This window comes from Gallinula chloropus (assembly GCF_964237585.1).
Source record: "Gallinula chloropus genome assembly, chromosome: 27".
Classification (NCBI taxonomy): domain Eukaryota; kingdom Metazoa; phylum Chordata; class Aves; order Gruiformes; family Rallidae; genus Gallinula; species Gallinula chloropus.
The window spans coordinates 2890060-2958656 of NC_140112.1; the positions used below are offsets into that span (position 1 = coordinate 2890060).

The window sequence follows — 68597 nt, forward strand, 5'->3', positions numbered from 1 at the left end:
CTTTGTCAAAATCCACATTTTTTTAACCTGCAATTTGGTGGCCTGATCTTGAAACTTCGAGGTGCAACTGAAAATGATTACTCCAGTTTGCCTCAAGAGAATGTATACTAAATTCTGACCCAGTTCAGTCTGACTATTGAGACTGAATTTAATTTACAGCACTTGGGGGACTCAGCCAGTATACCAACATTAGGAAGGGATAAATCATCTGTGTAGAAGTGTGAGAGACACTGTAAGGTAGGGATTTGACCTGAAGAAGATAACTGTGATTTAACAGTAGGATTCTCTCATTGCATATCTGTAAAATAAACCTTAAGAGTTATCACTATTAGAGTGCTGGATGACTGTCAGATGGCCTAGCAGGGAAGCTTGACATGTATTTGTGGCTAAAACTCCTGTTGTTCTTAGTCCTGACAAAACATTTTGCATCACCTCACAATGACTGTTCATGAAGTCCCATACTGTATAAAAGAACAGCAATACTCCTGAACCTGCAAAAAACCCCCTGCATGATGGGTTTCTAAGCACTGTTTCTAGTTGAAACAAGGCAGTACAGTGAGACTACAACTTCTGCTGGAAACTGAATTATTAGAAATGCAAAGAACACCCACCACGACTGGTTCTCTGCATTGTATAGGTATGAGAAATAAGAAAACTGTTCTTAATCTCATGAATGATTCAGAGTGATCTGAATGCCCTGGGACTGATGGATACTGGGAAGTTCTTCTGAGTCCCAGAGAGTATTTCCCTACTGGAAAGCTGTCCATTGTTCATAATACTGTGGTCAAACGTAACCAGAAATAAGGAATGTTATAAAACTAGGAACTTTCTGAAATGAAATTAGGTGGTTTTGCAGTACATTTCAAGTAGCAGGTTTTCATCTGCCTCCCCAGCCTTTCCTACTGAGTCAATGAAAGGAGGAAACCTAGTTTGATGGCTAGTTGCTATCAAATATATATAATATTACTCTGTGAAAACAGCTAATTTTAGAAGCACACATAACTGGAAAGGACCCTCCTGTGTTGGTCAAGTCCATTAAGCCCCTTGTAACACTGCTTTTACACTGTTCTGCTTTTAGACTGTTCTGCTTTTACTAGTGGTGTCTTGGCTGCATGATTGCCAAATAAGCAAAGAAATAGGAGACTGATCATATATATTGCAATTGTAACCTTTTTCAGACAGCCCTTAGATCAGTTGGTAAACACTGCATTTGTTTTGCTCTAAACCCCTATGAAGCATTCAGGAACAAACAGCAGTTTATATACTTATAATGTGTCACCACTCCTACTGGTGGTGCTGAGCCCCCAGTTCTGTAATCCTGAATGCATGTCAACTATGAAGAAATACTGAACTTCAACAGGATACTCTTTTACTCCCTGGGAGCAGTAGGTAGAGAGGAACAGTACACGGAGGCAGCAGCATCATTTGAATGATCCTGCATCATTTACTGGATTCCACCACAACTGGGAATCCGGGAAAAAGTCAAAGAACTTACAAAAAAGACCTGCTGAAAATAAACTCTTTTGTGGTTAAAAACCAGCCAGTTGGAACTCAAGCAGTGTTTTCTTAGGGTGGCAGAACAGTTGGAAAAGTTGTTGGGATTATTTTTGGCAGAAGCCAGCAAATTATAGCTCTATCATTACTGTTGCTAAACTGTCAAGAGTTCACTGAAAGCTCTACTGCTTTACTAGTACATTCTTTCAGAAATACAGCATTTTCAGTCTAGCAGCATGAAGCTTTGTATTTTAGAACTTACTTTGACCTGATGCTTTCATATCACTTTAGGTAGCCTACAGACAGGTACAGGAGAACATGAGCAGTGATCCCACGAAGAGAGGCTGAGGGAGCTGGGCTGGTTCAGCCTGGAGAAGAGAAGGCTGTGGGGGGACCTCATTGCAGCCTCCAGTCCTTGAAGGGAGCAGTGAAACAGGAGGGGAATCAGCTTGTTAAAGGGCAGAGACTGGCAGGACAAGGGGATGGAGTGAAGCTGAAGGAGGGAAGGGTTAGGTGAGATATTAGGGGGAAGATCTTTGCAGAGAGAGTGGTGAGGGGCTGGAACAGGCTGCCCAGAGAGGGGGTGGGTGCCCCTGGGGGTGTTCAAGGCCAGGTTGGCTGGGGCCCTGGGCAACCTTGTGTAGCTCCAGGCCTGGAGGTTGGTGTCCCTGCCTGTGGCAGGGGGGTTGGAGCTCTGTGATCCTTGGGGTCTCTTCCAACCCAGACCAGTCTATGATTCTATGATCTGTAGACAGCAGTAAAATCAAAGGTTGGACTAAACCTTTGCAGAAGTGTCGCACAATGAACATGTAACAGACTGACTGCTGTGCCCTGCACTCCTTAAAAAAGGGCTTGGAAGATTTCAGTTGGATTTTTAAAAATTACTTAGCTTGCATATGGACCTTGATAAGAGCCTAATCTAGTGGGTATCGTTACCAGCAGCCAGCTCTCCCATGGGCAGAGGTTGTGCAGGTGTAAAATTAATCCAATTCATGCTTTAGCCTTAACAGTGTGTTCTCCTTTGCAAATGCACTTGAATCCCCCACTGAATCCTGCAGGACAGAAATATCTTATACAACCCTTCTTTACCTTATTAAATGGAACAGAGAAGCTATCTAAATATTTAAGATTAATAAAATACTATTTCTATCACTTTCAGTGGCACTCATGAATTTATAAACCAAAATGTACTCTGCTGAGCAGCTGTCAGAACACTGGATTTAACTGGTGCAGGAAATAATGGTTTTCCTTTGAACTGGGATCTATGTGACCACTCACAGTGCAGTAATTAAGACTGGAGTTATTTCTGCCTTTACAGAGAGAACAATCATGTAATTATGTGCCTTCATGTGTCTGCAAGTTTTGTATCTTCAATTCTCAAAAATCATCCACAATCAGATAACTCTCTGCCAACAAATTGCAAATTTTTGATTTTCCTTCTGATTACCTACTGACCTGATGGAGAGACTTCCCTGCTGTTGTAGCTGTTGCTTTCAGCCCACTGCTTTCCTGTCCTTCACAAGGCTTCAGCAATTTCTCCTCAATGGCAACTGCATTTCTTCACACTTAGCTCAAAGAGTGGTGTGGGGATATGAGAGGCTAGAACTGCCCTGCACCTAGCTGATGTACCAGGTGGAACATTTACCATAATGAAAGTGCTACTGTACATGTTGACAAAAACTCAAAGGAGAAACTAAATTTGCTTTCCACTGGCTGTCCAGAGTGCAGGGTTGGATGCAGGCTGGCAGCCCTCCTTCGGGGTCTCTAAAGGACTTTCAGCATTTGGAGCATCATAAGGAGAGAAAGCATGGGGCACAAACTGTGTAACTAAGATGTGTGCACAGCAGATCACAGACAGGCCACAGACAGGTTCATGTCCCGCAGGTACCACAGACGTGCCTGGGTTTGAGTGTTTGAGTACTGACAATAGGAGCACACCATTCTGAAGTACTGACAGGAACAGGAAATGGGGCTAGTGATAGAGTTGTTTAGACCAGCCTGGAGAGTCAAGCAACGCAGCCACTGAGTTTTGCATTGGCTCCATTTGCTGACACATAAATTGCAGTGCCTTTGCATGCAACCAGACTTGCTTCCCAGAAAAAGAAGGGGGGGTAGGAGGGGTCTAAGCCTCCATTTGTCTATTGCTACTGTGCAAACAGAGCTCAGACAGTGGCATCAGCAGGTATTGGCTTACTCTGCTGCATCACTCCTGGTTTTGGTACGCCCAGAAGATGCCCAAGAGGGATCAGGAGCAGTGGAACTGGTGGTCTGGTAAGAGAAACAGAATAAAAGTAGTTCTGTCTTACACATGTGCTGCTCTTCAAAGTCAAGAACTGCACTGTAGGCATCTACGCTGTAACAGTGAAAAAGGTACAGTTCAGAGAGCCAAGCAAGTAGATTTGTCCCTATGCTCCTGCTATCGAGTGGGGAATGGTACTGAAAACACTTATTTGCTGGCTAATTACTGAAACAAATACTTCTACTTCTAGTGGAACACTGAATAAGAAACGCCCAGCCTCAGCCACGCCGTCAAACTGGCCCGATGGCATGCTGCACCCAACCCCAGCTCAGCATCTGGATGAGATAAAGACCTTGCTAGGGGAGCAGTTTTTTGTGCAGTATACTCAGAGGTAAGCACAATGCACACGCTTCTCAGGGCAGACTGAAATTGTCTCTTACCAACTGAACACAGTTACCTGACGGCCATAGAAGCAGCATTCAAATGACACTTGACCAACATACAAGTGGGGAAGAAAGTTGTCATGTTGAACTCAAGCCACTGGCCTGTCTTCTAAGGAATGAAGACAAGGGCATTTTTGGAAAAGCTTAGTTCTTTGGCTAGCTGCTACACTGATACCACTAGCTAGCTATTGTCTGGCTAAAATGGGAGTTTTCACTTATTCTGTCCTCTTTTACTCTGTCTCCAGACATCAAAACTTTTGTGAGGAATGCTTACTTATAATAAGAGATGCTCCACTGAGAGGTCACAGTTCTCATTTGACATCATCTGGGTTAGTACAGGTTTTGCACTTTCAGCACTGAAATGGTGATAACCTTTGTGACCAATGCTACAGATAACCAGGTACTACCAGCACTAGAGTCAGCAGCTGTGCATGTTGCTGGAGGTTGGAGTGGCTGCACGGGGCACGCACCGTGAAACGCTTCCAGAAAGCCCCATGAAAGGTTCTAGTAACCATGTGACAAAGTTTAAAAACAACCCCTCAAAATAACCTGTAAAATATCTGTGTCAGAAAAAAAGTCCACAATCTGCACATTCTAAGGCATACCTAGTCTTTAAATGCTAGGTTTTTTATATGTCTTGACATCTAGTCCACTTTTTTATCTCTCAGTTTTTATTCTCCATTAATTTAAAAATTTATTAAAATACTCAATTTTGCATCTTCTGGGTAACTACCGGGTATCCCAAATACATTTTGTCTGTGTTTGGGCCACAATCCCCACAGAATGCTTTACCACACAGTAAGGAAACACGTGGCAAGTTGTGGGGTTTTTTTAAAGAAGCAAACACATGAGAACTTTCCAATTTTATGTTAGTGGCCTTAAAGCAGTAAGCCCCACATAAGAAACTCAGAGAAGGAAGATAAATGTAGTTAAATTTTAGAGCAGTGAACATTCTATAGTATAAAACCAGAAAGAGCTCTTTGCTGACATTGCAATGTCTCTTTCCTATAGAAGGAAATAATAAAAATAGGGTTTATGTATAAACACAATAGGTTGAGGCTGCTTTGGGCATGTCTAAATTGCGCCTGGATTTTGTTCTGCAAACCTTTTCCATTAACATTTCTGTCGGGAAAGCTAACTCTTTAGAAATGTAATGAACCATCTGATTTTAATTTGGTGGTAGAACAAGGGGTTACTCTCTGAATCGTGCATAGCCAAGCTATTGAGCTACATCCAGCTCTATTTCCTTATACAGATGACGATGACTGCTCAAGCACGAGTAGCATGTGGGAAAGCAGCAACCCTCAGCCTTGTTTTAGGCAAATTAAAGTAGCTTTGGAACAGTAAGGATTTTCCCTAAAACATCTGACTGTCCTTACCATCATTTTATCCCCCAATTCTTTCAGCCCAATCGTTCCACAGGCAAACTGCTAATGTGGCTTTTGTCCTTTCTCTTCTCCCCTTGATGCAGGGACTGTAGCACCTTCACCCTCTTCAGTCACTATCTTCACTTGGCATCTCCTGCTGATTTCCTAAATGCTTATCATAGAATCATAGAATATACTGAGTGGAAAGGGACCCATAAGGATCATCGAGTCCATCTTCTGGCTCCACACAGGACCAGCCTTCAAGTCAGCCTGCTCAGCCCTACAGGAACACTGCTTTCTATTTCATTTCAGGTCTTGTCTGAGATAAGACTTTCCACACAAGATCCTATGGGACATCTTAAGGTTCTGTATTTTCTACACCATGGTGCTCTAGCAAAGCTAAAGCCCTGGTTGAGTGCTTTAGTACTGCCTGGGATTCTGGTCTGAGAAAGCTGAACAGAAAGAGAGAGAGAGAGAGGGCAGTTTAGCAGTAATTGACCCACACCCAGAAAAAACATTAAGATATGCTGGGAAATCAGAGTGTAAGTGCAGAGCCTGATTCCTCTTTTACAAAACCCTGTTTGTCCAGTCTGTGTGCGGCTGCCTGCCTGCTGGCTGGACACAGCCTGTTTCAGGGCCAGCTGAGACATGTCAGGCAAAACAAGGCAGAGACGGGGAGGAGCCTCACTTGATAGGGGCTTTTTTTCTGTTTATCCCCTGTCTCTGCTTATTAAGTCTTCACAGAGGAAATACAATGTCTGCCCTTAACTGCAATTTCAGATCATTTTTGAATGTCTCTTATTCCCAGGATGCCTGCTGCTGATTCCTTAACCCAGCATGTGGCTGGATTAGTCAACACATGGTAGTTTACCTAACAAGGTATTACTGCTGCTGGTTTTCCAGCATAAAATTGTTCTTAGTGAGGTTTCAGACGTTTGTCTCACATTTTTCCATACCCAAACAGATGCGCTTACTCTTCAGATCAAAGGAGGACTATAATTGGCACTGGATCTGCTATGCAATTACACTTGTGGAGCTTCTTGCTCATGGCACTCTGAAAAAAAGGAAGGTGTTTCCTGGTACATAATTCCCAGTACTACAGCCACAACCATTTGAGCTATGCTATACCTTAGATGCCAACCCAGAAGTAGCCTGTAGCCCACAGTCCTCCTATGTAATACTGCTATTTGTCCTGACAGGCAGCTTGAACATAAAAAACCCCATCTTCCCTACTGACATGTGATGCCTGAGCTCTTCTGGGAAGGAGCTTGGGCTTTATCTGCCCCAAATCAGCAATGCAGTGCATCCCAAAAGGGCAGGGATACAGTGGGGCCTGTCCAGATGGTAGGTAAGCATGGCTGCTGAGTGTGTGATAACAGCACAATACACTGGGGCATCCCCCCCTTCCACAGACAGGTAGTCCCCACCCTAGCCCCAAAGAAACATCTGCAGACAAATTAACTGAATGGACATCTATTTTAGCCAAGGGACTGCTTCTCCTCTCACTACACCGCAGGGTATTTGCAGCCAAGAGACCAGCCCTGGCCAGAAGGTTGCTGCAAAAATCACGCAAGATTTTACTCCTGGGAACATGTTGTCGCCATATGGTCTCCACATTAATAACACCAAACAAGTGCTTCACAAACAGTGTTCTAATAACAAATACCGGAGGAATTAATAATAATCTAGCTATTATTTTCTAATGTTCTCACTTTATTAAGAACATTTATGCTTTATGAATGAGCTCTTCCGGAAGAGCAACATCTGGCACCCACATGAGTACCTGATGAAATCTCCAGGTTCCTGGGTTTCTTACAGATTTATGGTCAGCTGTGGCATCCGTTTGTGCCAGCATGGCTCATAGTAACGTTACATTTTTCTTCTGTTCTAGGTGCATAGCGTAATGTCCATGCTGTACTACACTCTGATTGTAGCTTTTTTGATCGGCACACAGGCAGCTCCAAAGTCTGAGGACAATGCTCCCCTGGAGTATCCTGCAGAACTCTCCCTTCTCAATACCCACCGGAGCAACAGACAGCACATTCCCAAGGCAGCTCCACAGACAGCCCAAGGCTACTCTGCTTGGATGACAGGTAGAAGAGAAGCTATAAATATTACCATGGACCCAAAAGTTTTTAAGAAGAGGCGTTTCCGGTCTCCCCGGGTGCTGTTCAGCACACAGCCTCCCCCAGTGTCAGGGCAAGGACAGAATATGGGATTTCTCAGCAGCGCAGGTTCTCTCAACAGAACTGCAAGGACCAAGAGGACCACGCACCCCATATTACACCGGGGAGAGTTCTCAGTGTGTGACAGCGTCAGCATGTGGGTTGGGGACAAAACCACAGCTACTGACATTAAAGGCAAAGAAGTGACAGTGTTGGGAGAGGTCAACATTAACAACAACGTTTTTAAGCAGTACTTTTTCGAGACCAAGTGCAGGGACCCTAAGCCAGTCTCCAGTGGGTGCCGAGGGATCGATGCCAAGCACTGGAACTCTTACTGCACCACAACACACACCTTTGTCAAGGCGCTGACCATGGAGGGCAAGCAAGCAGCGTGGCGGTTTATTCGGATTGACACAGCCTGTGTGTGCGTGCTCAGCAGGAAGTCAGGGAGACCCTGAGATGGACCTAAACCCCACAACAACATCCTCCTACCCCCCCTACCTCAGTCTGTAAATTATTTTAAGTTATAAAGGACTGCATGGTATATTTATAGTTTATACAGTACAGAAAGAACCTCATTATTTATTAAACTTTTTTGGAAATCTTTTGTGTTATGCAATTTATTTACTGGCAGAACCCTCAGAAGATCTTCACAGTTGTCTCATTCAGCCCCACACCACCAAAATAAAACATTTTTCACACAGTTTCCACACATACTCCTCTCTTCCACAACACAAAAATCTTCCTCTCAAAACCCACCTGTGTACTGTGACAACCCTGTAGGTTTCTTTTGAATTGAAAAGTTTTGTCCTACTACCAGAAGACTGAAAAAGACCTTTCAAAACTTGCTTCCAGCTTTACTAATTATCCATCAAGATATTAATCTTACACAATCAGACATCTTGGCGAACCACTGGTAGAAATAGTCGTTTTTCATGTTACTACATAGATTTCCAAGTAAGACCTTTTTTTTAATTGCCAAAATATTTTTCACAGCAAAACTAATCCATTCTGGAGTACTCTGGAACACTTGTCTGCACCAAAGTACAATCCAGATGTATGTATTTATGCATTTAAAGTCGCATTTTACAGTTCATGACTTACGAGCTATATTAGAGTGATGGGGTTACAAATGTCAATATACAAGTTCATAGAATCATAGAATAGAATCATAGAATGGTCTGGATTGGAAGGGACCCCAAGGATCACAGAGCTCCAACCCCCCTGCCACAGGCAGGGCCACCAACCTCCAGGCCTGGAGCTACACAAGGTTGCCCAGGGCCCCATCCAACCTGGCCTTGAACACCCCCAGGGATGGGGCATGTGGCTTATAACTAAAATCTGAAAATTCTCTCAAGCTAGCGTTTTGGCAACAGGGATTTGACAAAGGAGCAAACTCTTTTCACACCTGATAGAATAATCAGGTGTGCAATAGTCATCACAGAGGCTGTGTTTTAGCAAGGACTCCCAAAATAACTCTATGCTCTTAAGTTCTGTGCTTTGGAGAACACTAACCCCTAGAAATACATGGTGGAGCCTGTGATGGGTATTTAAGTCATTGCAAGCTGAATAAAGCTGCAGTTTCTTTCACTGTCTCCTATGGAAGAGCAACTGTTACCCTTGCAGAAACAACTACCATTGCAGTTTTTCAGCTGGGTTTCAAACACATGCTAGAGGGCACACTTCCACCCTCGCCTTCCCTCCTGCACAGTTATTTCTCTAATGAAAAACGCAGACCTGACATTTACTTCTTCCATGTAAAGAGCAAAGGAGGACAGCAGATCTCTGGAGAAAATACACTGTGGTAAAACACTGCCAGTGGAAATACCCAAACCTAAGCAAGACACGTTTTCTGGTACTATAGTGCCGGTCTGTGTGAAGTGGAAGGCGCTGAGACAGAGCCCGCTCCTGATAATCACTGGTATGTCACATTTCAGCCCTGGTAGGTGGTTATGGTGTGGGACAGCCACACTCCAGTGAGAATGTTTTGCTCTCTCCAGAACAACATATTTGCAATATTTGCATGAATGGTCAGTTATCTGAAAGGTCAAGGGCAGGGCAGGCTCCTTACTGTCCTGTGTCCTCCAAATAATGACGACTTGTTCCGGAGCTGGGGGAGGCAACGGAGGCTAAGGAATACTGCTGGTGCAATCATGTAGGCATCAGATGCTCTGACACAGCAGCAGACCACAGCAGCAGTGCCTCCCACCCACTAGTTATCACAGGAGACATTAGTGAAACACACAGCAATCTAAAGCAAAGCAGAATGCTGAATTAGAGCATAAACCCACCTGAGCTCTTTGGTGGTCCTAAAGCAACGCATAAAAGGAGTAAGCCTCTTCTGGAAGTGCTCTTTGCCATACATGACACAATGCAACTAGGGAAAAATGGCACTGCTACCCATGCAGGAGTTCTGGGTTTATGGAGACTCACGTGACTTTACTACTGACATAAAAAAACCGCAGTTGAAAGTGTCTCATGAAAGCATTTGGTAATTCCCAACACGCGTAAGACTTGGCGTTTCCCCAAAGTGCCCGGAGACTGACGACCTTCTTCTCAAAGCAATCTTGGGAGCTGGCATTCCTTCCACATCCAGCCTACTTAGCAGTTCCTCTGACTTCACCTTAAAGCACACTCTTGCCAAGATCAAGGTACTATTAACACCCAATCCGAGGGAGGAAGAGCTATTGTTAAAATCTCTATGAACTATTGTTGTAGATCTGGACCCTAATTAAAATTTCTATTAATAAACATTATGGAGGGAAGTTTTATTTCATCTTGTAGATATTGATGCAATCTATTATTCCACATTTACCCCTTCAGATTTTTATTTTGTGCTCCCAAGACTGGAACTAGACTACTGGTTCATCTTTGATGAGAATCATCTATTGTGTTATTGACATTCCTCACCTGTTCATAAAAGAGGTCTCAAAAGGGAGTGTGGAAGAGTGAAAATGACAGTTTGATACATTCATACCTGATCTTGATCCTGCTGTTAATTGCAGAATCTGAAATTCCAGATGTAAGAGCTATAAATCCAAGCCTGTAATCTAAATTTTAAGGGCATACGTCATTTCTTTCCCTGCATGTATGTTCTTGTTATGCCTGTGTGACACGTTGACATGACATCTACTGAGTAGTGGTGAAGCACTGTAAGAAATTATTTAATGAGAATGAGAGGTTTTACAATTATAAAATAAGAAAAACCTGGAAAAGTGCATTCTTAGGAGAAGCACTGCTGTATTTCTTTTTAACTGTGCGCTTAAGTGGCAAGATAAGGCACCAATCTGTGGGATTCCACCTGTAGCACTCAAGCTTCAATCCACCTACAGATATTTGTGCCACATTTCAGAACTAGGATTTAAAAGAGTAGTTCTAGCCACCCTTGCAGTGACTGGTGTCACACTTCCCTGTTACCTCCAGCAACAGAGAAATACTGGTGAAGCCCAAGCACAGGGTTTCTTGCAACCTAAAGAGGTTAGTATCATACAATAAGCATACCTGAAACAGCCAGAGATGAAGTACTGGACTGACTGCCTAGAGGCATAAGAAGCTGTCATCTCTGGACATGCCAGAGAGATGAGACAAATAGCTGCCAGAAATGCTTCTGCCTTGAGTGAGATGTAGGACTACACGTTTTTCAGTGACATTTGCCACAACACGCGTGCTTCCAGAGAGAGAGTTAAATCATAACTCTCTGCTGAAGTCATGCTCAGTTGTCAACCCATCTACAGAGAGCTCGAGAAAGAACTTCTCAACATTCTCAGTTATGTTTTCAAACCCTGTTAAACACATGGGGGTTTTTTGAATTTCAATACATGGACCAAGGAGCACAAATTGAATACAGTAATTGCTGTGTAGAAACTCACAAGTGCTACTGGTCTACAGCACAACAGGCTGAGTTAATCAAATCATAAAGAGGGGGAAAAAAAAACAACTGGGAGAGCATTTTTTCTACCACTGTTGATACTCTGGAAGTTAAACATTCCAAACCATAGGGAAGCCAATGACATCTTTCACTTTCTTCTTATTACACAGAAAGATCATCCTACATCAGAAACAGGTGACATGTTATGGAAAATTCCTCTATGTAAACACACTGTGAGGGTATCTTAAAAGCCAGTGTCTTCCACATCATACTAGCAATTCAGTCTCCAAATACAACTCTTCCAGCAGGTGACCCAGTGTGTGTATTTGTCACTGATTATCCTGACTGGTCTGTTTCCTTGAGCAACATACATAAAGATACAATTAGAAAAATAACTCAGCGCCAAGCTGTTGTTTTGGTTTGTTGGGGATCTCCCCCTCCAAGATAAATTCCATCTAGAGATGCTTCCAGAGATATCATCTCAGTGGCAGTGCCTTGGGTTTTGACATCATTAGGGTATGGTAAATTATTGTACACAATGCTTTCTGGCCAGAGTACAGAAGAGGGAACAAAACCACCTGTTTTCAGTTTGCTCTTCCGGAAAGTACACCCATGAGGTATGTCAGACCACCATATATGAGTGACAGAACTTTTGGAGATAGATTATGCAGATTAAATGCAGACAGCAATGCAAGTTTATGTATTCTAATTTATGCATTCTAATTTTCAGTGCACAAGTAACTTTGCCAATAATGTGAATTTATTCAGTGCTGTTGTTTGGGAAGCTGTGATAGACAGATTATCAATTGTGAAGACAGTTGTATGAAGTCTGCAGCTTGTAAATATTTTCAGGGACTGTTCTTTATCAAGGTTAGCTTCTCTCTTTTATTTTCTCCCTCCAATCAATCATATGGTAGTCTACCTCTACCGTTTTATTGTCTGCAATTTACGATCAAGGTACAGCATCCTGTATTGCTGCGAAGTCAGGCACAGAGAAGCCTAAATGCTTTTATCTTTTAGGTACACATTTCTGTGTAACATCACTGTTACATGTTTACTGAGAAACTGTGCTTTGAACAGTGCCTCTGCTCAGTAGCTTACCCTTCCCTGCTGAGAGGGCAGAATGTTATAAACTCATTTGCTGGAGAAATCTGATTGATGGCAACTGCAGCAAATCATACTAAGCTGTTATACAGCAGAGCAAAGGTGGAAATCAGTTTTCTTACATGACTTTAAGGAAAGAGGAAGACCATTACAGGATTAATGGTAGGCAGGAAGTTCCTGGGTTCTGAAGATCTCACACGATCAAACCTACACAACTGCAATGGACGGGAGGAGGGACTGAAGAGCCAGGTAACATCACAGCTCAACTTACACTGCTGAAACCCTGCTAAAGGCATGGTTAAAACCAGCTAACTTTGCTGTTGCTTCCACTGTGTCCAAGGAATTACAAGAGCATCCATAAATTACTTTCAGCTGTAAGAGATGCAGTTTCAACATGTATGTTCATTCAAGACTGCAGTTCAGCGTGGAGCCTTCTGCAATGGCACGAACTCCATCACCCCTCTCACTTATCTGTATAGAGTGACAACAGCCAAAAACATGTGAAGAAAGACCTCTACAAGTCAGCTTTGTTCGACCAAACCACTAACTTGCAGCACACTTCATTTCTCAAGAGTGCCCCTGGTACTTACAACTTCTCCACTCCTTTCAAAGAAGTGCTAGGCGCTGCTTGCTGGGTTTTGAACGTTTAAGAAATCTATGAAGTTTTAATTATTTATATGAGCTTGACAACCAACTGCTTCCCTGAAGATGAAGAGCCTTCATTTCTTCTTAAAGCCTTACTTATAAACATAAGGATTGAAAACAATTATATCTAAGAAAAAGGAAATCTACTTCACATAAAATAAGATCAAGTAGAGGGGCTGCTGTGAAACAGCCAGACTAATTGGAATAATTCCGTAGCCACTGTTAGAGCAACCTGAGTTCAACGTCTCCAGATTCTGAGAAAAGGAAAACAAGATCCTTATACTTAAAAAATATATCAGATGAGATCCAGTTTCACCTTGAGCCAAATGCCACATGCACGACACCAACAATTTTGCTACTGCTCATCCGGCCTCACTAAGGAGTGCAGATTAAACTTTGCCTGGAAGAAAACAGATCAAGGCAGTGTGGGACATAATCAGTTTCCATCACCTAACACAGGATTCATACTCTCATCACTGCTGTTATTACAGTTTTGGTTTGGTGGTGGTTTTTGTTGGTGGGGGACAGTAGGGGAGGGGGGCAGACAGACATCATGTCTGAAATCCTACTGTTTATGCAATCATTCCTACTGCTGAGTTATGCCAAAAGCCTGGAATGCCAGAAAGCCCATTCTAATGCCTAGACCTGCACTCACATTATACTTCACTGGGTCTTGCCTTGATTATTTTCACTTCAATTGCAATGCAGACAGGAAATTCTGACACAGACAAAGAGTGAGTAAGGTTACATAACAGTCAGGCTTTCTCAATATGCTTCCTTTCATCCCTTACAAGACACTACTGCCTCATTATCTAATCTAATTTAAACATGCCATTGGAGAGGAACACTGCAGAAGCCACACCCTTGCCAGCTCTCCTTTAGTAAGCAACATCTTTCATTACAGCAATTACAACCACTGTCAGGGAACCTACTTGTAGGGCTTGGAATTGTTGTGCACTGCATTTTCACTTTTCTCTGGCTGCCTTCTGGAGTAATTCTTTGTTCTAGAAAACTCAGTTTCTATATGCCTACAAATAAACTATTCTGATACGGTATCTCCAGCAACACATACATCATTGGACCTGGTATACAAGCATGAATTGCAGCACTTAGTCTGTATAATCGTAAAAGATTCTATATTGACACTTCACTTGTACCCTGAAACCAAGTTGCTTTATGAAAAGAAAACAAACTAGCAGAAACTAAGAAAAACAGAACACCTCAGCACAGGGAACAGCGTTGAAACTAAGAAAGTACAACACAGAATTATTCAACTTCCCATCTGGACAAGAGACTGTACAAGGGAATCGTAACAGGACCAATGTCTCATTAGAAAAGTGGATGTTCCTTTGTTTTGGTTGGTGTTAAAATGCAAAATAGCTCCATAATGGTTTAAAGAAATTATCACATTAGCTGCATTACCTTAGTGCTAACATTCAGAATGCTTTCCACAGTCCAATCAGCTGACAGCTTTTGGTAGTTCCTTGAGGTTAACATGCTGCACAGAACAGCCTCTCAGTGATAATTGCTCCTGCAATAATTATTTTTAATTTATCAATCTATTAACCACTTCTTCAGTTTTCTTTGAGTTGCCCTTAGAGTCCTTCCAGACTTCAAACAGCACCAAATACTTGCAAATGGAATCAAGGCCTCACAGCTTTTGGAGGGTTTCCCTAACCTCTCCAAGAAATTAAGAGGAATGATGAAGCTGCAAAGTTTTCCTATGCATCTTCACTCAGCAAAGTCATCATTTTGTTACCCATTGCCCAAGTGATGGAGACAGTACAACACCACTGTAATTAACGTCGGCAGGATGGGGTAAGAGATTCTACTGTGCTTCTGCTTAACTGTTCTGGAGGACAAATTTTACTTGCTTTATACCCCCCAAAAAAAAAAAAAATGCCTAAAAATCCTCAAGAATGTCCATGTCTAAACCAGTTAAGTGGATTACTGCTTTCAATGCGTATGTTTTTTTCTTTCAAAGCATTGCTTTTGGGACATGTGGCTTCAAAACAGCACGTTCCCAAACCAGCATTAAAGCACAAAATCCACCATACTTACTCTACAAACTGGTGCTTCAGTTAATATTCAAATTCAATTACTGTGTGATGGTGGCTTCTGCCTGGAAGAGGCAAGCCTGTACTGAATGCACTGACTCATGGATTGTCTCTTTTGTATCACTTCTATTTACATAATCCAGCATGCACAGTGGCCCCTCTCCAGGCATGAATCAAGATCTTGCCCTTAAGTTTGTGATCCAAAGCGTGATCCTTTGAACAGTGAGTCATACAGTTGTAAAGCGATGCAATAATTAAACCTAGGTAATACCTTCAGCCTCTGATGAACACAGCGCAGATGCTCTCAGCATCTCTATGAAAAGCACATCTGCTGTTGCTACTGATCATATGCATCCTCTGGGGATTTTGTTCTGTTTTCCCTTTTCCTCTTGAATCATTTAATTTGGTTAGATTCCAATTCCACTGCACAGAATCCAACTCTGAGAACAAGTTAAGCTGTGGCAGGAAGGAAGGAACATGCACAATCCAAATTCATTTCTCAGAGATCTATTAGTCAATAAACAAGACTTTTATTACAGGTTCTAATTAAAACAGCACTGGTCTGATTTAGGAGTTAAACTGCATATTAATTCCAAAACTCCATTTGATATGTTGTGGTAACATTCAAGCTCTATTGATTTTCATTTTGTATTGACCTGATGCACAGTAAAAAAAAAAATAATAAAAAGCAAAGGAAAAAAGCCCAAGATTTCAGTCTTGCTAGAAGTAGATGCACTGTGAGCCTTCAGACACCATGGGATGACATTTAAAGTGGCGTGTAGTGTGCTGAACAACACACTAGTGTGTACAATTCACTAGACAATGTCCACCTAGAACTGTAACATCCAAGTTTTGATTCTGTTTTCCCACACAAAGTTAAGAACACTTTTCAAAAAGTCGGAAAAACAATTTCCTATTAAGTTAGTAAAAAACTGAGCAGACAGATTTTTCTCTAAATTATTCAGTAGCTTTTACATCAACAGACAACAAAATTCAAGATGGTTTAGCCATAAATATTGTTTAGCAAACATTAAAACTAGAGGCTTAGGTTAAAAATATTCTGGATTAGAACAGATGTAGGTAGCTAGCTAAGATAAAGAACTAAAGGTGACCAGAATACAAAAAAAGAGTATGGAATGTTTCATTTCCAAAGACTATAAAATCAGAATTGGTAGGGAGAGGAAAAAGAAGATTTCAGAATGGTAGAAACAAACTTAGGTGATCAGTAACACAGCAAAGTGCTGTCCTAAACTGGGGCTGTTTATTGACTAATGACAGAAGTCCAGTTTTCTCATTCTAGGAAGACAAGAGTTCTTGGAGTTCTCCTTCAAAGTGTGCTACCAAAGCAGATCTTTGAAGCCAAATACAACAAACTTCGCAAGGGCTATGGTTAGTCTGAAGCAAACAACTTCTCAGACGTCTGAGTGAAGCAAGTTATTAGACAAGCTACATTCAGAATGGTTAGTGACTGTTTTCAACAGCCATCTAACATGAATCTCTTGCAGAGTTACTTGCCAAGCACAGCACTGGAATTGCTACACACAACTGTATCACTGAACTGCAAAAAACAGGCAAAAACTAGACAACATGCAGCTACTTTTTGCCACAAGACTGCTAGCTGACACAGAAAAGCCATCTGTAACTGACAATATCATCTTTTATCTTATCTACAATGAATTGGGCACAAATTTGGAACGAGTATTTATCCCATTTTCCCTAAATTCAGGTCATCATCAACCTTAGACTGCTCAGACACTGTCTGATGCAGGTGAACAGATGACTCATTCAGTGATTAATAACTTCCAATACAGCTGTCATCTGCAGCAATGCTTATAGACTGACTGCTGAACATCAAAGCTACGTGAGGGCAAATAAGCATAACCAAATTAACAGATGAGATTTTTCAAACTGCAACTGCTCCTAGCTTCTTCAGCACTAGGCTGAAAAATGATGTTTATTCTGAGAGTTTATCCCTTATGTGCATGACAATCAGTCATGAGATAAAAGTATACTCTTGCAGCAGCCTTGCCATTAATCTTACACTCTCGTTCTGTTTTCGCCCATTTTCCCCAATACTTTTCTGCTTTGTACCTAATCCCATAAGTCTTCATTTTCTATTTTGCTGCCTCTTTGTTTCTCAAACTCTCACCCCAATTAAGGGGGCACAGATTCCAGAACTCACCCAGCAGGCAGGTAACCATGCACAGCGGGGGCCCCATCAATCAATCTTGGCCTTCAAAACAGACACTTCTTTACCTGACAGCTCTTCCCTGTCAACATCCTACATGGAAACGGCAGGAACCACAGTTTCAGCTGCTTATGGTAAAGTAGGAGATTTAAGGGTGAACACACATTTTACCCTCCAAAACTCATGCAGAACAGGCTGCAACAACGCCAGTGCTGCTGCCAACACGCTTCACTCTGTGCCTGACAGATCCTCTGTCATCCAACTACCTCTGATCTTTCCCTCAGATATGTATGAAACACTGTATTTTGCAACTTCAACATCAGCTACAGTTGGAGGCAAAGCCATCACTCTAAGAGCGTTCAGACATCCCATGGAAATAGTACACATTTTCTTGGTCATCTGTGCTGCTTCTGTGAGGGCTCTGCAATTCAGTCCACTGGCAAACTGCTAAACACACCCCTCTGCAAGGCTGATCCTTTTCAGATACCTGGGAAGTTACTACACAGAAATGAACAATGATTTATGCTCATCTGAGGCAGGACTGCAAAGATACAAAAAGATGTATACTTATGACATTTATTTTATGTTTGACAGTTTCCTACTGGCAGCCCTCACAGAAGTGCCACATCTCAATCAATCATTGCAAAGCCCTAAAATACTCTTTAAAAAAACCCCTACATTTGTTTTTAAAGTTTTTTTGTGGCTTGGGTTTTTTTTTGGGGGGGGGGAGAGTTTAGGTTTTTTGTTTGTTTAAATAAATAAAGTGGCTAGGAGGACCAAAAAAAAATGTTTCTGGGCTGACTCCAGTTGCTTTCCTGGCTGTTTTCCAGTGATATTCAAATCAGGGGTTGTTCAAACTAGCAAACAGTAGTTTGTGGTTTACTCACACACACGAAAAAAATTGGAAGCTCTGGTATTTTTTTAGCACATATTACTAACAGGGTTCAAGAGCACCCTCTCCTCTGTCACGTGGTTCTGGCTGTGCATAAACATTGCTTTGACCAATAGGGGCAAATTTAGATACTTCCCAGAATGATTTGCTGCATTCTCACGACAGTTGCGATCCCAGACTGGATTAGATCCAGTGGGAAAATGTTTAGACAAAGTAGTGCACCAAACAAGACTCCTGAGAGATGTGCCTGTGGTTTTGCCTCTAACAGAAAGTAAGATTGCAGAAAGACATTAAAACATCTTTTGGTATGTTTGCATGTTTCAGAGTGAATGGCCTGTTCACAGGGAGTAACACTCTGAAGAGTTTTCAGGCCAAAAAAATTCATCACACAGCAAGCACGCAGTCATGGTCATGATCTGTAACACCAACCCCCTGGTTCAGTTCTGTATAGCTTAAATATTGTGACACTCCAGAAATGGAAACCAGAAGAAGAAAGAAGGTAAATCAGTAGAATAGAAAAGAAGTTCATAGCTGGCCCTCACTTCCAAACACTCTGCCTCCTGACCCAACAGGTTTTCAGGTTTCGAGAATCCTTAGGAAATATTTAGCTAGAAAGACTGTCCTCCTCATTCAGTGATCAACGTGAGAGCTGAGAATATGCAGACTGGGGGTTAGAAAGCACGACTGGCAGGGCAGTGGAATCAGGATTAAGGTCTTAGCATCCCCGCCATGCTGCACTAGCCAGAGCATAACCAGCAGGTTGAGAGAAGCAGTAATTCCACTGTAGCTTCCACAGCAAAGAAGAAAGCATGAAGAGCAAGACCACTGCGACCAAAACTACCACAGGAACACACCAAGAAGTACATGGTCACTATTACTAGGTACAAGCAGAACTCAGTGAGTGGCTGGCTGTGGATGCCAGGCATAGCCAGTCTGACACCTAAGCAGTTTCACCCTCTCAAACATTGCTATCTGCACTCAAATTTTACTTAAGAGATTTTGCAAGGTTTGCTTTCCATTCATTGCAGAGTTATGTTGGAACAGCTGAAGTTTAACTACAGGTCCTTTTGTGCAATCAGGAGCAACACTGCATGTAGTGGCTGGTGGCAGGGAGTTTGTGTCCATCACCACTTGGACTTCTGTAGTAATTCTAATGGCTCCTTTAGTGTCTCAAGTATTTTAGAGACTTAGCTCTGATACCAACTTAGGTCACAAATTGTCCCATTGTGAACAGACAGGAAGCAAAATTATAAAACACTTCTACCAAAACATTTCTGACAACAAGAACCAATGAGACAGTAAATACAGAAGCTCAACTTCCTTAACTGCAGTTCAGCTCCTTAACAGCCTTTGCCTTCTCAATGCCCAACACTTAAATCTAGCCTATGTCTCTACTCATTTCTTCTCACCCACTAGTGGAGAACAAGCTGCACAGCTCTGCATTACTGCGTTCCTTCAACTGAGTTTTATCAATTTTTCTTCCTCTTATTGCTCCATCAGATTGCTCTGAATAGCAGTTACTACATGCCCACGTTCACACAACATGGAATGAATTATACCTGTAAGTTTGACACATATGTTGCTAGAAAGAAACCAAATACAGGCAAGTCTGATTTAACCAAAAGAAGAGCCCTCCCTGAAAATCTCATGCTGCCTGTGGGTCCAATGCACTTTATAATATAAAGATGTTTATACCCCTAAAAAATAAATCTGACAGATTCAAGTCAGACCAAAGGTTTGCTATTCCAGCACCCTGTTTCCAACAACAGCCAAAATGGGATGCTTGCAGAAGAAAGGCCAGTTATCCATACTTGCTTAATAGCTAGTAAAGACCTGGATACGATTGAAGTGCCCCAACAAAAGAACATGCTAAAAGCACTACAGCTCTGAGCTCTGTAGGATCTGAAGAACCTAATCAATAGTACACATCTTGCCACTCAATAAATACATGCTACTTCTGCTTTTACAGGGAGAGGGAAAATAGAAAAAATATTATCATCAAATCTCAGAATCTATGAGAAAGAGGAGGACTACAGCAGGACAAAAAGATACTAGCTAGCAGCTGCATTGTTACATTATCCTCATAAATACAGCTTCACTGAGAGACAACTGCAAATTCGTGTTCATAAAGTTGTAGTAACAGATGTTACTGCCCTCCTGAACTCACAGAGCATTGATATTCAGCCAAATCTTTGTCTTCCTGAACAGGTTTAGACTGAAAGCAATCCACACACAGCATTATTTATTACACTGTGACCAAAAAAGCTATGGTTTCATAATTGAACTGGGGCTAGAGGGTATGCAAATACCACCATGCACCTGGGAAACGTGTATCTGGGAAGAACGAACGCACTTCAACAGTGGGAAGAGCTCAGTCCCTTCTGAGTTATGCAGAAGGATGCAGCAACATGCATTCAGCTGCATGGCACAAACCTACTACAGCAGGAGGCAAGATGCTACAGAGTAGAGAGACAAGTACACACAACTCCTCACAATCTTTCTTGCCATGTTGACACACAAAGAATTACTTGAATCATCCATTATCATGGCCTGCATATAACCTGTCCCATCATCAGCAAATATCATAGGTCTTAAACACCTTTGATACCTCTGTTATCAGCCACCTTGAGCTCTATCACTTGGTAAGTGAACGATACTAACATATATTACCAAAAGATTATTGTATTTGTTCAACTGACAGGGCAGCCTTTCCCTCTTATAAACAACGATGGGCCCTACTCACACTGCTGCAGCACAGAGCGTGTTCTTGTGTGGCACAACAGGAGCTCATACAAAACTCACAATACCAGGTATGGAGGCAGCAAAAAATCTCACTGCTGCCCACTACTGTGGCACATTTGTCCAAAGAAAAAAAAAAAAAAAGAAATATTATCATATTACTCTTACAGTTGAAATTTAGTTCCACTTTTGCTGTCTATGGTTTTCATTCCCTTTCCCTCTCCCTTAACATTTCACCATCTTTATCCATAACATTTAAGCTTGTATTTCAAGAGCATACACAGCTCTAGGCCTGTGAAAAAACAATCCCCCAAAAAAAGACCTTTATTTCCCACAATGAAGACCCTGAGCATCTAAAGTACATTTGCTTGGTATATTAATAGAACTCAGAAAATTGCTCTACAAAATTCCTAAAAGCGAATCAGCCAAAGTTAAACTTGGCATCCACACAAGTCTCAAGTTATTTTTTTCAATACTTTGACAACACTCTTATGCTATTGTCTCCCAGTTCGTTTTGCTGCTCATGTATTTATTCCCCAAAGAAGGAAAGAACGGTATTCCTGTTCTCTGAATAAGGACACATCTTGCTTGTTAGTGATTTAATAATTTATTTTCCCTTCTTCTTGCATTATTGGATCTTCGGATCATGAGGCTTCAAATCCTTCTAGCTCTTGTCCTTCCACATGAGGGCACAGAATTCATCCTGCTACCTCAAAGCACAAGAAATAAGACCAAAATTTTACCAGCAAAGGAGCTGCTTTCAATTTTTATCTTTTCTGCTGGATACTGTACAGATAGCCTTCAGAGATCACAGAAAACCTGCTGGTTTCCTAAATCTCATTGAGCAACACAGAAAACCTGAGCTTTTCAGTGCCAGCATAAGCAATGTCATAACACATACCCACAGCTCCACAAGGCTCGACTTCGTTTTACCTGCATGCACCTAGTGACAAAATAAAGCTGAAATATAAAGAGGGTCAATCTCCTATAAAGCTGCTTCTGAAGGAACTCTGCAGTGAATTGAGTACATTTTCATTTTTTTTCCTTCCATTTTATCTTCTCTGCAACATACTTTTCATATTACTCCTCACATTCTATTTCCATCTGGTTTCAGCTTTTGATTAGAAACTTGGAAGTTCAACTTCAGCAGCTCAATGCAGAGACCTGAGCTGCTTCCAGCCATTTTCCTCCTTGGAGGATCTTAATTCAGTGGTATGGCTCTTTTCACTGTACCTCTGCCCATACTGGAGGCTATACAATTAGTAAATAGATTGCAACACTTGCAAAGAGCAAAAAGTGGTAACCTCTGCAAATAAAGGAGGGTTTTCTTATCCTGAGAGAAGCAAAACCTATGAAACAGATGATACTGCTGTAAAAACATTCGCTATACTAAGTGGCATTATAGGGAAGCTACAAGTTGTCAGGTTTCTCAAACAGGATACAAGGCACGTTGAAATGTTAGTCAACAGCTTCATCAATAACATAGAACCAAGAGCACCTCAGATGTCTGAACTCAATCCAGAATTCACTACAGAGTCACCAAAAACCAACGCCCAGGTTACTGCTCAGAAGAAAAGAATTCAAAATGTTCAGTTACAAGCACAGTTTTGATGGGATATTCTAAAACGTAGAAATTAATCAATTGCGTGTGACACAAGCGTGCTGAGAGTTGATCAGAGCCTTGTGGAACAGGAAATCCTATAGCTTAAGGTTCACACGCTTACAGAGCAAACCAGTTAAGGAAAAATATATAATTACGTGTCTTGTGAAGTTACAGAATCATCACTCTGCCTGATGGCATCTGGGGGGATTATATTAAATGTCCCAGGGTGGTTAAAAAGAGACAAGATGGCAACAGGACTAAATCTTTCCTCTTTGCTTACCCAAGAGTAATTATCAAGGTTATTAAGAGTCAGGATCATGCACTTATTAAAGTCCAATTCACGTTAACTTTTTTTTTAGCCCTGCTTTTAATAAAGTCTTCATATGCTTCATTCTAATAAAGGATTCCTGTGCTCTTGTAACATGGGTGTACAGGATATACTTGGAAAGCAACAGATTAGATCAACATTCCTGTAGTAAAAAGTACTCCAGTTTTTGCACTTATTAACACTTTCTAAGCCTAACCCAACAGCCCTCCAAAGAGCAAAAGCAGCATCAGCCACAAGACATTCTCCCTCTTTCCTCATCCATAGGAAAATGGATAGAAGTACACTTATTCCACACTGTGCCTAGCTTGCTACTGGACTAGGATCAAAGGAGCACACCTTGCATTTGAATGGAATGCAAAGACATATGAGCTGCCTCATAGATCCTGTGAGGGCTTGTACAACAGCCTTCAGCCAGCCATTAGCAAAGCTTTTGCCTCCACACAGTTTTTCCCTGCTACAAGAAATGTCATGCACGCATGTCAGCCTGTCAAATAACATGTCCTACCTCAAGCTACTCTGAGCAGTAGAAACTCCCACTGTGACTTGATATCCAGGAGGAAACAAGAACAGAAAACCAAAAGTGACTGGTCAGCAATACAATTTCTTTTCTTACAGAAGCTTTTCCCACCTTCAAATGGTTTAACTCAGTAAGGGCAAGATGGCAGCCAGCTAACTAAACAGCCAGGCAAGCCCATTAATCTGTTTGGCAGTGCGGCTCGTGCACCCCTCTCTTGATCAGACAGCCACGTTTCCAGGTGCTTGTACGATGCTGGGCTTACCTGGAAGCCCACGCTGCTGGGAACTGAAAAAATCAAACTGCTGTTTGGTTGGCTCCGAGTTCCTCTCCCTACGGAGTGTGTCCTTTAGCCAACTGAACTGAGCTGAGACATGTGAGGGGATACTGAAGGGTTTAAGGAACTGTATGCAAGAAAGCAACCAGGGCAAGTGCAGCTTGAGACACCAACCGGGACCAGAAACTGGAGTTTAAGTGAGAAGAAAAAGCCCAGTAAGGAAGTAACCAACATCCATCTAAATAAATTGCATCCACACACCTGTTCTACACTTCTTTCCTGCGCTTTGAGGACAGCGGCACAGGACTAAGGAACTAAAATGCTCCACACAAGCAAGATTTGTAGGGGCACAGCGGCAAGGCGCAGATTAGAAAGATGAGAGAGAGCCAGGACCAGGGCCCAACCCCACAGAAAGGGCCGCAGGCCCAGCAACAAGAGACAGCAGCAGCAAAGTCACACCAAGCCAGTGGTAAGGCCAGAACTTTCTCGAGCAGGCAGCCGCCACAGCGGGGCCTGCCTGGGGAAGGCCCGGGCCCTAACGGACGAGCGGCCCACAGGCCGCTCCCGGCCGCCCCCATCGCCAAGCCCACCCAGGGCTTACCTGCCGCGGTTCCCAACCTCCCGGGCACGCCGCCGCGCCCCGGCCTCCCGAGCAGGCAGCCACAGTCCCTGCCCGGCGCCGAGCAGAGGCGGCCCGGGCTGGCACCGCGCACCACCTGGCCCTTGGTACGAGCGGGCTCCCGCCACCTGAGCGCGTACGCGCCTCAAGCGAGGGCCCGCAGGCGCAGCCGGGCCTGCCGAGGCACAGAGAGCGGGTCCTGCGTCCCCTCCGCCCCTGGCCGCGCCGCGCCCAGGGCGGGCCGTGGGGCCCTGCCCGCTGCCGGCAGCTACACGGTGGGGGGCAGCAGCCCACCTGAAAACAGGCAGCGGCTGCGGCTGCCTTCTGCGTGGCACTACACAGGACAGGGGCCTGAATGGAGCCACCGCCGAAGGGAACCTGTTCGAGAGCCAGGCTCGACTTGAGACAAGGCTGTGTAACTGCTGCAGGGCTTCTGTCCTGGGTCTGCCACACTGCTGGGGGTAAAGACCCGTCAGTGGGAGCCCTGAGCAGTGTGCAGTGCTTGTAATGGCAGGGGGCTGTCGTCTGGCTGAGGAGGAGGGTGAAGTAGTTCTGAAGAACAAGTGAAATTACCGAGGGAGAAGTATAAGGAGAAAAGGGGCTACAGAACTTGAAGAAACAGAGAATGACAGAGTGGTGGTGGCAGAAGCAGAACAACCCGGGTATTATGATGTTAAAGAGAATAGGATGATGGGGCAGGAAAGGATGAAGATGGGAAATTGAGACAGCAGGCAATGTTGGAAAGATTGCTCAGCTGGCCAGGAGCTCCCCTGTGACTAGGAGAGCGTGATTAGCAAAAAGTAGGTGTTCCACAGTAGATAAAAGGAGTCTGTGTCCTTTGTGGGAAATCAGACTCACCAGAAGCCTTGTAAATTGCCCAGAAACTCAGTTGCAGCTTGTAGTTTAATTTCACTGACAACTGAGAGTGGAGATGCTGTGAACTGGAGCTCAGTTGTGCCTGCCGCGGGGCGTAAGGAGAATCACTGGAAGCTCAGCCAGTCGAAGGCTGCCTGCTCTGGAGGCAACTGCCAGTTCTCAAGCAAAGTTTGTTTTACACATACACTACAACCATCTGCTGGAGATGAATTTTCAGTTGTGCTGTGCAGAAACAGCTGGACTCGGCCTCCTGCTAACAATGGCTTCTGCAGACAGAGAAAATGCCCAGGGCAGCGCCCTGCGCTGGGGCTGAGCTCCAGGATGAGCCGGAATGGTGGGGCCTGGACGCCAACACTAGGGAGGCCTTCATCTCAGAGAGATGTAAACTCTCTTTCTGTAGCTGCTAAGTAAGTAACACCACTGACAGTGAACAGGTTAACTTCATGGGGAGGAGAAGGGTAGGTGTAAAATAGGGGGAGCTTGTAGGGAGAACAGTACGTGCTCCTGACAAGTTAGGAGCCGCTGCCCACAGTAGCATTCAGTGACAGGGTGTATGCAAAGACAGGGGATCTTGCTCTGTGCTTTTAAAGCCCAATTCATGGAATTTTGTGATAGATGATTTGTGTTTGTATGTGTGTGCACAAGAGAAACATCACCTTACAGAGAAAGCCTAGAAAATTTGATCTGCATAAATACTAACTATTAAAAGTTCTTCTTACAGGGTCGTGTCTATAAATCATGAGCTGACCCATTAGCACAGAAGATTTAGGTCTGGGGTTACTGTCTCTTAATTAGATGCACAGTAAACAAGCTCAAAGGCCTTGTCTTTGTTGCATGTTTCTGAAGAACAATAAATATTTGGACCATAATCGAAACAAAAGCACCAATCCTTACTCAAACCTCTGTGCCTGTTTTACACATTGGGAACCAGATCAACTTTTTTTAATTCTTTGAACCACACCTCTGAAATTCTGAAGTGCATTACTAAGTATGGGGTCTACTGGCAGGCCTGTACTGTCTTCAGGTTTTATTACAGATACTTTATAGAAAGGCTGACAAATGCTGTTTGTTTCATTTCCACAAAAGCAATCTTTTTAGGGTATCACACTGTACTTGGGTAGGGGACAGAACTAGAGCGATACAGTGGGAGCAGACTCCAAAGAACAAATTAACTCTTTGGACATTAGCTCTATTGAGGCTGTATTTCCTTTTAAACTTCCCAAATATTGCACATTTCTGTGGTTGATCCATGTGCAAAGACAAAACACTACTGCAATCACTCAGCAATCTTTAGAGTATTTCATCCTAATTGCTTACATTACCCATAAGCAAAATTTACACCTGGAAATTTACACCTACTCCCCCACAGTATGCTGTTGGGAAAACTCACTGATTGTTCTACCAAATGGATACCAATAAATTCGACTAATTCCCATGTTCAGTTCTGTCCACTGCTGCTCCTGAGTAAGCATCCTACTGTTCTGAGCTTTACATACTCTGGAAGAAACAGCTCAAGTGCCCTCTAGTGTGCTTTCAGAATATCTAGTCAATGCTTTTCCCACTTCTGGAAGACTAAATGAGAGGGTTTGTATTTTGGTTGAAACATTTTTAAAAGGTCCATAGAATTTATTACATAAGCCTCTGTGAACTTGGAAAAATTTATGGTGATGGTGATTTGATTTTTTTTTTTTAATTGCTGAATGTTTTGGCTAGTGCCACAGGCACATTACCCATTTTATCCCCAAAATGCAGAATAACATTGACTAAACTTGTCTGAATTTTTCACGGCCACTATATCTGCAGATGAAGTGATGCTGTTCGTGGGTTGCTTGGTACAGAGGGGTTTAGTGCATTGCCAATTGGGAAATTACAGTCCTTCTGCTTACTTTTTCAGTTTCTTGTATTTACAAACTCATTATATATTTATCAAATAAACATCATTTTTTCTTACCACCATAAAAATTTTCTGAAAATGCTTGAGTGAGTCTTACTTTTCCCTTTGAACTACTCTCCTAACTGATTCAACCGAGTACCAGACATGCTCTAGAATCATCCCAGAGCATGTGTTTCTGGATCTTTCCTGGCCGTGGTGCAGTCTGAACTAAGCTTCCTGTTTATGCTAAAAACTTCTATAGCTTCAGTAGCATGTGCACCATGAAAGCCAATAGACTCAGGCACCAAACAGGTTGGTTTGTTCCAAACTGAAGGCAGATCTGGAAAGAGTACAGGCTCCTGGACTAGTGTCATTGTTTTCCAGACACCTTCTGGAATAGTGAAATTCTTGACTTGAAAGAGATGCCTGATATACAACTATATGTTCTGGTTATACCAGTGTCCATCTAATTTTACCAGTAACTGCCAGTAAATGCTTTAGGACAACAGCTTGAGCATGTAAGTGTAAGAATAGGGGGAGTGCTTTCCTAGCACCAGCCATCTGGAATTCAGTAATGTTTGTTTTAAGAAGAACAGGAAAAGAAAATTTAGAGTGAGAATAGTAGGAATAAAGGACAGCCCAAACTATCCCACTGTGGAATGATTTCAAAGCAAGAGTCCTGTCATTTGGCTCATCTTTACACAAACAAGAACTGGGCCTCTCAAAACGTCCTCTTAAACAGTTCATGGATGGTAATGAAACTGCAATACCTTTTCCCTAACAACTTCATCTGATTTCATCCTTAGTGGCCTTTCCTATTACTTCTGAGACCTGGGAAAATGGGGAAGGCTATTTAAAGCTCTGGCCACTTTCCAGTCAGCAGTAGCAGCTGTGGCTGGGATCAGCAGCTGTCCCCAGCAGAACTTCCCTCTCATACACTTACAGCATTACAGGATGATTGGTCAGTGTTTTCCTCAAATTGTCCCTTTCATGTGTTTCCATCCTCAGCCTTATATACTTTCTTTCCCTTGCACTCTGGCATGTGCTCCAATTTCATGTTGTGTGTCTGTGAGCCCGTATGGCCTTCGAGTAACACATTCCCCTCACATCACTGTGCATCTGTTTGCCCACATTTTTGCCCACCCTGTAGTCTCTTGGAGTTCAGAAATGAGTGAATCCCCACACCGTGAGAATTTTAATAACCCTGAAAAGCCAGCTAGTCACTAACTCTAAAGAAAACAATTTTGACATTAATCTTCATTGTAAAGTGTGTGTCCTGATACCTGGAAATCTTTTGAGGAGCAGCCCAGCTATCCCACAGCTGTTGCTGGTGTACCAACATTACTGCTGAATCATTTTTAAACTTCCATTAAATCAGGCTGGATTTTTTCCCTTGTCTGGGTCTTCTCAAAACATTTGCTTCCTCAAATTTCCCTTTTTAAAAAATTCTGAGCAAGGGAGGTGTAAGACTGCAGTTTCCCTTGTGTTTTGTAGCTTCATGCCTGTGAATAGAATTCCCACGTGTCCTGTTCATGTAATTTTCTAACTATGTTCATGTAACTCTGCTCATGTAATTTTTCTCCTCAGTAAGTCCTTGCATGGATTTGTTTGGATTTGGTTATGTATAACGACTTTCTTTTCATTCTTCTGACATGCCTAAAATGGGTGTGAATTGTGATATTTTCAACTCAGTAGCAGGAAGGCAGAAAGGGAAGAGGGTTATAAAATTCAGTGGGTTTTGTGTACATAAGCATACAACAAACAGTGATTAGAGACATGGGCAAATCTGACTTAGCATTAACAAGGAAATTTTGGTTCTAGTGGCAGGTTCTTCAGACAAACTTCAGTCACTACCAGCACCTAAAGTCAGCGTGGAAATCAAAAGTACCTGAATTTGACCAGATACAGGAACAGTTAAACACCTTCATGAGTTGCCAAATACATCTGCATTTGTCTGAGTGCATTTGCTGTGCAAGGACATTTTGTACATCTCTCACATGTTTGCAGTTGTTACAGATGCAGCAACTTTGAATAAACAGGACAAGAATAACTTTGGATACATAATTTTAAAAGTTCCTTCTCTTAGTTCAACCACTACCTAGCAAATTTCCATGGGAGATGCAGGCAAAACCCATCACCACCACATTTTAATTGAGCAGCAAACATTTACATGACAGAATAAAGCTCTTACTGGACCTTTCCCTTCCACTTTGACTTTGCAAAGGAGTAACTGGGGGTATAATTCAGAAAACCTATTTAGGCTCTGCAGCCAGTGACTGAGATTCTGTTCCTCAGCTTATCCTGCAGGGATACTTACATTTAGCTGATGCTTAGACTGCAGACCCCAAAGTTCCCACAACATTCACAGTGCACACAGAGAAGCTGCCCAAGTCACCAGAGTGGCATCTTCTCTCTGCTTATAATCCCAGAGGACCCACCAAGTAGACATTTTCTGAAGGTGCCTTATAAGTGTAAAAGAGGTTGAAGTCAACATGCTGCCCAGCAATCTACTCTGTGAGTGAGGAGGAGAAAGGCAGTCTGGTGCCATTCTTTCAAATGGCCAACTTGGGTCACACTCTTGCCATTACAGGGCCCATAAAATGGATCAAGGAGCAAAGAAATAATTTAATTAATTAATAAAATTAATTTATTGCTAAGTTGTTGCATTGAAGATACCTTGCAACAGAAACCAAAACTTCCCTTAGATAACTAAACTCTGCATCCAAATATTCTTCTGATACAGTGTAGGCAGAGTTTTTCCATGCCAAGAGAAATGACACATTTCTTGGTGGTCCCCCAGACATAACACTATCTAAATGCTTCTAGTGGTGCAGCTCCAAAACACTGTTTGTTTTAAAGGCTGTCTTTTTTTGACTGAAAGCCATCAAGCACTCTGTGAAATAGGGGAAAAAAAGCAAAAAAAAAAGCTAAGTAGACTTGCAGTTCCCTTGTTTTCATCTGTTTAACCAACAAAAGGAACAAATTCACATCCTTTAAGACAATAAACAATACATGCTCAGATGCCTTGGGTTTTAGTGAGCGTTTCTCTGTGATACTAAGCACCTGCTACAGTTTATACATTATCTACTGCTGCTGTCATTATATAATGAACTCCAGAAGCTGTCCAAACCCCCATCAGTTCCTAGCTTAAAGAAGCTCTGTGGAAGCAGATCCTTCTCTTTAGGGACATCTAACGTCCGCTGGGCTACCCCAACCACCATCATAATGAGACACAAGCCCTGCAAGGGCTCCTCTATCCCTGCTGCTTATGGTCTTCATCTCCTGTTGTTGGAGTGACGCTGCCAGCTAGAGTTAGATCTGAGCTGAAGCCAGAATCTGTCGGTGGGAGCGTGCCAGGCAATACAGCACTCATTCGCTTCCCCGGGAGCTGACCCAGCTCACAGAGCTCAAGTGGTGGAACGGTTACTTCTCATCATGTTACAAATCACCACTGTCCTCTGTGTCAGTCAAATGAAATGCAGGGGATACGTGGCACGTTTCACCACTCAGTTCTCTGATTTCACATTCCAGTCTTGACGCATTTTTGAAGGACCACAGAAATGTGCAGTTTAAAACCTGTCTAGTAAACTTCCTTGATCCTGAGGCATACGCTCTGAATTTAAGTAACTTTCTCCTTTTTTTTTTTTTCCATTGCCCTTTGGAACAGTTTCCTTTTCCTACTTGGCTCGAGCAATTTTCAAGTCAAGACAGCAGCAACAGCACGTTCCAGCCTGTAATGCAGATTGTGAGTCGGGGCCTTTGGGACCTCTGTGCTGACTGGATGAATTCACATGTGCCCCCCAAGCAACTGCCCCAAGGGTGTTCCTGGAAGAGTTGGCAATGCTTGCAGTACCATACACTACTCTGAATTTCTGCTGTTGAGAGACAGCACAGGAACCCTGTTTCTTTCCAGGCAAAGAGCAGAATCCCCCCTACATCATGGCAGGCTCACAGTAATTAGCTGAGCTTTTTATACACTCTCTCTAAGAAACAGACCCAGCCCAGTATAAGTCACTCTTAAACACCCTTTTTTATGTATTGGATTTTAATTCCCTAAAGAGAAGAACAGATTTATATGGGAGTAAATCACAGGCTGGGCTAGCACAAGTACTCAAGAACTTACAGTCCTGAGATCACTCCAGTAGCTGAGTCTCTGCAGAAAATCTCCACTTTGATCCTGAGCCTCACGCCGGTTGCCTTACCCATCATACCTAGCAGAGGAATTCCTTTTAATTAAACCCTGAGCAACACTTTCAATAACCTGTTTTTCCTTAGTACTTTTTACAGTTTGACAGATCATGTCATTACTCTCTAGCCCAAGTTCCCTGGCAAACAAAGCATCCTTTACTCTTCTAATCCTTCCAGGGAAATGAAGCCCAATTAAAACATTTCATGGGCAGTCATTATATTTTATCATAGATAGTTCATGGACCCATCAATGTCAACTGCCCAGAACATGCTTGCTGCTTAAGGGGTGGCAGAAACAACTGCATTTGCTTTCTGTAGCTGTCCCTTCGTGTCCATGGACATGGACCAGGGACAAAGTTTGGGCAGCGGTTTGTTTCAGCCCAAGTTTAAGTCAAAGGTGAGGGGAGATAGTTCAGCTATGCTATGGAACCTCATTTCTGGTTTTACTTTGGCTAGGGGAAAATTTAGTGGCAATGTTCCCTGGGAACAGGTGCAGTCACCCCTAGGATGCTGTGCTGTGATTGTTTACATGAGCCTGCAAACTATGTCATCAGCAGCTTTTCTGTGGACGTGCCCTGCTCACTGAACTGACACACTCAGGATGGTCATTTGTATAAACACTAAGGCCATTCACCTGCACCTTGCAGAGGAACTTACCTTAGTAGGAAGAGATGCTGAATCAAAGTGGAAGTGTGCAACTCACATCATTAGAAAGCTATTCAAGTAGAGAGAAATCAGGCCCAGGGAGGCAGAAGGAATATGCAAAGAGTTGTATTAGCCAGAGATTGGATGAATGCTTCTTATTTGTTTAACAGAGAGCTGGGAGAGGACTCAAAAAGTCAAACTGGGTCCGAGAGCTGCTTACTGGGAGAGAACAGAAAAGAGAATGTGGTATTCTTCTATCCTCATTCCTGTTTTGACCATTAAGGGGAGGTGCTAGAAATAATATCTAGATCAAGCAGGCTGCAGAAATCAAGTAGCTCACAGGATCCTGTAACTTCACAGACTCGCAACATTTTATTCTGAAAAACAGCTTTCAGCAACAGGCCAGGATTTGAAGAAGAGCAACTTCTGGGCACTCCTAAAAAGGAGAAAACCAGGTCAGTGTAGTTGCCAGGGGATCCAACCAGAATTCTCAACAGTCTCGTACAAGCTTTGCAGCCTGATCTGCCATGCAAGTTCCTGATGCAAAACAAGTAAATATATTTTTTAAAAACTAACAAGTCTGGAAGGGAACAAAGGAGTAGACTGTTTGCTCAGACAGTTGGAGAAACACGGTCCTTCTGACCTCCTTTGTAGTCCAGGGAGCAATTCCTGAGCTGCATTCTGAGACAGAGGCAGTGTTGCCAGGCCTAGCATTCCGGCAATTGCTCAGTGGAAATGGAAACAGCAATACTGATGCCAACAGTATGATGCAAGTTTCATTGTCCCTGTCAGAATGGGAGCACATTATGGTTTCTGGGCTGTTTGCTTGGAATATAAAGTCAGTTGTAATTCCACGTAAATTACATATTTAAGCCAGGAAATAAGCTTATATTTTAAGGGTACTCCTCCTCATTCCTTGGCCTGTGTTTCTTCTGAAGGGCTATTTTGGACCTTGAATGGGGGATTTGAACTTCGCGTGCATAGAAAGAGCTGAGAAACAGGAAACCTGAACAATGCTCTGCAGAGCTAAGCAGCACACATGTGAGTGTTCTGCTGTTCAGAAAGCATGGAACTAGAATAATTGTAGGTTCATGCTCAGGGAACAGTTGGACATCGAAAAACAACAATGTTGTGTCCTCCTCATCTCCCAAAGGTCAATGGGTTAGCAGAGAACGAGCTGGAAAACAATGAAAAAACAGAGGAGTAGATCAGATGTGGAAGCCGAACAGTAAAATTCAGGCCCACAGGGGTGCATTTTCACAGAATCACAGAATCACAGGGGTTGGAAGGGACCTGGAGAGCTCCTGGGGTCCAACCCCCCTGCCAAAGCAGCTCCCCAGCTCATATTGCACAGGGCGGCGTCCAGATGGGGCTGGAATCTCTCCAGAGATGGAGACTCCACACCCCCTGGGCAGCCTGTCCCAGGGCTCCCTCACCCTCCCTGGGGAAAAGTTCTTCCCCAAGTTGGTGTGGAACTCCCTGTGCTCCAACTTGCAGCCATTGCCCCTTGTCCTGTCCCCAGAGACACTGAAAAGGGGCTGCCCATTTCCCCCTGCATCCCATCCTTCAGATATTGATAAACATTAATAAGGTCCCCCCTTAGTCTTCTTCTCTCCAGGCTGAACAGCCCCAGCTCCCTCAGCCTTTCCTCACAGGGGAGATGCTCCAGGCCCTTCAGCATCTCTGTCCCTCCTCTGGACTCTCTCCAGGAGATCCCTGTCTGTTTGATCCCAGGGAGCCCAGAACTGGACACAACACTCCAGGTGGGGCCTGAGCAGGGCAGAGCAGAGGGGGAGGATCCCCTCCTGTCACCTGCTGGCCACACTCCTCCTGATGCCCCCAGGATCCCATTGTCTCTCTCAGCCCCAGGGCACACTGCTGGCTCATGGCCACCCTGTCATCAAGCATTTAAAACACTTTCATTCTGAAGTCATTTTTAGGGATGACCCTTAAGGGATTAAAAACTCCGTCGTTCTTCTACTGACTGAGCAGCACTTGCTCAGGAAAGGGTGGTTTTGCTGTCCATCTGTCCTTCCAAATGGCAATCCGAAGGCACGTTCAGCAGTGTCTGGGCATCGTGAGCCGCAGCAGCGCAGCGCGGCTGCCAAAGGTCTCCCAGCACGCTGCGTGAGGAGGAAACGACCCAGCCCAAACCTCCTCTGCCTCGGGAGCCGCCTCACCGCAGCTCTAACTAGCGCACGGATGCTGAGCCCCGGATACGTTCGGTATGGAAATGCCGGGTCTGCCGTGCCGGGCACGCACGGCTGGCGCAGCTGCCGGCGGGACAGGGTGCGAGCTGCCCGCCGAACGCTCTCTGCCGCGGCCGGGAGCGCTGCTGTGCCCCGCGGCCCCGCCCCGCCCCAGCGTCCAGCCCGCCGCGGCTCTTCCCGGGCGTCACAGGCCTCGTGACGGGCAGTGCGCGCGCCCGGCTCCGGCTCCGCAGAGCGTCGCGGGTGCCGGCAGGGGGCGCTGCCGCACGCGAGGCGGCTCACGGCCGCCCCCGGGGAAGGCGGGGGAGGCTGCATCCCCAGGTTCGAGACCGCGCTGGCCCCAGCAGCTCGAGCAGAAGCCATGGAGTCCGGTAACCCGGGCGCTGGTCGTTCTTTCAAAGCCCTTCTGATGCCCGGTGGCATCGCCGGAGGTCCGCGGCTCCCGGAGCCCCACTCTGGCGCTGCCCGGGGCTCTGAGGCGCTGGCACTCCGGAGCTGCGCCCAGCTGAGCGGCGTGAGGCGAAGGGCTGGGGAAAAGGGCGGGATACCCCGCCGCTGCCTCTGAATAGCCTCGTACCCTCTGGAGAGCAACTGGAGAGCGCTTGATTAAATCTGCTCTCCTGCCTGAATTGTTTTCCAGTGGTGGTTAAAGTAGCACCCACTGAACCTAGTGAGGAACAGCCTCTCCCCTCCAAAGCACAGGGCTCCTGCTGCCGCAGCTCCTCCGCATACATTCACCCAGACTCTACCACACACCTCCAAAATCTGTTTTACTACCATTGCCTCACAGTAAACTCCAGTTCCGGGGGAAAAACAGACAACCAACCAACCTTTTCTGAAAGGAGCACCTTTAATTTTAGTCCTGGTTAGCTCTAACCAAAATAAAGGCACCAAGAAGAACCAAGACCTTCCTCCTCTTGCCCAGATGCACACACAGAAACCATCCCTGCCACAAACAGCACACATGCTGACTGGATGAGCCACACCAGAGCTCACAGGATACATCATCTGTGCTGGATCAGGCAGGGAGATACGTGTCAGAGTTCAGGACAGGTAGCGTGAGCCTCCCATGACCCAGTTCACTGTCCATCCAGTAAAGCTGTGGGTAGTAATTTAGGTAGAGAACCCTTCTGCTTTCCACTGTTGCTTACTCACCTGTTTCCTAGATTAAACTGTTTTATTAACAGCTAAATTAAAACCCAAATGTAAATAGTGTTTACTGAAATCCAGATTTTTGTTTTCAAATGGAGAAAAACATAATATTTTTTGCCCTCGTGGTTTCCTGTTCCCTAAACCTGCCTGTAAGTCCTAGGAACAGCCTTCACTAGACATGGATATCCAGGAATCTAAAATTCCTGCCCAGAACTCTGCGAGAAATTAAGAAGCTCTAAACAGCTTTTGGGAGATGGTATTTTGATCTGCTTTGAGGAATAAGAGACATTCTGTGCTACAGAACCTCCACAAGAATTTGAGCTTAAGAAGCTTAGTAAGAGGAGTGGGACCAAGACTGAAGTTTATAGGCTAAAATTTTGTCCATACACTGCTTGTTGCCTCCCTTGCCATAGCCCTGGGAACACATTTTAGGGAAAGAACAATGCAGAAGCATATAAATCACCACTTCTCAAATGGTTTTGAGGAAAAATAATCACAAAGACGGAATCAAGTCCATATCAAGTGATCACACACTTCCTGAATACAGTCAAGAGCTGGACAAGAGAACAGCAATGGAATATTAACATAAATGTGTCTGCAACAACAAATGACCAGAAAATCCCAGCCACAGAGGAGCATATTTTCACACTGATGCCATATTCACTATACTAGTTGAAACTGCTAGCTGGAAAGAGCAAAGCCTTCCTGATAAATTTACCATCAGTTCAACTGTATTTCATTCACTGCAAGAATTACACAGCAAGGAGACCTACTGCTCACAAAGGCTGAATACTCCATTTCTAAACTTTTAGAGGAAATGAGAATTAAAATTACTGGAGAAGTAGAGAAGCTTGATAAAAAAACTTCTTTTAAAACTATCTATTTTGACATCATAAGTCAATGCAAAACAGCTCCCCTTCAGAATTTTACCTTTTTTTATTGCTGCAAATCTATCAGGGGAAAACCTGTCTTTTGGTACTGTATGATACATCTCACTGTGGTTATTTTGTCTATTCAAATGGATTCATGTTTCTGTTATTTTAGAAGGAATACATTAGACCGGGTAGATCGATGCCATTTAGCACAGCACCACTCTGAATCAAAAAAGGGTTTAATGGTAGGGCTTTGCTTTGTGTGATGTGGTAGGTTGACTATTTCTTTTTAAAAAAACTAATACAGCATATTTCATTGCAAATGAAACAAGAGGTTCTTATTCAAATTCTGCTATTGCAATTCTAATGAACTATTTGGGATGATCTTCCCAAAATACTGCCAGGCTTTAAAGCAGCTGAATATAAACAGCAAAGGGAGTGAAAATAGAAACTACCTCCAGCATCCTTCTGTGTTGCTGGATCATCACAGGTGAGTGCAATTTGAAATCCCATGACCCATGCACCTTTTCCTGTGCCTTCCTGCATGGTTTCCATACACACCTTGGGAAAAATGGGTTCTACATATGAAAACAATATGGACAGGTAAAACTGTACAATTATTTAATGCAGCACATACCAGGAAAGATCTGCTTTATTCATTGAACATTGAGAGGAAACGTTTAACGTAGAAAAGCCACGTCCCAAAGGACCATACCTTACCTTGTGCTCCCTTGTCACAGCCCCACAGGCAGCTTCAGACTCCGATCTTCTGAAGACTGTGAAGGAAAACAGTGGTTGAAAAAACATTGTACGAGGAGAAACACATGAAATTGTAACAACAGAGTTGGTACGTTTGGTCAAACACTGCGGAGGAAAGCAGAAGCATCAGTGCCTGGAAACTGGAGGCCCTTAGTTCGTGAGAGAAAGCAGCGGCAGGGAGAACGGCTCTGCCCCGCTGCTCGCTGACTTCTTCACACATCACATTCTCAACCGTGCTTGTAACTTTGCGGGCACGCTTTCTAGTACCCGCAAGACTTGAGCGTCTAATTTAAAGCCCTGAGCCTGTGAGGCCGAGCGGGAACCGAGTCCACGTGGGAGAGCGGTGACCGAGCCCGACCCGGCCTGGCCTGGCTCAGCCGCCAGCGCCGCTCGCACGGCAGAGCTACGGGCGGCACCTCACAGCCACCCGAGCACAACGGGAAACACCGCCGTGCAGCAGGCCCGGCCCCTCAGGGCACAGGGCCCGGCCCGCGCCTCCAGCCGCCCCCACGCCTTCCCGGGCGCTTTCCCCGCCGCGGCGCTGCCCCACTCCCGCGTGCCACCGCCTCCCGGGGCGGCCCCGGGCCCCGGCCCCGGCCTCGGCCCGCCCTTCGCCGCGCCCAGCCCGGCACCTGCCTCCCGGCACCGCCCCGCTCCCCGCCCCGCGCGGAGCCGCCGGCGAGTCGGGCCGAGCTGCCGCAGGAGCCGCTGCCGGAGCCGGCGGCCGCCATGGGCACAGTGCACGGGGGAATGCGCTGTATCAAGATCCTGCTGTTCATCTTCAACCTGACCTTCTGGGTGAGCGCAGAGCGGGGCGGGGCGGGGCGGGGCCGCCGCCTATGGCACCTGCCGCGGGCGCTCCTGGGCCCCGGGCGCTTCCGCGCGGGACTGAGCGCGCCGGGCCCCGGCGGGCGCGGCCGGGAGCCCCGGGGCAGAGCGCGGGCGGCGGCGGCGTGGGTGCCCCGCGGCAGGGCGAGCTGCGCCGAGGGCGGTTCCCGGGGCCGGGCTGTGGCTCCAGCGCCCTGCCAGCCCTCTCGACTGCTCGACGCGGTGACCGGCGATGGAAAGCCGCGGCCCTTTCCCCAACGAGAAGGTTTCGCCCAACAGGAGGCTGAGAGGTCCCCTCAGCATCCCGTGCAGGGGAATCCTTCTCCACAGCATCGCGATGCTTTTTAATAACACCATCTCAAACCGCGAGCCAACAGCTGCTATTGCTACAAGTTCATCCCAAGTCCCTGCATCACATGGCACTTCCTTTGCTGGAAGCTGCCCTGATGTAGCATTGGACAGCATCTCCTGCAGAACCCTCAGGAGGTGCAGGGAAGGCTCTGGCCACTCTTACCCCATTGCACCCTTTTAAAACTCCCACAGTTCCAGAGCACAGTTGAATTCCAGCTTGCTTTTTCATCTACTTCCCTACTTTCTATGCTCTCCCTTCCAGTTTCTCACACGGGAGAACAATTACCAATATTACCTTCTGAAATGGCATTTTCTTTCTGATTCACTGTTTTGAAAAGAAAAAAAAAAAAAGAGTCACAAAATAACCCTGTTCAGCCTCTCTGGAGCGAGCAGTTCTGGGCTTTTGTCTCTTTTATGCTCGAAGCACAGTTAAACCAAATGCTTTTCCCTCTTGGTGACAGCACTGCGAGCTCCAGGGACACAGTGCTGCTGTGCTCGGGCTGTGGGAGCAGAGTGATGTTGCCCAGCTGCAGCTGCAAGTCAGTAGCAGGACAAAGCTTTGTGTTATGCTGTTTCACAAAAGTGACAATTACTCTGTTTTGTTATCTGCCTTTTCACCGAGATGGAAGGAACCATCTCCTCAGCTGGGCTGGGGGCATTGATTTCAAACACATCCAAGCTACCACAAGCACAGAGAAGCCTGGGCTGAATGGAGTGAGCTCCTGGCATGCTCCAGCAGCCCAGTGGCTGAGCCCGTGCCTGCAAGCTGGCAGGTGCAAATGCTATGACCAGGGTGACATGGAAACTTCACAGTCTGTGCTGTGACGCTGCTGCAAGGAAAGCTGAGGGCCTGACTACGATGGTGTGGTTCTGAGGGCTAGGAAGAAGGGCAGAGTGGGTTTGCAGCCTCTCTGTCCTTCTCGTGGGCACTCACTTCCCCTCTGCACACACACATGCACAGCCTCACTCCATTCCCCACTGCAATTCAGGACAAGTTTTGATGCCTTAAATGAGTTTAGAAAGTTTGAAAGCCACTAGCAAATTCAGAAGCACCACTCCATTGAAGAGAAGGAAAGAAGGAAAGAAAAAGAACATCAAACTATAATAGGAATTCATTGTTATCAAACACTGGCAAGTGCTTCCTGAATTTTCTGACAGTGGAATCCTGAGCTGGGGGTTTTGAGAAAGCACAAGGTGCCAGTGATACCTCTGTGCTGCTTTCCAGCCACTTGTTACTAAGATTTTGACTGGTTTGTTTGTCTTCCAGCTGGCAGGATTGGCTGTCATTGCCTTTGGTCTATGGCTGCGCTTTGGTGGGGTTATGGCAGACTTTGCTTCAGACAAAAAGTCTCCAGAGTATTTCTTCATGGGTAAGTTAAAGTGCCTGTGGTGAGAGAGTTTAGAGGCTAAAGGTTTCTCCCTGGGGCACATAACACACCTTATGCAGTGAATTATATTAAGGCCAACAATTGCTGATCTGAACTACACAAAACTGGCCATTCTGGTGCTGTGTGTCCTGTGCATGGTGGCTTCTCTGCTTGGCATCAACTTAGGCCCAACTGAACTCTTCTCTCAGACATATCCTCAGTGAATTGTGCTAATGCTGTCGGAACAGAAGTTGGGATGGGTCAGAGGTTCCTGGAAGGTGGGGTTCACCAATATATCCTTCCAGAGTTTTGACCCTTTTTTTGTAATAGGCATTGTGCTCTGAATGGAGCATTCCTATTCAAGAAAACCAAAACCTTTTCTGCTGCCCTCCTTTGATTACAAATCTTGTTAAATACTGTTGTGACTTCTAAGTATCTGATGGAGCAGCCATTGGGTAGCCTGAGGCTGTTACCAATCTGTGACTAAGGCAGTGGTAAAAGAATGGTGATAAATTCAGTAATGGTTTTATTTTTTTTTACAGCAGCAGCAAAGGTTGCACTTGATGGTCAGGCTCAAGAGCTTTCCCTCTTAAGAAAGCTTCATATCCTAGTCCCCCTTGTTGTGTATTGGGCCCTTCTCACAGGCACTCTTGGAGTACTGTTTACTTGGCTTTGTGTGTGTGTGCCCTGTGACATGCATGCTGGGTGACTGCCAGAACTTTGCATAGGAGTTCTTAATATGGAACGCTGTGCAGCACACAAGGAGCAGTAGCCCAGAAGGCTGAAAGAGAAAGCAGATCAGCAGTAATGCTTGGAAGTATAAACATACGGAAATATAAACGTATTTTTAAAATATATATATAAATAATTTCCTTAGCTGTTGTCCCACTGACCACTTTTGTTGCTGCCTTGTGATAACCCAAGCCCCTGAGATCAGACCAGTTTGTGCCAGTGCTTGGAACAGTGCGGCTGCATTCGGAGTTCGCTCTGTAGGTTGAAGCATCACCATCCTGTGGATAACGTTTTCTTGCTTCTAAAGAGCAGCACATTATGTTCTTTTTGTACCTGGATTGGGCTGCCAGCTGAAGCTAACCAGCTTCTCTCTTATGCTTCCTTGTGATGATTTTTTTCCTGGATCTGAAATGTTGTTTTAGTTTAAAATAATTGATAATTATATCCTTGCATTTTCCATTAGGCCAGAATGAATCTCCTTAAATAGCCTTGTTCTTTACCAGCAGTCCAGCTGTCTTTTCTGTCCCCTGGAATAGTTTGGGCCATGACCTGGCAACCAGGCCTCTTCATCTTTTCCAGCCACTGAAATGTTTTTGTTGGTTTGAGAACAACTCAGAGGCAGGAGTGCTGAGGTCAAACACATACGTGTTCATAGTTTTCTGTTGCTTGTGATTTTGTGTTCAGGGATCCACATTCCCCACTGCAGCTTGCAGCTTTATAACCTGCAACATAAAGGGTTGGAATTGGAGCTTTGACCCATCCGCTTTATCGTACACTGGAGCGGCCTCCAAAAATGAATATCCTCTCTCTGCAGTTCCCCAGCTTTTGGAGTTCCCACTGCAGTGGCAGGCATGACAGTATTTTATGTTACAACATCTCACTCTACATTCTTTGGTGCCTGTGCTTCAAATGCTGAAGGCAAACCTGTAGCTCCCCTGTTCTATTGCTGTTCAGCTCTAGTAGATTTCATACTTTCTCAGCTGTACTTGAGAGAAAGGAAAATAAAGGAGTTTCAGCAAAGGTTAATAGCTGGGCAGTTACCTCTTTTATCTGAGTTGTCTGTGACATTGTACTGAAGAAATGGAGAAAAGATCTGTAGAATAAAGAGAATTCCCCTGAATTGCTTGTCCTTCTTGGAACTCCCATACCAAGACTCTGGTGAGTTTTTCTGCTGGGCAGGAAAGTCTGCAGCAATCAGAAGGAAAACAGAGATGCTTGTGTGAACCCAAGATGTCTCACTATTAATTGGTCCTTAATTAATTCTTTGTAGTAGTGCTGTTCTTAAATTTAAAAATACCTAAACCATGGAAGTGAAGACAGTGTCTGCTGAGTGTGAGCTGAGCATCTGTGAAACAAAAACTAATGTGGACTTCCAAAGGGTCACTTCAAGACACCTATTCTCCCCTCATTTCTTTTGGTGGATGAAGAAGAAAGTCTGTTCTGGTTCCCTGGGCAACATGGACAAACTCTGTATCACTATTAAATGAAAAGCAGAGGGCCACATTACTGCCAGTGGCCATAAAAATTAAGTGTATGCACTCAACAAGCCCCATCAGGAATGGTAACAAAACCCAGTGGATGTGAATGAAGCATTGCTTCTCCTGCATAGCCGGAGCTCACAAACTTTTCTACTATGTTACATTCTCTTTGCTTCAGTTCCATGATCCAGCCTGTGATTCAGGCATTCATCAGAGCCAAAACAGCTGTGGACAGAAGTTTCAGAGTGGCTGTGGCTTTTTCTTGGGGTCTGTGAGAGCATGAGTGATCATCTTGACTTTGAAAAGTACAGTTAAATGGTGCATGCCTTAGGATATGAAGTCATGTCTGGAGTTGAAGGATATTAGTAGTTTTTCTCCATAGTAGTGGGTGCCCGTACAAACAGGAGTTGGGCAGCAGTTAAATCCATGTAAACTGCAATGCTCTGCTCCTGTGCCCCATTTCATTATAGTTCTGTTCAGGTATTTTGGAGTCAAGCATTATGCCCTTAGTCAACACTATTTTCTCTCCAAAATCCATACTGGATCCAAACTCATATCAGCCTTAAAAATGAGAGCAATGTGAAGAGTAGTCAAATACAGGACCTGTTGTCTTCTGCAGTTGAGGTAGAGTGGTTTAGGACAGGCTGATGTTTGCCCTGAGTGGAAAAGGAAAGCTGCTCCACTGGAAATCTTTTTAAAAAATATGACACCACCACTATCATCCCCCTGCCTCCCTCCCCCCAAAAAAACCAAACCCAAGAAACTTTACTGAAAATCAAGGTTGTTCAAAAGTCATCAGTCTCTGTGCTGGGGCATAAAACCCAGCAATCAGTGTCTGAGACTCAGTATCCTGCCTGGCAGACTAGAGGCAAGGCCACCACATACTTAGAGTTCTGACAAAGCAGCCTAATTAAGCCTAGTAGAATAATATGCCCACCTACCTCAGGCTGATTGTTTTATCTTTGCAATATGCTGAGATTCAGGAGGCTCTGAAGCATGATAATTCACTCTCTGTGTTTTGTGCACTAAACTCTGCTCCTGGGTAAAACTTTCTCCCACCCCTCCTTCTTTGCATAGCTACATAAAAGCTACCCAGTTCCACACAGCAGCAACCCTTGAACTGACAGTTGGTTACACCATTTCCTTTGATGCACCCTCTTCTTCCTCCACCCAGCTGCAAGTCACCCTAGTGCTGGCACCCTGGTCACGTTGCTGTGAAGGCTGAACTCTTGACAGTAGTGCTGAGCACAAGGGTCTCCCTCAGCCCACCTCAGGGAGGGATCAGTCACATCTGATTCCATTCAGACTGCCCATGCACAGCCTGAGCCCCACACCACAGGCTCTTCCAGAAACAGCCACCTGTAGCAAGTGTCCAAGGTGACCAGGGATAAACCTATCGCTGGTTCTGCATCAAGGTGTCTCCTCTGGCTGTAGGAGCACACTAAACTCCAGGAATTCTCAGGCTTTTTTCCTTACATTCTTTGCTGTTCATACATACTCTCTCTGACAGGACTCAGGCTGCTCTACAGTGGCTTCTAGAAGAACCAAACCAGTATAACCCATTGTATCTCAAGGCAAATGTCCCAAGTTGTGTTTCATTCTGGCAGAGCTGGAAATACAAGGGGGACTGTCCTCTATGAAGAGGAAAGCATGCAGATGCAGTCAAAAAGACATATAAGTGCAAGCAATTATTAAAAAAGGAAATGAGAATCCAACTGAAAACTTTCATTGTCATAGTGGTACATTTCCAGTGCACTCAGTGTCTTGAGTGCTGCTCAAAACAGATGCAATACAAATGGGAAAGTGCTAAGAAGATTAACAAGATTATTCTTATACTATGGACTATGAACAGCTTCCATATTAGGAAGTTTTCCACATTATTCACATCAGTAAATTGTGGAATCCCTTGCCACAGGAGTCTGTGAAGTTCAAACATGATCGTACAGATCCACTTAATACAGCTGTGTTGATTACATCTGACTTCAGGGAAGTTGGGTATAGGGTGAAGTAGATACTGACTTAGTTATTGGAGACTACTAAGAAGGTAATAGCAGACATACATATGAATTTAGGACATGATTATTTAGGGTTGTGAGATGCCTGTAAAATATGTAACAAGTGCTGGTGTTCTGTGGGAAGGGAGAGGCACTCGACCAGGATGCTACACTGTAGTAGAGGTTGCTTGTAAATTGAAATTTAGGATTTGTGTATCAGCAGAAGCCTATAGACTGGCTGGTATCTGTAATACTTTTGTGGTTCCAGGAAGATTAACCATGAAATACCTGTTGAATTCACCCAAGACATGTCATTATGTCTGTGCATTGTACTCAGATTAAGGGTATGTTGCATTTCTCCAGAAATTCATCTTCCTTCAGAGGACTCCTGCCTCTCTTCTCCATGTTTTATAAATCTATTTTATTGATAAATATACTAAAAATCTATTAACACAAAAATGGTAATCTCTAGTAACAAGGCTGTTTTGGAAAGTGACTTTGCTACCACATGCAGCTTATAAAACTGTCCCTGTCTGGCCTGTTATTTCCAACTCCCATATGTATTTCTCATCTTTTCCAATAGTGCATTCACACTGCAGGTTCCTTGGTGCTCTACTGAGGGCTTGAGAGCCTCAGTCCTTCAGTGGACGAACACATCTGCCACCCAGACTGTAATAATGCCCATAAATCCCAGGAAAATCTCATCAAGTCATGTCTGGGTTCTAGGACTCCTGTCATCACTGCCTCCAGATCCCTTAGACCAAGAACAGACCTGCTCGTTTTCTCAGTGGAGTTGACAGTTTGTCCAGTGTTAGTCAGTCAGTCCAAAGAAGAAAAAGTAGAATTATTTAAAATGGGAAGTGACCATAGCAGCCAGGTAAACAAGAAACCCATGTGAAATAAATCCAGACAGAGAGACAGTGTACGTTTGTCTGCTTCCGCTCTCTGCAGTAGGGTCCAGACACAGATTGGGATCTGAAAACTATCAGTAAGACTTTTGGGGAAAAAACAACAAACAGCTCTGGGATTGAGTTCTATTCCAGACCCTAAAATTAGATCTCTACCAGCCTAAGTGGTCAGCACTTAGTGATGTTGTTGTGAAGTGATGGTTGGTGTGGTCTGAAATAAGAATGGTTTCTCATGTTAGTAGGTTCCTGCCTGCATGGTTTGTGTTGTAAGGTTTCCTCTCTGCTCCTAAGACATTGGTAGTACTGCCTGTTCTGTGACTCTTTGCAGTGGGAGCACAGAGCAACTCTGGTTCTAAGGACACAGTTGTTACTCTGCCCAAGTGCCATAAGACCTACTGAAGAACTGGTGACATTTCCTTTCAGCTTAGTTCTGCATGGATTTGCATGCTACCTGCAGAGTAGGTTTTAATTGTTCTAAGGAAGAAGGAACAGGTGTCTTGCAGGTTTCATTTACCATTTTTTATAGAAACTCTTCACACACATGAAAACATACTGCAGTCAGCAGCTACAGAATTCCATTATTCTCTTCTGTCTAGACTAAAATGAAGAAATTCTGTATTCACTGCTCATCACAAAGGGTTTGTTCACCCAGAAGTGACACGCAGAATCCCCTTTATCCTTCTTGAGGTGAGTCTTCACAGCTGCAGATCTGCTGTCTCCAGGTACAGCCCCAGTAGGGTACATGTGCTGCACACAGAGGAAATAGTATCTTATGGAAAAACTCTGTGCCATGAATGGAGAGGCCAATTGAGAGATCTCTACTGAGCTGTGGTTTTGCCATTCTTCACTATTGGGAGACATAGGTTCCTCTGAGATACCAGTTAACCCTTTAATTCCCCTTGCAATCGCAAAGCAGAGTCTCCTAGAAAATGCTAATCCCTCCTAAAATGCTAATTTTCACAGGGAATACCCCCATTTGACATTTCCCTTTCAGGAAATAATGATTTTCCCCATGGGATGAATTAAAAGAATAAGTATATAGAAAAGCTGCTGCTTTACTGCTTTCCAAATTTGGTCTTTGTGAAATGAAACAATGGCTGAAGTGCAGGCTCCCCCACCTCTTTAACACTATTTTTAGCCAGAAGGGCAATTGGTTTACTAGTAGGTAGGTGTTCTCTTGCTTGACCCTTCTGCTAAAAGTAGAAGTGTTAGTTTCGCATCACAGTTTACAACAATGTGTATCTTTGTGTGTGTTTTAGCACCAATAAAACCTGAATATTTCCTTAGAAAAAAGGTCAAAAAACCCACCCCACAGTCCTACAACAGTTCATTTTTCATCCTCTTGTGTTTAAAAAGAAGCCTGTATTTCCTCCAGTACTCCTCACAGTGATTTGCATCCTGGCTGTGTCTGTTCAGCCAATTTTCTGTTACATTTTGCACATGGCTTTTAATTCTTTGGAATGTGCCTCTTCATCCCTTTGCATTCAGGTGCTGGGAGTGACCTGCTCTGGGAGTCCTGTGTGCGGGTGCAGTATATTTTAGATGGTAGGTTTCTACCATTAGGTCCCATGTTTGCCCTCCTTGATGCCATAGCAGTGTGCTTGTTCTCAGTATTATCTCTTCATCTGTTGTCTGTTCCTGTGTGGGCTGTGCACTGCCAAGGAACTCAGAGAATAGTTAGTTGTTGTTGAGTTGTCTGTCCTCATCATTAGCAGACCCAGATCAATGTGACAAAATTAGGAATCAGGCAGTGAATTGAATAAAGAAGAGGTAAGAGGGAAAATTTCACACAGGTCCCAAACATTTGCTTCCTTTGTTCTCATACATTTGAAACCTCTGCTGCAGAAAAGGCTACAGCTAGAGAGTCTTCTCAAAATTTTCCACTTGTCAAAACAAGCTCTACCTTGAGCAGACTTGCACACTTCCTTTGCCTGTGGTGAACTATTTTGTGCCAGTTTCCAGCCATCAAATGTGTTCCGTTTTGTGACTGTAAACTGCCTTTTTTGTTTCTCTGCTGTGCTGTACTTGCCAAACTGGGAGGCAATGCCAAGACTTTTCTATTTTACAATGGAAGAACTTAAGAATAGAAACTGATTAAGGCTTTGCTTTCCATCCTGCTTTTTTGAAAGGAACTGGCTTTAGTGCAGCTGAGTTACTTCTGACACATAACACTATTGAACAGCAATATGTATGACACTAACACCACCAAATCTCTGGATTCATCTGCTTTGCTGATCCTAACTGGGCTAACTTGACAGCTATGAGTGCATGCTGCCTCTAGGTAAGGCTGGGATTCTAAGGGGTGCCATACATTGTCATCCTTTTTCTTTCCTTTCTAGTGAGTCTCACTTTCCAGTTTAGGTCTATTCCTATTATGAATTTGGGGTGATCATGCCTCCATTGTTGCCCACAGCATACTAGGAAAAGAAATACTAGCTCTCTGTCATGTATCTGTGAAGTTTCTGAATCATTTGCCTTGACATGCTTCTCAGAAATCATCTTCCAGTTGAGCACACCTGGATCTGGGTGCTAGGAAACCTCACAGTGGAAGCCAAGAAGTAACCTGCTCTCTGCAAATAATTTTCAAGCTACTCTTCAAGTGTCTCATGCCTGTATCAAAGATTACCTGTGCAATATATATACTATATATAGTAGGCAAGTAAAAACATCTTTAGTTTTGTGGAATTTTTTTAAGTGTCATCATTATTTTTCATCTAGAAATAGCTCTCTCTCAGTAACAGCAGCTACTAGTCCCAGGCTGAGAAAGGACAAAGTCTGAAACAAAGTCTCCTGAACAGAAGATGGAAGAAAGTGGTTTTAAACTCTTGGCTGGCTTAGCTGTGAGTCCAGACACACAGCAAGCTCAGCTCTGTTTAGTGAGTGGTGTGAGTTCTTCCTGTAACACGCCTTAAAAGGGAAGTTCTGATTGAGGTATCAGTTTAGTTGTGAGTCATACAAGTGAAATGTTAAGTCTGTTGCTCAGACAAATACAAATCCAAATTCCTGAAAATGGTCTCACCCCTGAGCCTCAGAGAGCTTTGTCTTTGCTAGACAGAAAGCAACAAAAAGAAATGGGAAGATTTCTTCCCAGTCCTCTTAATCTGAAAGTCTCTCTGCTAAATTGCCTGATAAGTATTTACGGGGATTAGAGTAGGGAGTGACATGCAGAAAAGACTCCAGGAAACATCTTTGTAATTACACTCAGTTTGTTACCATGGAGATCTTAGAAAATGGAAGTTTGTTTTTTTAGCAGCTGAACAACAGGTTCTGCACCTGAGAGAATTATTTTGTCTTTTCCAATTTACCTTCCACAAGAGGCTGATTTTTCTCTCCTGAGCCATTTATATTTTTGTACATCCATCCCTCTGTAAAAAACAATGTGTTGTGAATATGTGTACAAGCATTAGATTCAAGAAAACTCAGTCCCACTGAGTTGCAAGATGCTGAATATTAAAAATCTAGAAAATATAGAATATGAACTGCCAGCACAGTCAGAAGCAAATTCCACATATCTGACACCACAGACCTGGAAAAGCCATATTGATTAGAATTGGTTTCTTGCTGTTTAGCAGAATGTGTTCCTTGGCAGCAATCATCAGCACAAGAAAGACACCAGGGCAAGAAGGGTGGAGGGGATGAGAAGAATCACCATAGTGGGGACAGATAGCTGGCCAGGGTACAGTGACTGGACAGCGATGCACTAATGAATGAGTAGCAGGCAGGCGTTTGCCTTCTCCAAGCAGGCTGTGTCTGTGTCCAGAGATGCTCTGCACTAGAGTATCGATTGTGCTTTCATTTTCCTAGTCATCACTTCAGACAGTCGTTTATAGGACCTTCTTGTCTAGGTTGTACAAGACCTGCCACCAGTAAATGCTAGCAGCTCTGTTAGCCCTAAGGATTTGGGTCGGATTTTAAAATATTGTTTATATTGCTAATTAAGAACACTAAATGTTCTTACTACAAGTGCATAGTCGAAGCTGGGAGCAAGGCTCACTGTGCCCTCTAGTGTGCACCGGCTGTAGCTCCACTGTCCCTGCATAAAGGCATGAGGGAAATTAAGTAGCAGTGTATTGGTGTGACAGACTTCTGTGTATCATTAACTTTCTCTACACACGGGTAACTCCTTGTGCTAGTAATCTCCCGTTCGTTCAGCAACGCGGTCCCAGGCAAGTGTTGGCTAAAGGTGTCTAAACAGCCCCCTGAACGATTCAGTGTGTACCACCTACCTGTGCACCTCCGGAACGGGGAGGTGATGCAGCGTTGCTGCTGGCTGCTGCAGAGCCACCGATTCTGCCTCTTGAAACACGGTGGTGGCACAGTGTCCTGCAGTTCAGGTGAGGGCAGCCAGCATGCATCATCAGATGCTGTTTGAAGGTCATGCATGCAAAGTTCTTGGCCTCTACTACTTCTACATCCAATCACCTCTTTTAAACACCTGATGTGATTTGTCTGGTCTGACATTCTATCTGTTTTCAGGCACATTTTTTCAAAGTCTTCTGATCATGATTCAGCAATAACATTAGTCTTTAAAAACTGCTGATACCTCAGAGGAGAAAGGGAAAAAAAAGCCAAGTAATGGTGCTGGTATGTAAAGCAGATACTTATCCTAACAGGAAGATGCCACATCACTGAACTGCAGACGAGCTTCCATTCTCTGCAGTGACCAAACTCAGGACTAGTGCTGAGCTTACAACCTTCCACAGGCTGTTCTTCCTACTCATTGTTTTGCCAGAGGGTGCAAATTCATTGTTTCATTCACTTCCTCTAACAGTTTTCAGGGGGTTCCTGCAATCATCCTGTTCTTGGCAAGAGCAATCCAATTTTTTTTCCTAGTCAAAGCACTGATTTCAGAGGAACATCACACTGTAGTGCTTGTACCTTTGCTGAAGATCTTCAAAGTCCTTTTCTATGTACTGCCAGGCAACTGATAGAGCATAGCTGGAGGTAGTTTTTTTAAGCTCCACCAGCACGTAGCAGTACAGCACGTTTCCAGCCTTGTGTTTCACAGAAATAGGCCCTCGACCGATGCTGGGGTTTTTTGTTTGGTTTTGGGGGCGGAGGGGTTTGCCTTACGTGTCTCACTGAAGAGTTGTAAGGTGGTTCTGGGTGGTATGGTCTATGTTCTTCCTGGATTGAGCTGCCCTTGGGACAGGAAAGTTGAGGGGTAGAAGTCTTCTCATTTGTTTTTATCAGATTCTCCAAGAATTCTGAAGAAACCACTGGTGTCTTTTCGTGGTGAGAAAAACTTCTCTAACAGGTGTTCTTTTTGAGAGCCAGAGACCATTGTTACTTAAAAATATGTGATTCTGACAAAATAGGTAGCATGACTTCAGAGGAGAAACCTTAATTCTTGTCTAATTCTCATTTTTCATAGGACTCTACGTATTGGTGGGAGCAGGGGCTCTCATGTCCACAGTTGGATTTTTTGGCTGCTGTGGAGCAGCGCGGGAGTCTCAGTGCTTACTTGGAGCAGTAAGTAGAAGGTTTCAAGGGCCTGGGCTGTGCAGAAAAAGTATGTGTGTTGTGTCATTAATAAAAAGATCTTCACTGGCCAAGACCTGAAATGTCTTGTGTCCTTTTACTCGCTAACCAGGCATCACTAGCCACCCTGCTATTGCAGAGCTTCCATACACAAAGTTCCATTGCTTGTCTCATATTTCTTGGCATCACCTTCTGTCTTCTCTGAAGCTACTATCTGAGCCACATCTTTTCTATTTTCACCTTTGGTTCCCTATTACAAGAAATCTGCCTTGACACCCTGTTACAGACCCTGCTTACCAGTTTTCTTTCAGTTACTGTGTGGGCTGTTGAGGTCTGGGCAAGGATGAGGGACTGACTCACAGTCCATATAGAGCAGAACTGTGCAAGGTATATTAATATGAGATTCCCTTCTTCCTCTGCAGTTCTTTGCTTGCTTGTTGGTGATATTTGCAGCTGAGGTTACTGCTGGAGTATTTGCCTTTATAGGCAAGAAAGTGGTAAGTAGCAAGCAACTTCTATTGTATTAATTGGGGCAGTTATGGATTTCAGTGCTGACTGACCTACAGTCTGGCTCTTGCATAGGAAAACTTTCCAAGAGACTTTTTCCAGGAAGACTCTCTGACAACTGACTCTGGAGTCAATAAGAGCTCATGTTGTCACAAGTCCAGAACAGGATGCAGTTTTTGCCTCCCCTCTGTTAAAGAAAATCTGTATGTGTGGTTCAGCTTTAACATGCACAAGGAACATCAAGTAAAATACAATAAGAAGGTACTGCTTGGGAAAAGGGCAAACAAATTCAAGCACCCAACTTCTCCAACTAGCAGTGTTTAATCAAAACCCAGAATACAGACTATGTATATTCTGACCCATGCAGAGACCCTCAGAATATCATCAGGCCACAAAGCCACCTAACTCTCCTCAGTTTTACCAGGCATGATTTTCTTCTCTGAAGCTTGATGACACAAAGAAAGTCTGATTTCTGCAGGCAATACAGGAAGCCCAGAAAATCTATGAAGATGTTTATGACGACTATATGAAAAACCCAGGGGGGAAGGTCAACAGAACTATCTATCACTTCCACGTGGCTGTGAGTAGTCCTCCTGAACTTTAATACCTTACACTACTACTCTATTGTCACATTATCCCTTAACATTCAGAATGCCTCCTGCTGAGGTATGGAAGAATAGAACTTAACATTACTTAACATGGAGCCAGAGGCTCACAACCTGGTTTCCTGATAGCTCTGTCAGGATTCCAGTTTTCAGATCCCAAGTGATCCCTACCTTTGAAAGTGAGAAAGGCCAGGCTTTTACATTTCAGCTGATGCTTCTGGTCTTTGTTGTACAGAAGATCTGGCTATCATGGCCCTTTGGGATATTAAAATCCATGAACAAATACTGGGAAATGCAGACACAGATAAAAAGGTCTGAATATCTCTGCATTTGTCAGGGAAAAAACTGTGACCTGTGTCCCAGGACCTACAATGGGGCAGATCTCATCACTGGCCAAACCAAGTAGGTAAAGAATCAAAAATGCACGTGTGACTCAGTTCAGGCCACCCAAAACGTTAGTGTCTGAATCAGAACCTGTGACTTCCCAAATCCTATTTGTGTCCATCCTGTATCTATCTACACTGCTTCCCACTGAGATCAAGACCAAGCTTTGTTGCTCCTTACAGCATTCCCACGTTCTTTAGAACAAACATTTCACAACCTCAGACCCTTTTAGCCTTCTCCCATAGCTGTTATTTCTGACCCAAAGAGGAATTCCAAGCATTTTGTGGGAGATAGACAAACAGGAAAAACAAACCCTATGAAACACTGATTTATTACTGTTTCCAAACCCAGGACTATGTTTTGTCAGAAATAAGAGATTCCAGCATTCTCTGTTGTAGCTTTTGTCAGTTGCCCATAATTCTACATGCACTATTTGAACTTTCTGCTTTCTCCCTTTAATAACTCCTGTTTCCTTAAGCCAGGGGTCTGCTTTTGCAAAACCCACTTGTTTGCTTTGTTATGAGACACTGTGATAAAAATTCCTTCTGCAAGTTCTTGTTAGTACAAATTTGTCTGTTTGCTAAGGCTTCAGACAGTTGAAAGTGATTTTTGGCCCACCCAGTTAGAACCCTGAGGTAGCAGTTAATATAGGAAATAAATTTATCACTTGATCTTTCAGTGTGAAATAGGTCTACGGTTTTGTGGTGGATTAACCCTGGCTAAACACCAGGTGCCCACCAAAGCCTCTCTGTCACTCCTCCTCCTCAGCTGGACAGGAGAAGTAAAATACAACAAAAGGCTTGTGCATCAAGAACAGGACAAGGAGAGATCTTTCAGTAATTACCATCATGGGTAAAACAAACCAAGTTAGTTTAATTTATTACCAATCAAATCAGAGTAGGATAATGAGAAATAAAACCATATCTCAAAACCACTTTCCCCCACACCTCCCTTCTTCCTGGGTTTCGCTTTACTGACAATTTTCTCTACCTCTTCCCCTCAGCAGCACAAGGGGAGGGGGAAAGGGGGCTGCAGTCAGTTCATCACAGTCTGTCTCTGTCACTCTTTCCTCCTCATGGGAAGACTTCTCACACTCTTCCCCTGCACCAGCATAGGGTCCTTCCCACAGCCTACAGTTCTTCACAAACTGCTCCATTGTGGGTCCTTTCACAGGGTGCAGCCCTTCAAGAACAACCTGCTCCAGTGTGGGTCCCTCATGGGGTCACAACTCCTGCCAGTAAACCTGCTGCAGTGCCAGCTTCTCCCTCAGTGGGTCCCCAGGTTCCTGCCAGGAGCTTGTTCCGCACAGGCTTCCCACCGGGTCCCAGCCTCCTTTGGGTGCCACCACCTGCTCCAGCGCGGGGTCCTCCGTAGGCTGCAGGTGGATATCTGCTCCACCTTCCATGGGCTGCAGTGGCACAGCTTGCCTCACCATGGTCTTCTCCAGAGGCTGCAGGGGAATCTCTCCTCAGGTGCCTGGAGCACCTCCTCCTGCACTTACCTTGGTGCCTGCAGAGTTGTTCTGCTCACCTGTCCTCACTCCTCTCTCCTGGTTGCTGCATTGCTGTTGTGCTTTTTCCCTTTCTTATGTCATCCCAGAGGCACTACCACCATCACCGATGGGCTCAGACATGGTCAGTAGTGGGTTTATCTCAGAGACCTGGGTGGAGTTTCTAGCAGCTTCTCACGGAAGTCACTTCTGTAGCTCTGCCTGCTACCACAACCTTGCCATGCAAATCCCTTCTTTGATTCTTTGTATCTCTCTCTCTCCTTTAGCTCCAATGCTGTGGTAAAGATAATATGGAACAACAAATGGGATTACCCTGTCCGGAGAATATCCAGATGCCAAAGGCAAGTGTCTTCTGTTCTGGTCCTTCTAATCACTTTTTTCACGTCAATTGTTTAGTAAAATTGGAGACATGCTGTAAGTAAAAGAGAGGAAGAAGTTCCTTTTTACCTTGCAAATTCCAGCGTGAAATTCCACATGAAATGGAGCAGAGTGGAGGCTGAAGTAAGCTGGAGGTCATATTGAACACGCCCAGCCCTCATTTCTGAAGCCTGCCCGTAGCATCCCATAGTAGCTGAGACAGTATTCCATCATCTGAAAAGTGGGAAGGATGTAGCAGAACAGGAGTCTGAAATTAAAAGCCCAGTGAAGGCTGAATTTGGCAGGTGCCTGCCTTAGTCATGCATGGAGACTCCTGACTAGAAACTTTGTTGATGTTAAGGAGGGTACTGCTATTTCTGTCTTTTGTGGAATCTGCTTGTGAATACAGTGTCAATCTGAAGGGCCAAACTGCCTGCTTTAGCATGGCCTGTCATAAGAGGGGGGTTAAATTTCGGGGAAACTGATTGTAAGAAAATTACTTGGATGACTCAGCCTGTGCAGGCAACAGGTACAGATGTCTCACTGAAAAGGGGAATATGCAATGAAAATTAACCAGCAAAACACAAGACATAGATGGAAGAAATAAGACAGCAACTGCAATGATCTTTATCATGTTTACCTTCTGTACAGTGAGAACTGCTAACAGAATTGGTTAGAGTGTATTTTTCTTTTTGTTTTTACTAGAACTGCCTGATTGAAATCCAGAATGTCATTGATGCTTATCTGCATTTACTTGGAATTGTTGGAATCGCAATTGCTGGCATCACAGTGAGTAAATCCATGTTCTCTTTCAGATCAGCCCAGTATCCTGTTGTCCCTTACTTAAAGCTTTGAGGAAGGTGTTTTGCACCACCAGTGAGATTCCTCAGAGGTGCAGCTATTCTTTACCACTGTTGGTGTGTCCTCTCTCTGGGAATTGCCCACATCAGCTCAAGCAGACTTGTGTGACTTTGTTAGGCAGGGTCCAAAGTATCTAATGGAAATTGTATTTTGTTGTAATAGGAAAGGGGAGGGCACACAAACCAAGGTGAGCAGCAAAAGGCCATAGCAGCATTTTATCTATTCCAAAACAACGGCAGACTGATGCTTTAGGCCCTTTGAGGATACATTCCTTGGATTTCCTAAGGAATAGAGGGTACCTACATATTGTTTAGGAATGGCTTGGAAAATGCTGGCTGTAGCCTTGATACCATGTGAAGCATAGCATATAAAGAGATTTTCTAGGTCACAGATCCAGTGATCAGCACGTACTTTTTTAAAGGAACAGTATTTAAACTGCATAGTTTTCAGAACAGCATTTCTTTCCTAGAGGTCTAACACCTAGTTACAGGTAGCTGTTTAATCAAATTGAGTCCTCAAAGCATCAGTAACTTCCCTCGCAGTCCACCTTCTCCCCAGGGCTGCATGGCAGCGCTCCCAAGGTCTGCTCCTTCATGATGGGACTGTGACCAATAGATGTCACCCGCGGCAAGGGAATGTCAGGAGCGGCCGGTCTGTATCAAACAGGCTCGGACAGGGAGCATCTTCCAGCACGGGTGTGCCAGCAGCAGTCTGAAGCAGCATGAGGAGCCAGAATATTAGTGAAGAAGCACACGTTTATCTGCTTTGGAGAGCAGAAGGCTCATGGACTTATGTGGACACTTAAAAGCAGATGAAGGGTTTATGTATGTAGCATGGGTAAAGGGAATTAAACACTCCTGTGATTTGTGTAACACTTGAAGGTGTACTCAAAAATACACCAAAGCAACACAGGTGGGAAAGAGCCCCAATAACCCCATTGCTCAAAAAAGATGCACTAGAAACATGAACAACTCTTCCCACCTCAGATACAGCAAAAATAACAAAATTATAACCTCTTTAGGAGCAGAAACACATCTGTACATTGTTCTGTGCTTGTTTCTAACACTCCATGGAGTACGACATCAGTAGCAGCAAAGCTGCAGGAGGCAGCTGCTAACTGCTTTGGACAATCAACCTGTGGCAAAGAGAGAGATCTCTGCAGGCTCTGGCAACACTCTCCCTAGTTAACTACTTCCCTAACATGGGTAGTGTTTTATACTTAATGTATGGCCTTGAGTAGCACCTGTTGAGAGCTAAGCTTTCTCTGTAAAACCACAATCCTCAGCACCAGTTTCAGAGACATGGCTCCTCTGGAATCATTCTCTGCTCATACTCAAACATAAGTACAATATTCCACACGGAAGCATTCTGTAACTCAAAACCTTGTGATGCAATACTCAGCATAGTGCCATTAGTGACAGTTACTGATGTCAGTGAAATTTATGTTGGTAATATTAAAGTTTGGGCTGTTGTGCTGGCCTTAAGACAACAGAGAACAGTGAAACTTGGGTGAGCAGATAAAATCTTGGCTTTGAGTATCAGTGGAATGTTTTATGTTAATTGTCTGGTGTCTTGGAGGTTGTAGATGGAAGCTGTCACTTGTGGCTCTGCCATAAGAACCTTCAGATTGTTCTGATATGCAGACTATTTTGTAACTGTTTTGTAAGTGGATCCCTAAATCGCATCCCTTCTCTTCTAGATCTTTGGCATGATATTCAGCATGGTTCTGTGCTGTGCGATCCGTAACACAAGAGACATGATCTAAAACTTTCACTGCACAACTGTGTCCCAGGAGTTCCAGACTAAGCTTTACAAGAAGTGCTCTTCTACCCAGTTTAATAATTGTAATGCATTTTAATTAGTGTTTTAACATACTGAGAGGAAAATATTCCACTAGGTGAGCAGGTGACTTGTATTAGTTACAGTAAAACCAAAGTGAACAAAAAAGGATTTAAAAATATCCTTTTTAATGAAAAAAACAAAGGTGCATCTAAGACTAATTTGATTTTTAATGTTTGTATATGTCCAATTAAGAGTTTACACATCTCTAGACATTGTGTAAGCACACACATATCTCTCCTTGCAAATATATATGCACATGAGCAAGGACCTGTATATGCAGTACCTTGTTTAGGTAAGTATGTGAAAATGGATCGTGCTGTGTGTGCATGTTTGCATGTATATTCTTCCAGAGTCTGACTACACACACCCCTAGGTATGCAGTGCTTGAAACCCTTTCATAATGAGCCCCTGTTTGCCAAGAATTAGCAGAGGAACAAATGCCATTTAAAAAAGTAAGACCTATGATCCATTTTGTAACTGTTCTTTCCAATGCCCAACAGAGTAAATTAATAAAATTGGACTTCATTAAAGAAAAAGTTACGCCTAATGGCCTGCTCCACCAAACTTGAATTCAAGTGAGTAGACCCATTGACTTCACTGTCATGCAGAGACCGGACCCTACATGCAAGTGCAGAGAGTTCTGGGGGAGGAAACATGTCCAAGGAGACCCAGGCTAAAGGAAGAGGGGGGAAAAGAGGTGGGAAGCTGGCAAGATAACACAGTCATTTGGGAGCAGCTGCAGTGCAAAGAGTGCTGAAGCTTCCCAAGCTAGCCTGAGACACACACACAAAAATAAATCTGTGAGTTAAAGGGCACATTAAACTCTTCATTCAGAAGTCCCTTTATCCTGCAAGACTCTACATGGTATATATGCTGGTGCAGGAGTGGAGCTTATATCCAGAAAAGCAGCAGCTTTGCCAGATATTCTGTAGAATCTAACTGGCTTGTGGAAGCCAACTGAAGATTCAAAACAGTCAGGGAAAGACACACAGCACTTTAATATCCTCTGTTTCTGCTTCTGTGACTATCACAGCTTCCATGGGGCTCTTACCTCAACCTCTCACCCTTTCTTACAGGTGCAAGGCAGGAAAGAAAGATGGGACATTTCTACAGAGCCATAAAATAAGGTTTTTTAGTGACTCTTTTAGACTGCATGTCAGATATAAAAGTTACACTGTGTGCTTGAAATACCTCAGGGCTTGTGTTTACATAGTCAATTTCTATATTTTTATTTTTCTATTTGTCATATTTATTCATAAGAGAATGTTCCTTTTAAAACAGCCTAGAAGGGAGAAAGGTTGTCCCCAGAAGGGGGAAATAAATTACATCAAAGGCTCAGAATCTCTCAATTTTTGGCTTACTTGGGATAATTCACCACTTCAGAGAACAGCTTTTTGCTCTCTGATGATCACTAGTTCAGATTTCTGATGCAGTTGTTCCATAGGCGATGGGGAGAAGTTCAGCTAAACTACACCTCTCATTGCAGTGGTCCATGATGTCTAACAGGACATGGTGTTTACAAGTCATGGGGTCTTTATTCCACTGAAACACCATAGGAAGAGATGGAATTTCAGAAAACATATGCATTCCAGTGCACATGTTTGTGTGGAAAATACATCCCTCATGATATTAGCTCTCATTCCCCAAAGAAACTCAAACTCCCATGACTCTCCTGTTACTTCAGGCTTGGACATAGTAATGCTGTTCCATGTAACCAATTTAATTGGCACATCTTGCTGTCTTTCACATAGGCCTCTCTTCAAATTGTTAACCACAGACTGTGACACAGCGAGCTGTGCACTAAATGCTGGCTATGCAGCAGGCAGTTTCCTGGCCCAACTGCCAGGGAGACACTGTATCTATCATACACCAAGGAAGACTTAAGCTTGCATGACTCTGGTCACAGCTGATTGTGCCATGTAAAAGTAGGGGTTAGGACTTTATTCTGCAAGCATCAAGCCAGGAAAATAGGCCTGTGTGCTGTGCACTCCCTAGAAAGGCTTAATGGGGAAAATGACACTCGCAACAAGTCCATGAGGGTTTCAAGCTGAAACTAGGAAAGCGTCTCACAGCAGACAACTGACATAGCCAAAGCAATGTCCTGGATCCCAGGTACACCTGAGATTGTCCCTACAAATAGGTAATGGTATACAGCTGGTGTGTTTTCTCCCAATGCAGTGTCATTTTTGCCATTCAGAGCAAGATAGCTTTCCAGGAAAACCAGTAAAAATAGCACATCAGGGAAGCCAGTGGTTCAGGTTCCAAGATCGTTGCTCTACAGGGATAGAAATCTTCTGCAAATAAAGCTATTCCTTCTGTTACACTCCCCCTTCTGATGACAATAATTTAAGTACATCAACATCTAATTGGTTTTAATTCCTCAAATTTGTAGCACCAGAATGTAATGACAGGACCAGAGTTTAGCTTATTTGTTTACTGCTTCTTGAGAAAGTTGGAAGATGCCCACTCCTGCTTTTGAGATGCACTGAATAAAAAGGCAGCTTGCAGAAGCTACTGTTGCTTCCTCAGCCCCCCACTCCCCCAGAAGGACAAAAACATCTAAATGCCTTATGAAAGCAGGAAAGGGTTGTACAGAGAAACCTTCTGTAAATTCAGGCTTGAACAACCTAACTTTCTGCTGAAGTGTTTTGGGTTTGTGGTGGGTTGTTTTCTTATTTTCTTCCTCTGAACAGTGGATTTGGGTTTTTTTAGCTTAATTACTGCTTATACTCTGGGATGTACTGCTATTTAGGTATACAGGATACTTGCAATGCATATCCAGAACAAAATAATACCAATTACTGGTTTATATGTCTAATTTATTGGTTTAATTTAAGCTGGATATCAACGGGTTATGCAACTACTAGTGCCTTTAACAGAATCCAGAGGTAGACCCTCTTTTGTTGTTTCCTGCTGTTGTGAGGTGCATACTGTATCTGCAGTTTTCTCTGCATCCTAGTAACTGAAAGTCTTTTTTAACCCATTAAGGGACAGAAAATGCAGATGTTCTTTCCCTGTCAAAGCTGTAAGAATTTTTTACTGTTGCTTTTGTATCGTAGCTACTTAACAAGTCTCACTAATATTGGCTAGCTTTGTCAGCCCTCTTTAAATGCTCAGATGTCACAGGTGGGGTTATGGCTATTGAAACTGGATATACAGTGCCCATGGTTTGTTATACTGCTGCTCTGTCACTTCAGCTCTTGGAAGGGCAAAATCTCTGATCTTTGCTGGCAGTACAAAATCATTTCCAAGCAACTACAACCTATGGCTCCAATCAGAAAGCTTTTCAAAAGGTAACTAAATCCAAACCAGCATCTAAACTTCCTAAAATTAACAAACCCCAGTGCTTGTGTACACCAGGCACACGGGAACTGCAAGTCAGCAGAAGTACCCATTCAGTCTTGTCCTGTGCACCTGTTTCAGAGCGAAGCAACAAGAGCAAACCCCTCCTGGTGACAGCACTGACGATGCATCACACGCATTTTCCCCCTTCTGCTGGCACTCTGTTCTAAAGCAGAACGCTGTAAATTGTTGGGAGTCCTTATGGTATTTCTAAGTATCATTATTCGCATTTCCCTGCTCTGCTTTTTCCTAAGTAGCTGAGCTCAGTGCAAGCTGCATTTGTTGCTGAACAGCTTCAGCCAGCTTTGATCCCTCGCAGAGGTTGCGCTGGAGCTGACGAAGCACAAGCCTGTAACAGCCATAACAACGAAGACTCCTATTTCACTGTTTCCTTCATACCCAAAGCGATAACTCCGCAGCAAATTGTATTAAATAGGTGTTGAAAAAGAAACTGAGTTACCTGAAGCCCTCAAAAATGCTGTATTTTACTGCCTTTGGAGCGACTGATTAACAGCGCCAGGTGCTGCTCGTAGAACACGCATGTAAATAAAGCTTTGCAACCTTACTCCTTCCTCTCCATTGGTGCTCCAGCCACAGGCACAAACCCCTTCCAGTCGAACGCGTTTGTTTCTACAGCCCAAGTTCCGATTTCGGACCGTGGGGCTTGTGCTGCAGGGGCTGCGGCAGGACCGGCTTCTCCTGCGGCTTCCCGTGAGGGAAAACCCCACCCCCTCCTGCCGCCCCGAGCGGCTTTCGCTGCCCGCGTCCCGCAGCGGCGTTTTACCGGCTTTTCTGTCGGGCCTTTCAACCCGCTTTCTAATAAAGACAACCTGAGGCAAACGGCTAACGGAGACCTCGCCTCAGCGCCCTCGGGCCCGCGCCGCCGGAGCCAGCCCGCCTCCCGCCTCACAGAGCCGCCTTCGCCTCACCTTCTGCATCCCGGCGCTCAGCACGCCCGGGGCACCAGCCGACGCGACGGCGCTGCCGGAGGGAGCTCTTCAGGCGAGGGGCTCTTCATGCCGGGGCGCGATGCAGGCGGCAGGGCGGGTCCGCCCAGAGCTTGCCCGTTACCCCAATGACACCGGGGCGCGGGCAGCACCCGGGCACAGCGACAGGCCCCGGCCAGCTGGGCGCCGCGGGAGGCGGGGCGGGTCTCGGCCCGCCTCAGGGACGCGCGCGCCGGGCGAGCCCGCCCACCGGGGCGGGGCGGCGGGCGGCACTGGCTGCCCATTGGCTGTCCGCAGCGCGGCATTGTCCTCGCGGCGGCCGAGGCGCGGCCCTTGCCGCCGCCGGGTGTCCGCGCAGCCCGCTCGAAGCGGCCGACGGGACCCGGCGATGTAGCGGCGCCACGCGCCAATCCGGCGGGTGCCGCGTCCCGCCGGCTCCGCGCGCGGGGCGGGACCGAGCTTCACCCGGCCCCCTTCCCCGCCCCTCAGGCCGCTCCTCCTCTACGCCCGCCCTGCCCAGCGCGTCACCCCACAGGGAGCGGCGCAAGCCGGCGGTGCCCCCGTGGACAGGCTGCGCCACTGCGCCCCCTGGCGTTTGGGCGGCCCGGACGCCTCTCCCAGGTGGGGCCGCGCGGGACAGTGGGGGGGCTGCGGGAGGCGAGGGGGGGGTGCCGGGGTGGGGGGGGATGGTGTCGGGGGGTGTTGGCGAAGCCGCTGCCGAGTGGTTCGAGCGGGCAGGGTGAGTCCCCGCGAGCACCGGGGACTCGCCCCGCGGGGGCCGCCGGCTCCGCTCCGGCCGACACGACACAGCGGCCCTGAGGGACCCGCACGGAGCGTCACGGCAGCGCCTCCGCCTGAGCCGCAGCCGAGGAGCAGACTGTGCGTGTTCCTCCACCGCCGGGGCAGAGCCAGGAGCCACGGGCCAACCCTCCCCTCCCGCACCGCAGCGAGGTGGGGTGGTGGTGGTGATGGGGGGGGGTGCAGGGGGGGGGCTGCAAGCACAACCCGCAGCCCTCCGAGCCCGCTGGGGTTCCCAGTAACACCCAGTTACCTCCAGAATAACGCTCTGTGCGCCCCCGTGTGCAAACCCCTTCGGAAATCCACCTTTATTGGCGCTCGGCGTGAGCGGAGGTACATTTCCACCCCCTTCCCTTACACGCTGCAGAGCTTCTGGGGCTTAGTGCAATAGTTCGTCCTGACCCTCTCGTGAACACAGTCACTGTAGTCAGTGTTACACTTCCCGCACGTGCAGCTCACAGCCACAGGGTAGGAATAATATGGGATGGTGTGGTGAGGGCAGCCCGGGATCAGTGCTGTCTGATACAGCATCTCTTTGTAAGTGCACACATTCTGTGACAGAGAGCTTTTGAGGAGCAGCTTCTTGCCATTGCTGTCCTACAAAGAGAAAAGAAATGCATTGTGTCACTGCAGGACACACGGGTACCAGGACACCTCTTCTCAGCTGTTCTCAAGGGTGCAGAAAGCCAACCGTGCTGGGCTTTGTCTGGCTCTGGTATTCTCAGGGTACTTCTCTGCCCCCATGGATACATTCACCTTGCCTTTATGGTCCTAACTGGTCTGTTTGCTCAGAGCAGTAGCAGTGCTGTGTAGCCTTTAGTGGCTGCCTACTGGCTGAGGTAGAATTTAACATGCCCCATTGAAGAGTGAAGCTTGGCATGCCTACACATGAGACTCTCTCCCCAGCTAGCTGTCGAAACAGGAGTGAGAGTAGAAGTTACCCAAGTCATTTACATTACATGAGAATAACTAGATACAATCTGCTTCTCACCTGTTCCGTCCTGACCCCACACTCTGCCTACAGAGGCTCTGCAGTGGCAGCAGCTGGCAGTTGTCTGCTGTGCCACTGGTGTTACAAACTCCATGGTTCCAGAGGGTTGGCATTTCCCAGAAAGCCAACTTGAAAACACGATGGTGACAGGGTGGTTTTCTGTCTGTGGCACACACCCTCAGAACTGGATCATTTACACACAATTTCCCAGTGAGAATAGGCACTTGTTACGGAGTGATGGCCAGTACAGAAACAACTGCCTTAAAACAGAGTAACGCCTTGTACCCGAGTCATGCAAAATCCAGCGCAGATGGTGGTGTTGATGGCCAGGCAGTAGGCACATTCCCTTTTCTCCACGTGGATTATGTACTCAGAAGGAGCACAAAGTGATGCTGTTTGACCGAAAGTCAGGCCAAAGAGGAGAGACATCACAAAGAAGGGACTCATGCTAGATGTGGGGGAAAGAAAACAAAACAAAGCCTAAGTAACAACGGATGCACCTTCCAGCCCTTTTCTCAGAATTTGACAAGAAGTTACGGCAGTGGCAGAGTAGAAGCAATCGTGACTTTTTTAGCTACAGCCTGACAAATTCTTTCCCATGTCAGACCTTTAATTGAAACAGTACTAAGCACTAAACAGAAAAGAAGGGTAATCAGGCCATTAACAACATGTAACACTTTCCCCCACTAAGGCATATTACGTGGAATGTTGACGCAGAAAAATAACAAGAGCCAACAGATTTTACAATGTGATCTGTTGAGAGAACGTGAGCCTTAGAATTAACCAGAGGTGCTAAAATAATCCCACTGGATTAACAATGGAAAAAAAAAACCTAAAGAAAGCATCATATACAATGTTCAAGAGAGAAAAAGGAACAGCTGTGCTTATCAGGCATACCACTGCATTTTTACTTTCCAGTTGGCTCAGAGGCATGATGAAATGGGAACACTGCCAAGAATTAAATAAGAGATTCAAACAAATTACAATAAATAACATAGGCAAAGAGTTCAAATCAACGAATCCCCGCTTCATCTGTCTGTTGTGCTGACCTCATTTCCCAGACCTGCCGGGGATCTCAAGAACAAAGCTCTGATTAGCTCAGAAACAACTCCAGTGGCTTCTCTATAGCCTCTAAACTGCAAAATTTAAATGACAGTGTCTACAAACATATGGACATCACCCTCTAGTCTCTTCCAGCCGTCAGATTCCCATAGCAAAAGCCATTCATTACACAGTCTGGTTTACCCTGGAGCTGGAACAATACAAGTCTGGAAAGACCAACCTCTTGTCAGCCGAATTCTTCCCTATTACAGGAACCTGATTCTGCCTTGAGCAGGGAGAGGCAGTGACCCAGCAGAAGCTCTGTGTGGGCTTTATACTCTCCAGGCTAATTCCAGGCTGATCTTACTGTTTATATAATCGCATCTGAATTGCTGCTTTCTTATCACCAAGTCATCTATTGAAAATTCATACTGAACCACAAAGCAAATGTGATAGGAACAAGCGTGTCCATAATATCCTAACCTGGAAACTGGAGATGGAAATCTAATTATTTTAACAGTCGTTCTCTTCTCAGGCTTTTAAACTAACCACTGCTTTAAAAAAAAATTATTTATTGATGAATTTAATCACTCCATAGGCCAGGAACACGATGACAGGAAGGCTGGCATGGAAATGGAGTCATCCCCCAGCACACAGGACTAATCATACACCTACGTTCTGCAGCAGTTTAATGAAGTCTGGTTCACTCAGTTTGCTCGTTACCTGCAGTTTAGGCACAGCTGAGATGCAGTGCTGTGCACACAAAGTAGCAAAACTCCAATCAAAGCAACTGCTCTACTGGGTGGTTAGGTACAGCCTGACTTACCTACCCAAACAAAGCAGACAGAGGAATTATCTTGCCTTGGACCTGATGAGCAAATACTGAAGTAACAAGTAATTTCACTCTGAAATACTGAGAGGGGAAAAGCTTTTAAGAAGCCACTCCTTGGAGCACAGAGAGAAGCAAAATACTGTCCCAACACCAGTGAAACAGATGTTGAGAAACGAGGGGAAAACACTGGCTTTTAGGGCTTTGTGGAATACCCAGGAGGAGCGAAAGTAAGAAAAGGCCAAGTCAGCGTGCAAGTCTTGCCCTGATTCAGCACGAAGCACCATCCTCCACTGCTTCTCCCGCAGCCAGCCAGCCTTCTCCCTGTGCTGATTCACTGCAGGGCTGTCAGCACCTACCTTTGCAATTAATCACCTAACTCGGACTTTGATGTCTTACGCAGGTCAACCCCACTCTTGACTTACATTGCTGTAAGAAACATGATGAAGCTGAGTTTGAGCCGGTAAACGTGGGCACTTTGGGGTACGGGAGGAGTGGCCAAGTCAGTCCTGATCAGCCTTTAGCTAATTCCTGAACAGTAGTGTCTCCTTTTCCCAGGGTTTTTGGACTGCTACACACAGCTCTGTGTCCTGGACTAATTTGCCAAGGGGTTTTTTTTTTTTGATAACATGATAGAGTTTTTGTTCCACTAAGACCAGCCAAATGCTTTCTGTTTCCATAGAGTCTCTAATTATAGGTTAATTCCTACCATATAACTTCTCAGGAATTAAATATAACTCTTTCTGGCTTAAGGACATGAGCAGAGCATTAATTGTACTCCCAGTAACATCTGTCCATCTACACTTAGCAACAGAAGTAAAACACTTACTTTGCTACTGGTGCAATACATTATTTAACTCAGGGTTTTTTTTCTGACATGTTTTAAATGCATAGTATGTTTTAAAAACATACTAATTATATGAGTATACACATATATACACCCAGATAGGTAATCGTGTGTGTGTATATAAGCACACACACTCCCCCACTACATATGGATGTATAAGTTTGGTTGTTTTAAAACTTTTATCAGAGAAAAGAATGTTTATTCTTGGGAAAAAAAAAATAATCTTAGGAGCACTTTAAAGGAAACAATGATCCTGAAATGAAAAGGAGACAATTCATAAGCTAAACCCTGGAGAGGACAAAAGTGCCCAAAGAACAGAGAAAAAAAGGTAGGAATACTGCAGGTGACCCATGCAGGCACATCCAAAGTAGGTACAGCTGATTCTTCAGTGATGCACAAGCACAGCCTTAGGCAAATGAACTTCATTTGTACACACCAGTTCTGACAGGAAGACCACAACACCCAGGTTTAAAGTGTCCTCAACTCCTTCCTGTAAGAATACAGGCAGGGGACAGATCAGAGTGTGAAGGCATATATCCTTTGAGGCTTCAAAGTGCTAAGCTCTGATTTGAGAAAAAAAATGGGTGTAACTGGGGCAGGGGTATTCAGATTAGGGTGAAAAAGGATTAAGAATTTGCTTTAAAAGGATTTAGGGAAATGTCCACAAACATCAATAGCAAAGAAGAAAATATAACAGCATTTGAAAGTCTTTCACAGGGATGATAAAGCAAATAACAATAATAAAACCTATAGCAATAATAAAAGGTGAACAAACACCAACTGCTGTTAGAAATTAAAATATTAAAAATTGACAAGGGAAGTTGGGGACTAGGAAATAAACCTTTCAGGGCAGAGGCTAACAGTAGTGTCAAGGAACATTACTAGATGAAGACAAGCAGTTGATGCTTGAGTAAGTGCAAAGAGTTCAGTAAGTACATGTGCCTTTGAAAACGTAGTGGCTGAACAAACATACACATTTGCAACAAATCTATTAAATTCTTTAAGGAAGAAATATTTGTAAATCAACACCAGTACCCAGCCAATGCTAATTGCAACAAGTCTTGGGACTACCGAGGAAGTTTCAAAACATTGCAAAAAGGTGCAAACATTATGCCAGTATTTCAGGAGAGAACGTTGACCCAGGTAAGTCTCAGCCAGGGAGCCTGACATCTATCCCTGATAAGTCAGGTAAAATAACAGAAAGTTGATACAGGATTTGAGCAATAAAGAATTAACGGATGAGAACATAATTAATGCTCGTGAAGATGGTGTTACATAAAATAGGTCATGCCACACAAACCTGATTTCATTCTTTGAGGTGATTACAAATTTGGTTGTTAGGGCAACTGCATAGATGCAATGTCCCTAGTTCCATCTGTCCAGAGCCCTGCTGTCATGAAGATTTAGAGCTATAAGGCAGAGTCCAATGTGGTGAATGCTGAATGTTGGGAATTATTAATCACTGGAGCAGGTAACAATTTCAGCAATACCTTTATTCAGTGCAACTTCTTACCCAGCCCCTGAAGGTGCTGCAGTGTATTATTACATAAATACCCGACCAACTATTAAGAATGAAAATTCGTTTATCTGGAAGCACAAAAAATTAGTCTATCTCAAGATTAATGTGACTACTGCTGCTCATACACAGGTTACCTCCACACTGATATGGACACAGAACCCCTGGGCTACTGTTGTCTTTGCTGGCATTACGTTAGCTTGGCCACTGTCAGACAAAGATGCATTAAACATCACCAGAGTGATACACATGCTTCTCTACAGTAATTTTACAAACTGTTAATCTGGTAGAAAAACCTTTCCTTGGCTGTCCCTCCTGGACATGACCATAGAGTTTGTTCACCCTGACCTCTCTGAACACTTGATGGGAGTGAGATCCCACTGCCTACTGGGAACAGCAAGACAAAAAGACTGTGGCAAGACAACAAAAGTCCAGCATGGCAATCTGTGAGTGCCCAAAGCTTCCTTCATAGTTTCCTAAAATCCATAGTTAAAAGTCTGATGGTTATGGATCCATTTCTTTGGTTGTCCTTCTGCTGACCTGCAGACTATCCAGAGATAGAAATTTTTAATGTGTTTGTAAAGCCATCAGCTTTGTAGCCCTGTTCTGGAACAGCCAGTTATACTGTTAATTATTTATCTTTAACCTTTCTGTTAACTAAACCAATCCATTCACTGACATCAGTTATTTTACACTTTCATTAAGTGAAAGACAGTATGCTGATGTTCTACAAGAAGTGTTCCAAGTGATCTCTGTAAACAGAATTTAGTAATCATAAAATCCCTGGGTTCATTACCCAGGAATCTCTTTGATGGGAAAGAGAAACTCAGTGCCTACCAGAAGTTTGAATGGAAAAGTAATTTAATAGGATTCTCTGTCAACTGACCAATGCCTAAGATGGAAGTAAGAACAATAAGGGTAAGTTATCAAACATTTTTCCTCCTCACTCTTCCACTCTTAGTAGTACCAAATAACAAAAGCTGTGACAGACTGTGATGCTCAGCAAGGTGAATGCTTCCCAGTGAGGTAGCCACTCCAAGATTCCAACTAAAAATTACAATGGCTGTAATGAAGGAAGAGGGAAGACCATTTTTCCTCATGAACCCTGCCTGCCAATACTCCTGGTAGAAGCAAGGGAAACCAGGTTAAATACTTGGATTCCTAGGGGCAGAAAATGTTGCACCAAGATGAGAGTTATTTGTACTGTTTTATGTTTGTTGGGGTTTTTTCTATTGTGACATTTAACACCTGTAGCATTTTTTCCCCCAAAAAATCCTTGTAGTTTTGATATTTAAACAAATATCCTTATTACTATTTTAGAAAGAGTTGTCCATTATAATAACTATCACACATACCTGAGGATTTTCTTTAATGCATCTTTCTAATTAAGATCTTAATATCTTCCTTACATATGCTTGGGGAAAACAGTTTAAAGTGATTCTTCTAGCACAGTGTCTGTGTCTGAAGAATCTACTTTTTAAAGCCACTGTGAAAGAAGATCAGCACCTGCTGACAAGTAACATTCCCTTTCCTCTGCTATTACCCAGTCAGTTTCAGTCAGGTGAGCTCAGCACTAGTGTGGGTACACCGACTATCTCTACCCCCAGTGCAGCTTCCCTGGTTTCCACAGACATTCCTGTTTCCCACAGCCCTCAGGGAGGGTCTTGGAGGGCTCAAAAGAACAGGCATATGCTAAGACATGTAGTCATGTAGAGTTAAAAAACCCACCATTTAAATCCTATTTTTATAGTATAGTAATCCTGTTTTTTTATAATATGCCTACTTTTTTCATTTGGTCTAATTTACACTATTTAAGCAGATGTATTATACAACTTCAATGTTCTGCAAACACGTGACAGGATTTTCCAGTAAGAAAAGCCATTCTAACGTCTCAGAAAATTAGCTTGTGTAACAGATTCCATTTCAAAAAATCCAGTATGGAGAATATTAGTCAGTTACATACA

General features: G+C 44.4%; 3 protein-coding genes across 3 annotated transcripts; 2 read left to right on the forward strand and 1 right to left on the reverse strand.

Moving 5' to 3' along the window:
• Nucleotides 1-7446: 7446 nt before the first annotated feature.
• Nucleotides 7447-8166, forward strand: NGF (nerve growth factor; the record flags this gene model as incomplete). Its single annotated transcript, XM_084276044.1, has 1 exon — nucleotides 7447-8166. The coding sequence occupies one exon, from the start codon at nucleotides 7447-7449 to the stop codon at nucleotides 8164-8166; it is 720 nt and encodes a 239-aa protein (XP_084132170.1).
• Nucleotides 8167-37846: 29680 nt separating this feature from the next.
• TSPAN2 (tetraspanin 2) lies at nucleotides 37847-56245 on the forward strand (the record flags this gene model as incomplete). The annotated part of the gene is made up of 8 exons (XM_084276048.1): nucleotides 37847-37915; nucleotides 39564-39666; nucleotides 50150-50247; nucleotides 50679-50753; nucleotides 51242-51343; nucleotides 53529-53603; nucleotides 54325-54408; nucleotides 56180-56245. 8 exons carry the CDS (start codon nucleotides 37847-37849, stop codon nucleotides 56243-56245), a joined length of 672 nt encoding a protein of 223 aa, XP_084132174.1.
• Nucleotides 56246-61763: 5518 nt separating this feature from the next.
• Nucleotides 61764-62847, reverse strand: TSHB (thyroid stimulating hormone subunit beta; the record flags this gene model as incomplete). The annotated part of the gene is made up of 2 exons (XM_084276051.1): nucleotides 61764-62006; nucleotides 62686-62847. The coding sequence occupies 2 exons, from the start codon at nucleotides 62845-62847 to the stop codon at nucleotides 61764-61766; spliced, it is 405 nt and encodes a 134-aa protein (XP_084132177.1).
• Between the last annotated feature and the right edge of the window lie 5750 nt (nucleotides 62848-68597).